The sequence below is a fragment of the Merops nubicus genome, unplaced genomic scaffold (genome assembly GCF_000691845.1).
Source record: "Merops nubicus isolate BGI_N331 unplaced genomic scaffold, ASM69184v1 scaffold47121, whole genome shotgun sequence".
In the NCBI taxonomy this organism is placed as follows: Eukaryota; Metazoa; Chordata; class Aves; order Coraciiformes; family Meropidae; genus Merops; species Merops nubicus.
This window is the reverse complement of record NW_008588548.1, coordinates 1-61118: the sequence shown is the minus strand read 5'-3', so window position 1 is coordinate 61118 and position 61118 is coordinate 1. Positions and strand designations below refer to the sequence as shown.

Sequence of the window (61118 nt, the reverse complement as noted above, 5' to 3'; positions counted from 1 at the left end):
CCTGCGCGGGGCGGGCGGTGAGGCCGCTGAGGGGATTTTTTGAGGTGCTGGGGCTTATTCCGCCTTCACACACCTCGGGAGGGGTGGCTGGGGCGGGACCGCACTTTTGCTGTGTTCTGCAGTGCTGCTGCACTGGGCACGTTACTGCTCATGCCAGTCTTCTGGAAGTGTTCCAAACGCACGGAGCAAAACTGTCAGAGCCACAAGCCTGGGGGATTGTTACTGTGGCATAATTAGTCCAGATCCTCTATATTATAAAAAATCGCAGGGGTGTTTCTGTGCCCTTGACTCAACGTCGAAAAGTGTTTTTCCCAACTGCTTTGTCTTAATGCAAGGATCACCTGGACCTTACTGCCCCATGCCTGGGTGCTTGGCTGTTTGTAGATAAATGTGTAGAGTTTTCCAGTGACTTGTCTTGCCTTCTCCTTGCCTGGGTGAACAGCACTCAAAATTTGTACCAGGTAATTTTTTTTATTTTGCCATTCCAACATAACTATGGGTCTTTGGTTTTGTTTAAATAACAAAATATCTGCACTCTCTATGGCAGGTTGGATTACCAGGCAGTCACTGAGTGTGGGCTTTGCCCCACTATCAAGGCTCATTTGGAAGATGGAGCCAAGTGCCACCCAGCAGTGACAGAGTTACACGAGGGCTGAGCACCCTGTGTCTGATGCCCAACCCCTGGCTGAAACCCCTCCAGCTTCCTCAGGTAACCTGGGTCTTACTATGCCTTGTTACACCACAGTGCTGGGAGAAGGCCTTTGTGGTCTGGACATTTACACTGAAATATGAGATCTCTGCAATGTGCAGCTTTCTGCACCAGGAGGGTTTCTAAACCACTGATTTTGTAAGCCTGTTTTGTTGGATGATTTAATAGTCAGCCTTTTTCACTTACCCTCATTTTTTTTTGTTGTGACAAATGTGTAAAAGAATCACAAAGTGGTCACCCACCTGTGTTTTTTCGTGAAGCACCGTAAGTGTAGAGGAGTTCTGACTCTCATTTACTTGTCCGTGGGTTGAGCAGGTTGTGGATGGTCTGTGGTGCAGACAGTGCCTGAGGCAGCAGTGTGACTGCAGCTGTACTGCTTCAGTACTGTTACAGCTGCTTTTGTAAGGCAGCGTTAAGGAGGCCTGCAGAGCTCTGCTGGCTGTGCCCCGCATCGCCTCACGTTTCTGTGTGCGGCATTGCTGTGCAGGAACACTGGAGAAGGTACTCTAGTGGCCAGAGGCAGAGTGGTTCTGGGGAGGATCTGCTGCCTCCAACATCAAGTTATCCATGTTTATCAGGAGTGTGGTAATTTTAATGCTGTTCTGTGTATTCTGCTGCAAGACCTGCCATCACTGAAAAATCAATAGGCAAGGCTATATGGATATAAAAATACCAGCATAGGAATATATTGATATATTTCCTGACAGACTCACATAATTTTACACTCCTCAAAACATCAATGCTGAAGATGACTTTTTTGCAGCAGGTCCTGAAGTAGCAATGGGGTTATTTGTGACTTTTGAAGGTAAAAATTCCACTGCTGGATTATTGAGACTCCTCTAGTCCTCAGTCCTTTCATGTGAGAGCAGTGAAAATGTGGAGAAGGAAACAGTTATGAATCAAGCTTGATTGCAATTCTGTAAGGATTTTGAAAACTGGGTCCAACATCCCTGGGAAGAAGCATGGGGTATGATGTAGCTTTGAAACTTCCATATCACCTACCTAAACACACTTGCCTGTCTGTTTGCTGAATGATAATTGTATATATTTTTTAAATTCTCAAAATGCAAGACTCATCAAAAAGTTCAGAGGCACTGTTCAGCCACGTGACGTATCCCAGACCACAACCGTCAGCCCAGTTACTTGCTAGCTCCTGGAAGCCTGACGTGTTTTGGTCACCACTTGGCTTTGTTGTTCTGGAATACAACACAACTGAATGCTGAACATCTGCAAAGGAAAATAAACACCCTGCCACCAAGGGTTTGTTGTTTTAAGCTATTGCACTCCCCTATTAGTCATAATGTGTTCCCTCTTCTCTGCACTATCCCTGCTATAATTCCTTCTTTTCACTCTCCTGTGTTCCTTACCTCTTTCTAGGAAGCATGAGCCCGGCATCGCTTTCGTAGTCTGCTGCAGCATTTACTTGGAATGAAAAACACAGCACACTTTATCAGCCTGAGAATTGTGGAAGTGCTTTTCACAGCTAGATGGCAACATAAGAATTCCATTAGCCTTCCTTCGGGAAAGAGTGAGGAACGTAATGTTGGGAGAGCATTAAAAGCAGCTTCCTGACTGTAATGTCAGCAACAGTCTCCTTCAATTTAAATATTTGCAGTAGCCATAATTAAACACTTAGTAACTGGCATGGAGTTAAAATAAAAATACATTACATAGTCTTACTGCTGTGCAGATTTTAATTCAGATTTATATCCTCCTTGGCGTTGTGCCTAGAATAAGTCTTGTTATTTAAAGCCTGTTTTACACAGTATAGAGATCGTCATAGAGGACAAATTGTTTTCTAGGTGAGTAACAGAATTTTGACTTTTTCTGGAAGCAGCCCTCTAAAGAGAACAGGCAATGCTATGCTCTCCTTTCACTGCTTAAAGACTGAAGAGATTCACATCTGTGAATAGATGGATGGTCTGTCTGGGTCACTGAATCTAGACTCGGGCTCCCAGAAGCTATCACAACATCTAAACTTTCCAAACATTTTTTCCCTCATCCACTAAAACCAGTGTTGAAATTGGTGATCTTCTTTTGCACAGTTGCTGTCATGTAAGACGATGTGTTAGGAACTTGGGCTGACTCAAAAGATGCCTGTGCACATGAATGCTGCTTGGGTTTTGCCCTAATTTTTATTCTTTGGAAAGATGAGCACAGCAAACCATGACATAGTATAAAACGATAACAGAAATGCAGACCTCAACATTCTTATCCAGGTATTTGCCCTTCTTCTGTAGAAGCTCCAATAGTAAGGTTTTGGTTTCTTAAAGCTTTTGATTCTAACAGAAAAATGAAAGTGTCCTTTTACCATAAAAATAAAATTCTGTTACAAAAAAAAATACATTTTAATTCTATTGTGCCTCTGTTGTGCCTTATGCCCCTAATTTTTCTAATCACACTGTAAAGGTAAAATCAAGAGTAAAGTTCAACCTTGTAGTCAATAGGCACAGTGGGAGATTTCCAGCAGGCCCGAATTTGTCCCAGATGAATTTATTTTACTTCAGAATGCAATCTACAGACTGAGGCTCTGCTTCTTGCTGCCTCATAGGCAGCCATTTTCTGAGCTGTTTCTCTGGCCATGAAGCCATGCTGAAGGATCTTGAACTGTCTTTCCCGACTCTCTTCCAGTTCTTTCCAGTGGTTCCATTGCAAAGAATCCTGCAGAAAAGACACACAGATGATCAGACTGCAGCTAATACGGTGGTTCTCATTAGAGGATACACTGAACTTCTCTTTGATCATCTGGCTGGTTGGCAACGCAGTTTACTTGCTAACATGAGTGGGAAACTTGTCAACATCAAACTGGGTGTAATGAATAGTAAACCTAACTCGAGGGGGTTGCCCAGTTTAAGATGAATTACAGACAGCTGCAACACTTCACAAAACATTAAGTCAAGACAAAACCATGTCTGGATGGTTTGCTGCAATGCTGCTACCTTTCTTTCTTTGCCAACAGTTTATTCTTGAAGCCATAAATGAATAGTTGCACAAATCCTATGAGACTCCAGTGGTCTGCTGACTCAAAAGCTGAGTTCAGAAGACAGCATTTGCAAAAAAAAGCTGAGAACAAACAGAAAACTGCTACTTTTTCATCTGATTCTTTGCTTAAAGTGGTAGAAAAATACTGGGTTTTAAGTTAATGATTATTTTTCTTGTGTGTTCCAAATTGGAATATAAATTATGTTTTATTAAAATATAATAGTGATTTATATATAAATACTACCCTGGCTTACATCAGCACAAACACAGTCTACACAAATGTAACTGAAGCCACAATCTTGAATTTTAATACAAGGGGTTAGTGTCACTTTTTCTTCTACTTACTGAGGACCCTAGACTAGATCTTAGGAGGAAGTTCTTCAGTATAAGGGTGGTGATACTCTGGAATAGATTGCCTGGAGAGGTTGTGGATGCCCCCTCCCTGGAGGTGTTTAAGGCCAGGCTGGATGAGGCCTTGAGCAACCTAGTCTGGTTGAGAGGCCCATGGCAGTGAGGTTGGATTAGATGATCTTTAGGGTCCCTTCCTACCTAAGCCACTCTATGATTCTGTGAACCTAAAACGCAGGTACATTCTAAATGCCAAATAACTATTGCACTATAACAAAGGAAGGAATTTTTTCCTATGGTCACACTTAGCCCATTTCCAGAAATATATAAGTCAAGTACAGTAAAGATGTTGCTGACTGTATCTGACCAGGATTGAGCCACTTCCCTGTGGCAACATTTGGACAGGGTCACGCAGAGCTGAACAGCACTGATGGAAGATAGACCAAAACAGCTAAATAATTTACAGTAACCTTGATTTTTTCCTATTGTTTTCTTTTTTTTTTGTTACAGATGTCTTAACATTTGAGCAGAATGTAAACAAACCCACTGTGACATCTGAAGACATTTACTTCGTAAAGCTAAGCTCAAGAAAAGGACAAAATCTAACTTCAAAACAACTTCAACACCCTGGCTTTATTGCTCATTCATATGACAGCAGAGCACTAATACAGACCCACATCAGGTAGTCAAAAGTCCTAGTTTGAATTTATAATTGTTCTTTGTTTATTTTTAAATGTCTCATGTTTGTAATATGGCTGCTTTGCTTTGAAGTCTGCGTTTATTGCTTCTGCTTTACTCTGGACTCCGTTTGGCAAGGTGTTTAAGCTTGTGTTCCAAACCTTAGTTCAGAAAGCCATCCCAGCTTAGGAAATGCTTTCTTCACATTGGTTTTCAATGTTTTCTTTGCTAAAAGGGATAGACCTCAAGGTCTATATAAGCACCAATGTGCTTTCTTGCCTGAAATGGGGACTCTGAAGGCATCAAACATCGATACTCTGCAAGACTGCACTATTTTGGTTTTTAAACTTTACACACTTGAAAAATACAGTTTTCCTTTTCATTGAGCTTCTCTTCATCTCATGTTCTCACAAAATAGGTAGAGTTATTATTATTTTAACAGATTAAGAGATTTAGTTCTAATTTTATACTGGGCTAGCCCAGCTCTTAAAAGTGATCAGTCCTGCCTGTTCCCTTGCAGTGATTCATGCGCTGTGGTGCAGCTACTGTTACTGGTACACAAACCACTGCTAAGTGTTTGCCATGCACGAGGCACTGGCAGAGGTGGCAGGAGCAGCAGTTCCTCACTTCTTGCCTTTAGACACTTGCCAAGGAAATATGACCAGTGTGAACCAGCATGAAGCCTACAGGCCTGCTGGTGGTTCCATCTGATGTGGGACCAGGCTGGGTAAAGGGAAGGCAAAAACTGTAACAAGCCCTGGGTAAGAGAGGAGGCGAGCATCCCAGTTTGGTCTAATGGGATGTGTGTGACAGGAAGCTGAGAAGGACAAGAGCTGGAGACGGGGGTAGGTCGCCGTTTTGATGGGAGGAGAATGTGTGGGAACAAGAGTGGGAAGCTAGGTGTCATAGGGATGAGCCCTGCTCTGTGGTAGCAGAATATGTGACAAGAAGGTGAGGTCAAGGTCATGGTTTGGAGAGCTGGTGCCTATGCAGGAAGCAGGGTGTTGCCAGTCACGTAAGGCACCATCTGCCTCAGCCCCCCTTGCCAGTGCTGGCAGTTGAGCAAAGGTCTGTGAACAGCAGGTCTATGGCAGAGATTTTCTCCTTATGTAACTCCCAGACCTTCCTTGATGCGATGCTGGCTTTCTGGGGGCTAATCTTTAAAAGTCCTTCTTGCTTTTTACGTTCCATTGCTTTTTCTACAATCTTTTTCTGGAGGTTTAAAACGCGTTCATCTTTCATAGGCCTTTCACCAGACTGGGACTTTCTTTTCTTTTCTTCTTGCCTGCAAAATCAAAAGGAAGAAATGAGAAGGTAAAATAGTATCAACCCACAAAATAATTCCATTTGAGCATGTATTATCTTGATAATAATGAATTTGCTGTTGTTTCTGGGAACCGGCTAGACTCAAAACAGGTTTAAATCATATAGCTTGAATGTGGTATTCACAGCTTGCTTCTTGTTGTTTGCAGAACAGCATTACTCAACAGTATAGAACAGACTCTTCCCACAGGATGCCTTGATGACAACATCTGAAGTATTTCAAGCCTGACATGACATTCTTTAGAAAAAGCGTGTGCGAAACCTGTGATATTATTGCAGCTTTTTGCCTGGGAGAACCAAGGAGTTTTCCTTTCTGATCATCAGTATTCATCTCGATTGCTGCATTCCTTGGCAAATGAGGGATGTTCTTTTCTGTGTAATCTCAATGTGCAGATTCAGAATCTGTGGGATGGTGATGTATTAATTAAGGTTAGCTGGTCTAGGTGAGCATAAATTGATAACACCATGTGCAGCATAAAAGTAAAGCATAAGAGAGAAATTATTGGATAGTCTTCCCTTTTTCCCCTTCTGTTGCAGTTACTTTTCTGTCCCCGGGAGTTTATTTTTTATCTGTTTTTGCTTACTGTCATCCAACACACACAATTTACTCACAACTTCTGCACGTTACACAGTGTTTCACTTAACATCCAACTTTCCGTTTTATTCAACATTGCCCTTCAATCTGGCCCAGTATGATCAAGCTGTGGTATTAATGTTATGTCACAAGCAGTTGTGACTCTGTGGCCAGATTTGGAGCTAAAGTAAACATCAGAGCTACCAAAGAATATATGTAATTATGTAGTGTATAACCAGGTTAGATCTGATGCCTTCTTTCAGCTGGCAAGGACAGGTTTATAAAAGGTTCTTTATATTGCGGTGGTACAAAATTACAATTGCTTTTATTGGAAAACAGATTAAGATTCCAAATGACCAAGAGCAGAGTGTAGTGGGGCACTGTTCAGCTGATACTATAACTAGTGCGACTAATTTCACAGACAGGTTGCCCCTTGGAAATGTTTTACAACATAACTCCTCCCCTGCCTCTTGAGTCTTGTACCACAGTGTTTTCGATACAAGACACCTTCTTCTCAAGGAGCTGGAGAGAGGGGTAGAAGGAAGAAGTTCCTTCTGATGCTAAACCCACCAATTTGCCTTAAAAAGTGTCTGTATTGAGATTCCAGGGATCCAAACACTTCTTTCATCTTGGGTGAGATGGCTTTTCTCTGCCTCGTTAGCTTCATCTTTGCTAGTGGGAACCGTTCCATGAGAGCAGGCGTTCTTCGGAGCAGCCCTTCCAGACTAGAGTTCCCCAGATCCTCAGGAACTGGATGAAGGGGGGATTTGACTTGTGGAACACTCCGAAATGTGACTGCGAACTCTAAATAAGGGGCACCGTTTAGCTTGGCTTCTCATTTCCAGTTGTTTTCCTGAGACACTTCCTGAATCTCGGCTGTTTGTGTCATGCTATCTGGTTAGGATAACACTTCCTTATGCTCCTTAATACTGTGAAATACTCTGCTACACTGAGATTAATTTTTAACACTATTCTGTAAACCTAGAAATTATGTACTATCACTTAATCAAATTGAGAACATGGATTATTTAGATATGCATTGTAACAAAGCACTGCATTCCAAGGGATAGAGGAGAATGTAACAATAAGTTTTTATGTAAATACTTGATGATTAAATATTGTCAGTGGGAATAAGCAACAAAACCTTTCCTTACATGCAAATCCAGATTCTTGTAAATACAATTACAGGAAATACAGCAAGAGGTTTAACATAATGAAGAAGCAGCAGCTGCTTCTGAATTAACATTGTAAATAGTTGCTCATCCTCAGAGTAATACTCAGTTCTCTTCTACATGAATTCATGTGCCAGTCATCTACATTACTCCAAAAAGCTGCTGGTCCTATAGATTTTCAGATGCCACATCATAACAGAAACTCAAAGAGGGGAAAAATTAAAAAAGACATTTTAAAATGCTGGTTTTCTGTGATGGTCAATTGAGAACTTGGAGGACTTTAGACAGAAAAAGCTCATATGATCTCTGTCCCCCCATAACATGTACTTCCTAAGGATGGAAGGTAACAGCTAATCAGAATGGGGTAGTGCATAGTAAGAAAAATCCTCTCCAGATTCAACAGAAAATTCTGTGTTTCTGAATACAATATACAGAAACCATTTTAATTTTACTTTTGAGTTTATTTACCAGCTATTAGTATTGAGTGAGCACCTTGAATGAAAACCAGTCTTTAAGAATCATACTGCTTCCTAAAATGTAACGTTAAATCTTTGTTCCAAAAGAGAATTTGTTCATTTTCTTTTCTTCTAGTGCTGGACAAGAGTCTTCTGACCCTTTGTGAGTCTCCCATTTTAAAAAACTATTTTCCTATCAAAGGGTTTGAAAAAATTTGCAATATTTTTGACGTCTGTATGTGTTTGAAATGGTTCACGCTAGTTGTATTTTCTTGGTTCCTTCCCTCACTCATTAGTGACCTTGTCAGAAAGTAGCTTTTGGTGCTAAGGAATGAGGTGAAATTTTTGAATGTGCTTATGGACGTTTGTAGTAGTGTGGAGTGTATGTATTCATGAGTCTGTATTCAGAGGAGGAAAAGTAAGGGATTAGTGAAAGACTGAACAGAACATGGATATAAAAGCAAACAGTTAAAATTTCTTTATCTACCACTGATTTCGTTCTCTATTCACTTGCCATGTAAGTTGTGTGTACAGTCAACAGCAGGAAGATTTGGATCACTATGATGAAGTACAGAACAATTCCATCAGTGATGGGTAAAATGCAAGTGCCTTTCTATTTAATATAATATTCCAGGCACCATAAACTTCAGCTGACATCCCATATTTCTTGTCTCAATGATCTCCTTAGTAAATACTATGAATTTTAATATAGAGAGAATAAAAATATCATCAGTAAAAGTTTTCCTGAAGGAAATGAAAACACTTGGAACAGTTGGATTAGGTCTTCTCAGCTATGTTTAAAAAATGGCTTATTTGAAGTTTTGCACAAAGGATTCCACCTGAAAACAACATTTTGTCTTCATTTACCTTTTCAAACTCCAGCTGGACATCAAAAGTATATGGAGAAAGATGTGTGATGGCTCTTAATGGACTCAATACTTGTAGGAGATGGAGTAAAAATGGCTACTGGACCATTCTAGACACCAAAATATCAACTTAAGCAACTAGGACTGTACTTAAAAGTTCACCTTACAAAATGGAGTCTTATGCAATAAACACAAATATGTTTTTAAAAGCAGAAGTAGGATTGCCTTAATAAACTTTTTTTCTCTACCTCCTCATACTCTCAGTCTCAGTGATTACAGCTGTCTGTACTTTACAGTATCTTGCTTTTTTTTCTGTCCTGCACTATAGAATTCCTAGTTATTGCAGTGAAGATAAATGAATGTATCTAACTGTTAAGAGTTCATTGCTGATTCAACTGTTAAGTTCATTATTTTGATATTTAAGAACACCACACTATTAGATTGATTACTATTTTGTACAAATGTGAGGGATTTAACCACTCAAAATCTAACTCCCTTTCAAAACAACTACCTTGTTAGGCACCTAATTTTAGGTGGGCAAGTGATCGTTATTCATAACCCTGTTACTCAGTTGAAATAAGATTATGAATCTGTATAATCAAAGTTCATTCACAGAATCACAGAATGGTTGAGTTTGGATGGGACCTCTGGAGGTCACCTTGTCCACCCCTACCTGCTCAAGCAGGGCCACCTAGAGCTGTTTGCCCAGGACCATGTCTGATGTCTTTAAAGTATCTCCAGGGATGGAGACTCCACAGATTCTATGATCCTATGATTCTCTGGGCAACCTGTGGCAGTACTTGGTCACCTGCACAGTAAAATGTATTTCCTGATGTTCAGAGGGAACTTCTTGTGGTTCCTGTTGTACCTCTTGTCCTTTCATTGGTCACCACTGAGAAGAGCCTGGCTCTGTATTCTTTAAAGCCTCTCTTCACATCTTCGTATTTCTGATCAACCACTGCTGATAATTTTCCTCCTTCTATTTCAATATTAGTGAAGAATTTCCAGTAGTAGGCACTGAGAAACTAAATCATACTTCCTCGCTGCAAACACATACAGAACTCTAAGTATTTATGAAATTTGTCAAATTAATGAAGTCACAAATATTATGAAGTAGTAAATCAAAGTCCCTTACGTTGCTAATTATTCAGCTTTTTTCATTACTCCAGGCTGGTTTTGAAGATCTTAAGCAACAGCCACACATAGGGATAGCATGGCATATGTTCCCCTGTTACATCTTTCCATCTCCACGTGCAGTCTGCTCCTTCCCTCAGTTGTACACTGCACCACAGGATTGTGATGCCAGGGTATCTTACAGATTTTGGAGGATGTGGCTTCATTCTCCCCTCCTCACTTAGAAAGCTTTCATCCACCTAAGTCAGGCCTGGACACTCCAGGGACCACCTGCTTTAGGGAACTTGTTCTACTTGGAAGGGACCATCACAGCTATTCATCCATAACCTTTCCTTCTGCTTGTTCCCTTCCTCCTCATAACTAGCCTGTCCTTCTGCTACGGCTGCCTTTACACTACTTCCACCCCTTCCCAGTCCAGTCCACCAGAGAGGTGTTACACTGGTGTGTGGTCAGTGCCCCTTGCCAAGGAGGTGTCTGAGTGCTGGCAGTGTCAGGGAGAGAGAGGAGTGCTTATAAACACACCATCATTTGCCAGCCAGTGCTGAGACCCAGTGGGCTCCACCACTACCACAGTGTGAGATGGGGATGTGGCAAACTGTGGTGATAGTGGGAGTCTGTGCATCTTCCTTATATGCAAGGAAGTCAAAGAGGCCTGGTGTAAGTTCAGAGGGTCACTCTGGAGCTGCAGCTGTTGCCCTGACTTGGGGAGGGGGAGAGGCAGCAGGCACCATCCTGAGGCTTGAAAATGAGCAGGAAAGAAAACCAGGCAGGAACATGAGAAAGAACTGAAACAAAGCTGGCTATCATCTGCCCTGTGTATGTGCCACTGGCTGGTGGGGGCACTGGTGTGCTACTGTCATCTGTGTGACAAACAAAAGGATAGCGTGGGGCTCGCTCGACGGGCTCGCAGAGGAGCCAGGAATTGAGTATGTGAAGTTTGCTGAGATAATTTTCCTCTGGACAGCTTTAAACAACTTGAATGGTGAGAGCATGCAGTCCCAAAACTGCACTATATCCAACCCAAAGTAAAACTCCCCAAACCACAGACAAAGTGGATGGATGTAGCCTCAGCACCAACTGGTGTGATCTGTTGCTTGGTGTGTTAAATTACTTGCAGTAATAAATGTAGCCTCACTGGGATGAAAGGGAATTGTACCTGAACTATACAGGCACGTAACTTGAGCACATTAGCATGTGTTCAATCACTCATAAATCTTTTGGTGCTCATATTTGAAAGCAAAGAACTCAAATGTTTGTCCACTTCATGTGCCAGTGTTAATTTTCAGACAGTGTGAAATACTAGCAATTAAAGGGATGCGCAGCATATATACTGAATTGATTCTTAAGTGTTCTGCAAGCACTCATAAAGCCACTGCTGTGATGGATGTCATGGCCTGCAGCCTATTAAAGGCTGATGTCTGTAATTTTTCATGTTTCATTTCCTGTTTTGTTTAATATAGCTCATTATATGCTTGCTCAATGTGCTGCCTTTGTGCTGATGTATGTCTGTTTGTAAATGATATTGAAAGGAACCTGCGTGGTAGGGACCCAATTAAACTCCAGCTGACACTAACTGAAGCACATTCGTTTAGCAAAGCTTCACCACCACACTTCAGCTGATTAGGAGTAGCCTTCCACATAATGCAATTTAAGAAATAACATGTGATTTGATATTGATGCATAAGACTTGCTCTTCTATTTGAGAAGATTTTGCTCTAAGATTTGCTCTTCTATCCCTATAATTATGAATTGATTCTGTAAACAAAATTTGCTTTTTACACCTCCTGTGCAGCGTATCAATAATACAACCCAAGCAATTAATCACACACATTGACTTGATAGATATTTCAGGATTCAAGATCTGTAAATCAGGTTTAACATATAAAGCCTATAGTTTCTTTAGAGAGAAATAAAAGCTGCAGCAAAGTGTCCAGCATTTGTAAATAGGCTGGCATGCCGTATTCCTGTATTAACAGAAATAAACCATTGGTTTGGATTCTGGAGGAAAATGCATGAAACACACTCCCAACAAACATTTCTGGCATACTTTGATGATGCCTCTTTATAATAGATGCTTCTGAGTTACGTACATAGATTGCCTGGGAGCCAGGAAAGGAAATGTCTTTTAACATCTATAATGAAACTTCATGTTTTCTTTATCTGGGGAGCAAACAGGGCTCCATTAAAATTACTGCATTACTTAGCATGAGTCTGACTAGAAGCTTGCAAATTAAGTGTTTAATTTCATTTGGATTCTACCATCTTTGGCATGCTGGTCTGTTCTAAAAAACATTTCAAATGTCAGGACAAAAAGTGAATCAATGTTAGCTTGTCATTCAAGCATAGCTTATTTCAGATCAGAGCAGTTCTAGACCTGAATTCAGCCAAAGAGTATTTTAAAGGAACTCAGCGCTATACAAAATTCACTGACTGCACGTCTAGCATTACAAATAATTCTTTAAGTAGTTACTAGTAGAGGTTTGTTGCAGTATACAAGTTCTTAATGCCTAGTTTGCATGTCTAGTGGAAAGCAGAGGCTTGAGTTGCTCCCACAGGCTTTCATGACACTGAATGTTCAGCGTCAACAGTGTGTTTCGAGCTCCAACTCCATTTCAGGTTCTTTAGTCTTAAAATCTTTTCTCAATACATGCCACAGAAGAGACGGTCACTGATCTATGCAGGCAATCCTCTGCAGCTTCAGTTATTGATTCATTAAATTCATTAAGCTATCTTATTAACATAGTAAAACCCCAGTCTTTGGAGATTAACTATCAGCAATAAACCAAACAACAGCTGGTACTAGTGAAAACTAGTTAAATGAATATGTCAATACTGCCTTCTATAACTGAGATTTAGAACTGGGTGATCAGTCAATAACATGGATTGAACCCTAAGAAGACACCTTTGGTATCTCAGCAATAAACATGAATCTAAGACACATCTAAAGTGTCTTTAGCCTGATTGAATATGTCTTCAGAATGTCAGTCTGAGCAGCTGTTTGCAAAATAATTATAGCAAGACAAGGACTAATGTCTCAAACCCACAAAATGGAAAAGCTGAAAGACAACTTGCAGGAAAACAATGGCAAATAGTCAAGATGAACAAAATGGCCTAAGGTCAAAAGGTGTGCCATATTTTACACTTTGTACACAGGCTTTCTTCCTGCTCAGCTTTATCTGAAAATAGCTTAACTTTTAAACTCTTTGTGGAAGGGCCCTGTCTTCTGCATATGTGAACCATCTATGATGGTTATGGATCCTTTATGACAATGAATAATAAATATGATAATGAATAATAAATATGAATAATGAATACAGAATTTGATCAGAGAGCCTGTAAGCAAAGAATTTTCTCTTTGATCTACTGCTATGATATATTTAATTTATTATTTATTATTGTTATCAGAAATTCTCCTTCCTAAAATATTTTTAACTTCTAGAATAAGGCCTGCCTTTTCACATAACAAATGAAGTTCAAAGAAGAAAACTATAGTCCTAATGTGTTGGTTTAGATGAAAATGAGAAACCACTTTAAATGGCAAGCTAGAATGATTCTAATAATGTCAAATTAGTTTTGATTAGCTGAAAAGGAACAGAAGAAAGGAACAACTTCTTTCTCAATATATAATATTGGCTCTGTATCCTGGGGCAATACTGTCAACACTAGCCTACGCAGTGTCTCCAACCAGAAATGAAGAAAAAGATTTGTTAAATCTGATGCAAATTATTTTCAAGAATAAAAAGCAAATCCTGGCCCCAGTGTAATCCTTGACAAAAGTCGCAGGGATTTATAAAAGGGCAGTATTTTGCTCTCTACTTGTTTTTCTCCTCAAGGGGCTAGCAAAATATTAACAAAGTTGAAATGTCTTAAATGTCACATGCTGTTTTATACTGACTTTAAAGCAGCTGCTCGCCCAAGTTCTGCTCTGAACATGGAAATCTGGTCCAGTTTGTCTAGAAGAAGTTGTTCCTTAGCTTGTTTTTCATGAATTATCTGGTCTCTCTTCTCTTCCTCTGCTGCCTTCTGTGCTTCTTTGAGTAGAGCAAGGCATTCACGTAGTTCCACTACTGACATTTCACAAATTAAACCATGGCCACCAGTCTAGAGAACATGAAATACAGGTTTAAATAACACTGTAAATACCAAGGGGAGAGCAAATGAGTAAAACCAGAATATTTTGAGTGGGTTCCAAATCGTGCTGAATATATTTTGACTTCAAGAAATACAGGGCTACCCCAACCTGTTATTCACAAGCTTATCTTTGGTGTATGTAAAAACACAAAGCTCATAAAACAATTAATGAAAAATCATTGAAATATACAGTAGATTAATAATAGATGTAACATATTTGCTCTCAAAAAAAAATTCTTGTTGACTTATGTTTTAGTTTTAATTAGACTCGAAATTTTAAAATGTGTAAAACTACCTTTTTTTTTTTTCAGTCTGTAAAACCAGAACAGACTTTATATGAAAAAACACATTTTTTTTGTATTTATTTATTTCCAAACTATGGGTTTGATCTGTGATGGCATCTACTATCTTTGTCTGAAAAGACTAGGACTAAACAATGCTTTATACTGAGGAAATTCAGATTATAATGCCCAAAGTTAAAATATTCAAACCTGACTCTTTAATGAAGGCTTTTTAATAGCCACTTTGTAATGAGAGTGATAATGAGCCTGATTCTGAAATGTAATGAGAGACTTTTGCACCTTAGTTAGCATATGAAGGTCCTTTCTAAACAGATTTGTGAACATTTGAAGTTTTTGGCCCTTGCTCTTACATATACTCTCCCGTTCTCTATCTGCACATCCACGTATATGGAAAACTTGCATAAACCTACACAAATACTGGCTTCTGTGTAGCTTTCTTTGCAAAATGTAATCTATTTCACCCCAACTGATATTCTTTATTTTAACCTAATTTTGGCCCACATCTTTGTTGCGTATCTTGTACCATGGCACGTCATAATGGAATATATGGTTGAAGGAAGTCAAGATGCTAACCTGACCTTTGCTGTACAGTTGTGTAACATTAAGACTGAAACTCTGGTTAGGATTTAATCACAAAGACCTTGGTGTACTTAGTCCCATAGAACTAGTGACTGAAAATCAATGACAAAGTTTGGAAAGGATCAAGTTTGGAAAGGGTGTGGAATCCAAAAGAACAACCACTTCTCCAAATGGTAATGATAAAAATATGCAAGAAAAACTCATTATAATCCTTCTAATGGAGAGAAAATATTCAGTTTAAAAGACCTTCTTTTTCAAGCAAGCCCTTTTAACAGGAAAAAAGCAACTTTGTATTGAACACTGTGCATGTTGTTGACAGAATCGTACTCACCCTTCTGCTTTTGAGCTTTTCACAAAACAGAAAGTGAAGAGGAAGGGGAAAACAAAAGCAGGAAAAGAGAAGGCTTCTCTATCATAGATAGGTACCCAGATTGTCAGTTTGGCTGCAAGAATTGACCTGGTTCCAGTCCGTCTTCTCTGGTCTGGGATACCATCTAAGCAGTCTAGTCAGGTACTGGTCCTTTAGCGACCATTCTCTGGCTGTTCAGAACAGTGGGTCCATGAAACAAGAGGGAACCCCAAGAAAGATGAAGAAAACAGGAAGGCAGGGTGGGAGGGTAGGAGCAACAGAACCACAAACTCGAGTATGACAAATAACCAGGCTTGGCTCTCTGCTGTTATAACATTGGTGCTTAAGAGAGCCTATTATTGACTTAGCTTGGAGAAGCTAATGATACAAGCTTGTCAGTGAAGGACAGTGTGTCTTGTGTGGCGATCCCTGGGGACTCCTCCAAGATTTTCATTTTGCAGTTTGTTTTCCCATATCTTCCCTTTCTAAACCTCCAAAAGTTGTGTCAGTAAGAAGAGATCGTTGCTGTTTCTTCCCCTAAAGTCTGATGCTTCAACTTTGGCACAGTGGTTTCTGCTTCCATGCTCCTCATGAGTACCAAACGTGACCTAAACAATGGTCGCCAGTAGTATCAGTAGAAGACTGAGAAAAGAATTCAATATTAAGCAGTCTTTATTTTTGCATGTCTTCAAAAATTAGGTACTATCATAGGTTATTGAAACAGTAAACTATCATTTATCTCTTTCACAGATTTCAATTTAGACTGAATTTGCACATAGCAAGTACTATAATACCTTGCCTCTAATTTAAACCAGTCAAGTTAAACCATCAAGTATTCACAGGAAGTGAAAGGAAAATGTTTTGCAACGGGGTATATAAATGCCAGCGGCAGTCTTCAGGCACAGCAAGCAGACACCAAAAAGGTCTCGGAAACAGAAGCTTCTAGAGGCATAGAATGGCAGAAGCTGGATATTTTGAGTGTTTTCATTTCAAAAGTACTCAGTGAAGTGGTTCATAAAATTTGAAGAGTCCTATACTTCTTCAGTAGATGATGCTGGTCTTCAAGCAACTTAAGTGCCATCAAGGGAAGAACTGGTACTTAAAAATTATGAGAATGAATGATAATTTTATGGACACATACTTAATTTCAGCAATTTAATTTCTTTTGTAGAAAGAAAAAAAGAGGGCAAGCTATCATCAAAAGTATGCTAATTCAGAGTGCTGTTATAATAGTAGAAAGGAACTGTGAAGCTGAGATATAGAATCATAGAACAATTTGGGTTAGAAGGGACCTTTAAAGATCATCTAGTTCAACCCCCCTGCCATAGGCAGGGACACCTCCCACTAGACCAGGTTGCTCAAAGCCCCAGCCAGCCTGGCCTTGAACACTACCAAGGAGGGGGCATCCACAGCTTCTTTGGGCAACCCTTTCCAGTGTCTTACCAGCCTCATTGTAAAAAATGTCTTCCTTGCATCCAACCTAAATATACTCTCTTTCAGTTTCAAAGCATCACTCTTAATCCCACTATCAGGTCATTAGGGAAGATATTAAATAGTATTGGCCCCAATAAAGATCATTGAGGGGCACCATTCATTATTGGTTTCCACTTGAACATTGAGAATTGACTGTAGCTCTGGATATGGCCATCCAGCCAGTTCCTTATTCATCTAACAGTGCATCTGTATCATTCAGGTCCATTATCTTGTACTTGCAGTATGATCTGTACAGCCACTCCATTTTGATCAACCTTATACTTTAGTAACCTTACACCTAGGATAAGCTTGAATTTTCAGTGATTTTTTTCATCTATATCCTGAAAGCTGCTGTGGTTTTCTGCTTTGCCTTTTGAGATGAGCTAGATGGGAAAATGTATTCTGTGCATATTTTATACTTAAAAATGAACAGTATTTCAGCTCTATGTGAGGAATCAAAAGCCACTGGTAAGTTGCAGTGAGATGAACTAGGTTCAGCAATACTGACATTCTGGTCTCTCTGACACATGCCTGTCTGAATGAGAGCTTGCACCATTTTACAGTTGTGATTGAAAAAGTAATGGCACTTCCATGTCCAACTACATCATACCATTGTGTCGTGGCAGGCTACATTTTCTGACTTAACCATGTGGGTAGTAAATGTGCAGTGAGAGCATGCTCAGGGCTCTGGTTAGGGTTGGCAGAAGGTGTAACTCTACCTGAAGCAGCAAAAGACCTGTAGATTGGTGTGGCACTTCCATGCAGATAGTTTACAATATATGTGGTGTAAAAGAATTCTTTGTACTCTTCACTTTTTTCCCTACTTTTTCCATTGTGGTTCAGTAATATTCATCCATCAATGGTTGGAGTGATCCTGTGTTTGAAAAAAGGCAATTTCCTTCTCTGGCTGGAAAAGAAGTGCAGAAGTGATGGCGGCGGCCATAAGGGCAACCAAGGAGAGTAAAGGAGGATGGGACATCTAGGGAGCTGATTTTGTTCTTGTTCACACTTTCACATGAAATGTATTCTAAAATCTGGTAAATGAGATGGGGGATTTTTCTGGTGACTGCAAAGGCAGTAGGTAGCTTTGGAATCAGTGAATGGCTCAGTTCTGTTCAGAGGAGCAGGAGAGAAAACCAAAGCATCGTGTTGCTGTTCCAGCAGCCCCATGGAAGGAAATCTTGTTCCTTCTGTATGTTTTCTGCAGAATAACCATAGATATTTTAATTTGTGATCTTCATTTGAATGCTTATGAAAGCAAAGAAAAAACCAAAAGGATTCAATTTAACATTGCTAGTGTCATTTTATATTATTCCATGTTATTCTTTCATTGTGGTTATGAAAAACGGAAACGTAATTTCAGATAATCTGCTTCTGATTTAGTGGTAAGATAACAGAGTCCCAGATGCTGCCTAAGTCTGGAAATTTTGTAAAGCTGGGCATTGGAAAGCTCAGCCTGAGGCATATCAGCTGTTGACCATCAACAGTAAGTTCAAGAAGTCTGGGATACATTTACTATAAACTTAACGACACACACGCAAGTTGTTTGCACAGTACAAGTTTTCAGCAGGTTTTGGGTTCTCTTGACAGTCTCTTTCATATACCTGAATGTTGACAGTTTTGAAAGCAAAGGAAATAAATTTTGCTATTTACCATTGCAGTCACCACTGTTATATGAACAACTGCATGACTCCAAACTTTGTGTTCATTTAGTCCTTACTCAGAACTGACAAATCTGTGAACTTGTGAAGACAGACAGAATATGTTGTAAACACTTGCCAGTCTCTTTTAGAAAGATACTGGGAAACCCAGATTTGCCAATATGGCAAAATTCAAAGCAAGTTCAAGGGGACTAAGATTTCATTTACCATCAGAATATTCTTCCTGGCAAAACTTTTATTTTATAAACTTTGTGAAAGTTTCAGTTCAGATCTAACCCTTGGGGGTCATTTTGTACTTTGTGCTGTGCATCCAACCTGTGATGTATCTGTATGCAGTACACAATTCCTCTGAATGTGTAAAACGTATACAGTAAACCTTTATGTAAAACCAGTAGTTTTTCCTTTTGAGCTTACCTCTGTTAAATCAACAAACTTGTGTCTGAAGGTTGGTAAAGACTCAATAGCTCGTATTTGTTGAATTAATTGATATCTTTTCCTAAGCTCCTCCTCCTCTTCTTCTAAAGCTTGCCGAAGAAGTTCTCTATTTTCTTCACAAACTTCCTGAACTGAAAGATAAGAATCTCCGTTGTCTGGTTGAATATTTTAACAAGTAGTCCATCTGGCAGAAAATTCATATGCATTTGTTGAATAATGATAATAATAATACTGATCTAAAGGTACTTCAGGGAACAGTCTGGCATTGGTGGGAGGAATGATTAAAGCAACAAATGAGTACTTCCCACCTCCACTATCTACCATTCTATTCATCACATAAACATGCTGTATATGTACATAAAGTAGACATTTTGAATTACTGCTTTGTAATTTCTGCTCTAATTAGTACATACAGTTTCATTATTTAATAAAAGCATATTATACAACAGCAAATATTGTCAGTTTTTCAAGCTATATATATCTATTCTAGAAATCACTGAATTGCAAAGGCTGGTAGGCTTTGCTAGCCCATTTCAGAGCGGCTAACACCCTCTGCCTGCCCCAACCCCTACTACATGTATGGAGATACACAAGCAGAGAAAAGGCTGCTTACCAAAATATACACAACTAGAGGTAGCCTGTTTGTACGGTAGATGTTAACATGGCATTGCAGTGGTATGTGGACAGCCATGCCAGTCAGAACAGCCTTCTCCTCGGACGTCATTAGCTAACACATTCACTAAGAATTTCATTTAAGAGTAATGGAGGATGACTAACAATATGTCCCTTCATACTAATGACTGGTCTGTCTTGGAGGTGCTACAGCCTTCTCCCTTGTCTTTCTAGGAGGAGACAATAATCTTGAGCGAGGATTGTTTCACAGCGGTTGCTAGGCAAATCCTCCCAATGATATGAATCACAAGAACCTGAGCTTCATAACTTGATTTGACAAAAAGTAGAGTCATTCACATCTGCTACTTTCAGAGAGAAGGGAAGATGGTTGCAGAACATGAGCGTTGTATTTTTCCTTTTTAAACAAAGAGTAATTCCCACAACCAGTATTTCTAACCTACCCATTACAAACTTATTCCTGGAATTTATATGCATGCATTCATGGAAATGTACAGCCTGGATCTTTCCCTTAACTTCCCTTTCCTTTCTCTAAAAATTGTAACTGGCCCACTAAAGAAAGATGAAGTAATCTGGGGGCATTTGGCATCATCGCTCATTTTTCTGGCAATATATAAATACCTATCTTCTGTTTGTATTTCTGAAGCTTTATTTTTGCTTCCTTTACATTCTTGTGTCCTTCCACGACCTGCTCCACCAGCTCTCGCATTTCTTTCTGTTCCTGTAGACGTTTCTCAGCATACTGGTGCATCAGCTCTGCTTTCTAAATCCCAGACAAACAGGTGAATAAAACTTCTGGTAATTGGTGATCTGAGTGTTTCAAATAATTGAAATAGGGCAAGGACAATTGGATTCAAAGTATTACATTATCCACAAAAGTAGCAAAGGACATTAGCTGGGGACAACATGGAGATCCAGATTTAAGCTCTGCTCTCCGTTATTTGCCCACAACAGCCCTCCGTAACATGTGCATTGCTATTTTTCAGGATTCCCTCCTACGTGTTTCTAAAAGCAGGTAAAAAAAAAGCCATCTCTGGATCTCATTGTGAGATATCAAGGAGAGTGATTATCTAATATATAATTGGTTGTGTGCCTGCAGGATCTTCTTGGGCCTAAGTCATATCTCTGTAAAATACAAAAGTCCACTTTCCATGTTCCTTTCTTTGTCAGAGGAAATGAATAGGAAGCAGGAAACTGGATTTTCCCAGAGTAGATTCCTTACTGTACTTTCTGGTTTAGATGGAAGACTAGAGTTTTGAAAGAAGGAGGAAGGTCAGAATGACAGCTGCTGGTGAATGGGGAATTGGTGCTCAGTACTTCTGGAGATCTCCATATGGACTAAGTATCCTGCTGGCATCTGTTGGCAAGCAAAGGGAGCTGCCTGGAATTGGTCAGGTCTGATTTGCACATTCCCAAATCCATACATATTGAGACATTGCTGTTAACAAATAAAACGCATGCTCTGAAACTGAGGTGAATATAGTATTTACAATAATTTTGGAATGAGTGTGAGCGATGACACTATGCTCAGCTGTACACAGCAGGGTTTACCTTAAATTCTTGCTATAGCCTGTCTAAACAGACATGAAGACTCAATACCAAAAAAAAGACTGAAAGATTTTATGGGATGGAAAAGAAATTCATTAAGCAGGTTTCCCTTTTGCAGCATGGCCTTTGTGAAAATCTTGTACATAATGTGGTCCCATCTTAAGTTGCTGAAACACTGTGGAGACATATATAAGAGGTGGCCTAGAGAAAAGTACTGAGTGGCCTATGGGGCACAGTAGCAAACTAGGGTAGCATGAAAGAAAAGCCTGTGATAGTGACTATGAAAAATGTAAAATCTATACTACTAGTTATTTCTTGATCAGTTGTTTAGTTTATAGGAAAATTACTGGAAAAATATAATGAGTGCTTGGGAAAAAAATGAAAAGTTCTAGCTGTGTTTTTGGGAAACCGTGATTTGCCAGATTGGAAACTGTGTGAGAATTCTTCTTGGCATAAATATTCAGTTTTCCAGATATATAGATCCAAAGAGGGTTCTCTGCCTTAATTTTCCCCTAGAGAGATCTAAGCATGTCAGATAATATGATGTAAATGAAATTATATCAGTTTGACAAAACAAGTTCTTTCATATTTGTGACTCTCATTTTAACAATATAATGAAATTAGTAACATATTGATGATTTCTTTGCAAATGGTGCATAGTGTGTCAGTATCTGTTCAAAAAGGATATTCACAATGACATGAATATAGGGGAGAATGCTTTCTCCTGTTTTATTCAATTTGCTTTGTAATTGCTATCGCTCAAACAGTTGTAAGAAGTACTTTAATGTATAAGCATTGCTGTATCTGGAAGTGACAGCACTATTTTTCCATTGTTTGCAGGCTCTGGTGAGTAAAAATGTAGTATAGGACTTTTACACTTGTTATAGCAGGTACCATCTGTGGTGTGTTTTGCATGTAGGCAGATTTGAGCACCACTGTACGTATTACCTCTTCTCTCATTAGATCAGCTTTCTTCTTATTTTCTTGAACTACATTCTGATGGGCTAGAACTGCCTCTTCATGACTTAGTTTCCCTTGAAGCCTCCTACACTCTATTTCAGCCAGCTGTTCTTCCAAATCTTTTCCACGCATCTGTTTTTGCCATTCCAAGAATTCAGATGGGTCTCCAGCTCCTTGTAGTAAATTTTCAATTCTGCAAGAGAGAAGAAAGAGTATACTGGTCCAGGGGTCATGGCTTTGCAGCCCTGCCTTTGTTCACAAAACATTTCTGGTAGTTTCTTTGGATATAAGGGGTTTGATCACTGCAGAGAAGAAAAGCAGTCATCGCAAAGCCATTTGACATATATATTTTAATTTTGGTCTAAGACGTGTTCCTACTATGTAGGAAGCTGGGAAAGCCAGGCTGGAAGATGGTGCATGAGGGTGTAGACCTGAAAGTTTTCAGTAGAACAAAGCCCCAAGAGAGGGCAAACTTTAGCTACCTATGTATTCTCATGAGGAGCAGGGAGAACCAGGTTCCTCATGAAAAGCGGATTACTTTGCTTAGAGGTAGAAAGAACAACTTTTCTCTTTGGCAGTCCTCTTGGGCACTTTAACACAGAATACTAGAAACCTTTCTGCTTAACTCTATCTGTTTTGTATTTTGTCAATTAAATCATATTGCTGTAATGAAGCAAAGAAGTATTCAGCTATTAAGCAAAGCCATATTCTTACTTTTTGCACACTGCTGAGAGAGAAAAGAAGAATAAAGCCCTGGGGCAGGCTCATCAAAGTCCTGCAGCAGAGGAGTGAATGAGCTGAGAACTAGGGCAGAGACACAAAAATGCAGTGGGTTGTGTCTTACTGCTGCTCCTCAATGCATGTATGTAGGTATCTGCTGCGCCTTAAATGCATCTGAAGATTAAAACTCATTAATAAGAAATGGTGTTAAGTTATGGCAAGAATTTATTCCTTTACTGAGTGGAACAAAATTCTGCCAAATAGAGTGAACAGTATAGGTAATATGGGAGAACCTCAATCACAGAATACAGAATCATGGAATCACTATGGTTGGAAAGGACCTCTAGGAACATCAAGTCCAACCTTCATCGCAACATTTCCCTAACCATTAGACCACAGCCTCAAGTGCTACATCTACTAATTTTTTGAACACCTCCAGGGATGATGGCTCCTATACATACATAGCTGATAACAGAATCTGAGTGATGCATAGTACCTTACTGCTAAAATCCTGATCCATATACCAAAATTTGCTAGGTCCAAACACCAAATCCAGTCTTGGGTAGTCATCCTGGGACTTCAAATGTAACAATATTTAGTGCTTAGCCTCCTCAGTCAGGTAGATTAGAAGTAATACTAAACCAAGATGACATGATATATGTTTTATCTTTGTTAAATTTCTTAGTGAAAATGTTCTGTGATTCTAGTTACAGAATACAACCTGCAGTGGCCATTGGGGAATCCCTCTCCCTCTCATTAGTGTCCACTGAAAACCTATGCTGCTGAAAAAGGATTCCTTATGTTAGAGGAATCCTTATGTGAGGACTCCTTAGAGACCTAAGTGCACCAAAGAGCTGCAACCTCTTATTCCCCACCCCTGCCTAGGATGTAGTGCAACTGCCTGATGTTGGATCAGACTGGAGTGAAAAGAGCTGTGTGAGGAAGTGCTATGAGAAGTCCTGTTGTGTGTGTTGACTCTTCCTGGGAGCCACACTTAGCTGATGTTCATGGCCTGTGTCCTTGCCTAAGCTACACTGAGGGTGTGCCTGTGCCCAGCTGAGCACCTTGCTGACCCTGCCTTGTTGACGTGGTTTTCTAGCATGACCTTGGTCCTGACTCATCACTGTGGACTCATCTGTCAATCACTGGAGCACTGACTGACCCTGCTGTCTGTCGCTGGGTCTGTTCCGCTGCCTTGCCAGGCTCCTAGGGAGCTGAGCTGCCGTCAGCGAGGACATTGTCCCTACATGTCTTGCTGTCACCCTTAGCTCCTGTCTTATCTTGCCTAATGGAGCAGCACACCCTTAGTCCTCTGTACCTTACAGTGTTAGACATAGACAGGTATTTTTATACACATACAAACAAGTTCAAGTATCCAATTTGGCATGGAGTTAACTATAAGCTGTTGAGGAAAATGGAGATATATTAAATTATTTGGCTTAATGTATATGCATCTTTTATAAAGGACACAGAAATAGATGTGTATTTGGGTCATTATTTATTCTGGAGAATCAGAATAAATATAACAAGTGGTCCTTATTGGACGTTACAAGCAAACAGTGCTAAATCAGAAGACAGTCACAGTAAAACAAGCCTTTAATGTAGTCTTTCATTTCAGTCCACTTTTCTCTTTGTTGGTCAGCTGTGTTTATAGAATAATTTGTAATTCCTTACAACAGATCCATTATTTTAGTTCACCTTGAACTTAGTTAATTATTTTTAATGTGGATAATTTTTCTATGTCCAGGGATGTGAAAAGTAATCTGAGAAAGAAGTGTGATTGTACCTCTTGAGCTCCTGTTCCATCTTCCGCTGATAGAGGGCACCCTCTCTTAGGATAGCTGCAGCATTCAGTTTAATAGGTATATTGTCAATCTGTCAGGAGAGGGAATGTATATACTACAGTTAGCAATGTAAACCATAAAACAGAGTATAAAAACATTTCAATGGGTTAAATAAATCGACCTAAGACAGCATAAATTTTGCTTAAAGCATTCATCTAGCATTAATCTGACATTCACAATGAAATTGCATGCTGTTCATAAACCACTCAAGCTGCTTAAGAAATCAGCCAAGTCCCCCAAGTGGATTATAAATTTGTAATCACTCTTGGACCATGTCAAATCCCATAGAATGTGTTCACTTCCTTTCATTTCTTTCAGTGCTCATAAACATAGTGTGGAGGGATTCCATCTGCTTTGGACAAAGACAATAAACTGCTTCTTTGAAAGCCAGTAAGTTAGCCAAAACCTTAAAGTAAAACATAAGCAGTACCTTTCACAGGAAGGTCTCAGAAGTGTTTCACAAATAATCACTATTATAACTTCAGTTTCTAAGACAACTGGTATCACCAGTTGCTGTATCCATTTCCTAGACAGTGGAAGTGAAGCACAGTTCTCAGCGACTTTCAGGCATTGTGGTGTAACTTGACTAGATCCTATGGCTGCTTTGCACTTCTTCAAAATATTGCTTTAGGACTAACTGCCAGACAACCTCTAAATACTGAGGGAGGACGGGGACAATGTCTCTGCCCGTTAAAAATGTTCCCTGCACAAGCAGGCTCTTCAGAAAATATATCACCTCTGCAGACACATGTAACAGACCTGATCTGAACCACGGTAAGAACTGGGATGATTCCTGCAGAAAACAAAGCTTAGTCATGACACATTTGACCTAAATCCAGACAAGTTTTGTGTTTAGAAGACAAATGTATTTAAATTCCAAATTAACAGCTTAATGAGCGACTCAGAAACAGATACACATTCACTCAAGCTATACACTGCAAATATGGTACTGCATTCTCCTGAAGTACAAAAGCTAACTGGGAAAAGGACGTTTTATAATTTATATTAATCAGGTAGGCTGAGGATAGCAAACACACGCTATCCCCTAGAAATTCACTTAGTAGAATTACTGTTTTCCACACAGATGGCACTTTTTAATGGAAAAAAATTAATCACCTGTCTCTTGCTTGACAAAATGATGATAACTTGAAGAATTTAGGAAAAGAATCCAAACCAATGTATTTTATTTCTTTTGTTTGACTTGCTATACTTGGTCTTCTTTATGCCAAATTATGTCATTTCCTCCTTTTGGCCTACCTCAACTCTTCTCAAAGTCTTCTGCATTATATGAACATTCCTGCCATAGCCTGCTTATTATACACTACACTGTCTATAAAATGTCTACTTAGAATAGACATTTTCTATGATACATTTAGAAATTTTAATATTTTTGGCAATTACTTATATATACAGATTTCATGTCCTGTATTTACTAACTGTAATTTGGATAGAGAACTGAACTAAGAATGAACAAGGAAATACTTTTAACTTCAGTTTTGCAGGTTGTTAAACAGAAATATGGCTGTTTGACACTGAAACACAAATATGACAGTCCATGTAGTCAAAATAACTAGTACTCCCAAGATATATGCAGACAGGTATACATAAAATAACCAGATAGATTCTCCTATGTCATGTGGTACCATGGAATTTTTTCATTTCAAGATGAGAAAATGGAAGTAATTGAGAAAATCACAGAACATCGTAATTCTTGTGGAAAAAAAATTGTATTCACTACTGTCACCTAATGAACACACAAGAGCTCACCAAAAGCAATAAATATGTAAAGAGTAAGGCCTGATGTGAGCAAGAGGCACATTGACACAGTGATGATGCATTTGTACTCTGTCATTTTTCCAGAGAAAAGGATGAATAGTTATTTTGTAACAGCAATGAGAAATAATTGCTGCTGCATATAATAAATGTGTCTGAAAGGAAAAAAATGTATTGAATATACTGCGGGTGTTCTAAAAAGAGGAAGGGAAAATACTAGTTGGTTAAACCATTGTACAATTTCATTAATTTGAGGGCAGGTTGCAATCTTATTTATACTTCTTGGATAAATTTCCCTCTTAGGATTTGGCTACTCACAGTTGCACAGGCAGGAAGGCAACAGGAATAGAAAGTATTTTGGAAGTCAAGCTATCTCAGCTTGAAAGTTATGGTGGCATCTTGAATATCACCTAACCAACATTTAAGGCAAATGTGTTTAGAGAATATAAAACTGATTGTGCTCCTAGAGGAAATACTAGCAGCTGTTAGAAGTGGCCCTGAGCAATGCCACAAGATGTCAGATCCGTATTTTTCTTTGTGTAATTTAGGCAGATGGATTGACTATGATTATCTGCACTAAGGTTTCAGTATTTTACAATATCAGAGAAGGAAGTGGAATATACAGAGGCTTGAACTAAGGCCACATAATTACATGCGATGCCCATTTGGGTTAACTATGTAAATGTTTCCTGTTTGGGGATTTTTAACTGGGACCTTACTACTGTCTGTAGTCTAAATGTTGCTGGATTGTAAACAAGCAGACTGAGTAGGTGATAATGTTACTAAAGATAACTTCAGTATGTGATAAATGCCAGATTTGCTTTAGAAATAGTCGCCAGATGCCCAGCTCCCTGAGCAGGGAATCAGTCTTTCCAAAGTGTATATGATCTGTACCTAAATACATAGTTTTAAAGAGCAGGTGGTCCTGCTCACAAGATATCAGAGGTCACAGTAGAAGCGCAGCTTCTGCATATGAACTTGAAACAAATCAAAGATGACAGACTGAATGATGTAAGAGTAAAGTTTATCTGTATTGGAGTTATTGCAGAGTGTGATTTTTCATGTGTTACACCATTAAGGCTGAGCAGACCATTTTTTACAGTTCTCTGACCCTTCAAATCCTAGCAGAGAAGCAGTCAGTATAGTAAATTTTATGACCTCAGTATGTGTCTAAAGGAAGCAAGATAAACACCCAGACTGATTGTGTATTGTGTATCAGACAGTCATTAGCTGGAATGATTGCTCAGCATTCTTTAGGATCTCATTTTGAAACAGTGATTTACAGACACAAGATTCTTCTGTGCGTATGCTGAGTTCTTAAACCATTTTTTTTCTCCTGTGAATTGTTCTCAATCTCTGCCATTTTACATAAAAACTTCTTCCTTTGTAATTCAAAACACAGTTAAAGCAGTATGGTTACAATGTGCAACTGCACACAGCATACCTGTCAGGGCCCTCAGGGAACCAACAGGTCTTAATTGCCCTGACCAGCCTCCCCAAGCACCTCTGCTCACTGGGCCAGGAGCCCCACTTCAGCTCAGATCTGGGTGTCAGTCCCTTCTCATTATACTGAAGGTAATTCTGCTCCTGGTTCTCTCTCCAGTTCTGTCTCCTGCTGTCAGGGACCTGGGTTGCTGTTGTAGCCTTGTTTCGTGACTGGTCTTCCTGGGTGGACCCCAGACCCGATTTGTTGCTTTGCTTTGTCTAAAGGATGACTTGCTGCCAGCGGAACCCATCACCACCACCAGCTTTGTCAGGCCTGGTTAGTGAGGGCACTGGCTGTGCTTTCATTACCTTTGGCTCCTTGTCTCTCTTCCCTCCTGGAGTAGCCACACTTCTATTGCTCCCTGACCACTTCTTTGTGGATTGTTAATGGTGTACAGGCCAAAATTTATAAGCCATAGACCCTGGCCACAGAACATAGTGTAAAAACACGAATTCCAGTAGAGTTTGTCTCACCACAGAATGTGCATGTGTGTTTTTCACTCCAAAGTTTTCAAGTCCATCTGACAACAGTACCTTAAGGGTTACTCACCTTGCTTTGAATCTTTTGAGCCTGGAATGCTGGTTTACTCTTCACATTGTCATGTGCATTCTGCAGTTCAAACAAACGATACATTATTTCATTTCAGGGACAGATATTCAAGTACTCAGCAAGAAAATAGATATTTACCAAAAATCACTCCTCTTGAATATTCATCTAGAGTTACACATAGGATCATAGGTGGTGTGTTTTGGAACTGTGACTTGCACAAAAACTTGCCATGTACATCCAACTTAGTTGGAATATTTCCTATCAAATGAACATACAAAGGTAGGTCCAAATATTAATTAAAATTTATTGACTAAAATAAGGCTAAAAAACTAGCAGTGATGTTTTGTTTGGTGATGAAATTACCTATATATATGAATATATTCAGCTCTTAACCGAAATAGATATTGGGAAGACAAAATAGAGTGTCAAAGCATGCTTCACGAAGTTATGAAATAGTGGTAGAATTCCACTGATGTTTATTGATTTAATTTTATGGTGTTAGCTATAGATACTGATGTGAAAGTGTCTGGTATCATGGGGATGAACACAGTGAATAGAATATGCAGATGTGATGCTGAAATGAGTATATTACATGCATAATTTGGTGACATAGTTGTGAGCTGGGAATCAAACAAAGCAAGAATTCTGTGTGAATGGGACCATTATTCCCTCAGCTTGGCTGCTCTGTGGCATAAAAGTTAATGGAAAAATAATATGTGGGTTTAGAGAAATACTGCCAGTTTGGAGACTTGTTGGAGTAGTGTCACAGGAAGGCTGTTTGTCTCTAAATTAGAAGAAGATAAAGCAGCACCAGCTTTAAATTGTGCATTATGCATCCAAAGAGGCAAATGTGTATATAGATGTGAAATGACAGCACAGCTATAAATGGCAGCACATAATACCTAGCCCCAAATAAACAAAACTTTTCAAAGATTTTGAGATATCTTTAAATACTCCAGTAATTTTTTTGTCCTCATACTGGGGGATTTTTAGGTAATAAAGTATTTTGTAGCATACCTCTCCCTTCTCAGACTTCATGGTTGCACACCTGAACTGGTTAGCATTGGCTTTCAGGAGCAGATCCTAAAATTAAAGCAGTCAGTGTAGAGTATAGTTCATTTAAATTCTCAAAGAAGAATTTTCTGTCTTGAAAAGCCTTGCAGCCCCAACCAGTGTGTTGTTTCCAATGAATCAAAGCTTGATGTAGCATTTATGTAAATATTCATTCCAGATTAAAGACCTGAAGTAGACAAGTCTTGATTTTCTACATAGTTCTGCCTGGTTGTATCCTCTACAAGGACAGACTGAGAGAGCTGGGGTCGTTCAGCCTGGAGAAGAGAAGACTCTGGGAAGATCTTATTGCAGCCTTCCAGTATCTGAAGGGGGCCTACAAGAAAGCTGGGAAGGGACTTTTTACATGGGCGTGTATAGACAGGATGCAGGGTAATGGCTTCATACTAGAAAAGGGTACATTAACATTAGAAATTAGGAAGAAGTTCTTCACTATGAGGGTGGTGAGACCTTGGAACAGGTTGCACAGGTGAGTTGTGGATGCCCCATCACTGGAGGTGTTCAAGACCAGGTTGGATGTGGCTTTGAGCAACCTGGTCTAATAAGAGGCGTTCCTGCCTGTGGCAGGGGTCTGGAACTAGATCATCTTTAAGGTCTCTTCCAGTCCAAAGCCTCCCAAGATTCTATGATCAGGCCTTTGATAGGTCTGCCAATATGAAATATGTTGTTCATCCAGAATTCACCTTAAAAGCTTCATAATTATCTGTGGCACATCAACACCATAGGTAGTAACTGCTTCCACATAGATAACAAACAATGGCTTTGGTTTTGAGTTAAATTAGAAGATTATGATCAGGAGATCATAAGGGTTGCTCCAATAGGCACACCCCTAACAGTAATTCCACCTGTCTTTTTCAAGGGGGAAAAGTACAGGCAGACACTTTTCTAGTTTTTGGCTATATTCTTTTGGTTGTAAACCAAATCTCTAATCCAAGCTGTGAAACACTGACTAGATTTTCTAATGGCTTTCTGGACAGCAGCTGTCCATAACATCAGTGCTTCCATAACCACCTAGAGTATGGCTTCCAGTGTTCTCACTTCTTCGTGTGGATAGCTTTGCAAAAATGCTATGAAATAAATGGCATTTTTAATGCATATTTCTTTTAGAACCCGACATTTCAGGTTGTTTAGCAAACAGTCTAGGGAACTGACCTTTCTGAATGCTTTGGATGCCTTTTATAACATTCCCGAGGCACAAGAACTGCTGTTATTGCAGCTGTAATTTCTGTGGTGGTTTTCCTTTGTTCCTTGTATTCATGCATTTTCTCCACTGAAGAATGTGGCTGGTTAAGTGATTATATGGTGGTAGATTTTTGATAATATTCTCTGTGATCATTGTGGTCTCTTGCTTTTCCTCCCCAGTTTTTTAGTAAGTTTGTACGTACAAATAAGCACACAGACAAATAGGTGTGTGCTTTCTCCACAGTACAGAAATAATAAAAGGATAAAAGGCAATTTTGTGTTGTTTTATAATGAAGTAGCAAGCATAGGCAATGTGGCGGGCCAGCAAAAGGAATGCAGAGCTTATCCCCCTAGGATCTAGCAGGCGTTAAAGCATTTACTGTGGCACTGTATCCAATGCCCCTTTCCAAGGACACGAGAAGAGCCCAGAACTGTGATAAATGGACTTGTACTGGCTAGTGAAAGTTAGAGTAAGGCATTTTCAGGAGGGGGGTGGGAGAGTACAGATAAAAAGGAGTCAAACAGCATGCCTTTCATCAAGCTTATACTGCTATTTGATTGGATATGGTGATTGCAGTGTGAGGAGGGAGGAAGAAAAAAAGTGGAACCTGATGTTTAATTCCCTTCCTTGGGCAAGACAACAACAATCTGCTTTAACTATGATAGGAGCTAATACATTGAGCAGGATTCATATCAAAGTTTGGATCAATTAACTAGACCCGTTTCTTTGTTTTTGCAGGCCTTCCCTTCTCCTGCTTGCTTAACACACAGACCATGTACTCTGTTTTTTCACAAATCATTATGACTTCCCACTCTCTCAGCCTGCTCAGAGGAAGAGTGTGGAGTCTGCACTAAAAAGAAGTCACAATCTGCTGATATTTTAAAACAGGGGGTTATTTATCAGTTACTATATAAAATAAAAAATTGAACAGATATTTTATTTTGAAGCTTTAAATAGTAAGGGCTAGTAATATAATGCAAATAAATAATGTAATAATTCATTTAATGATGATATATTTATTAATAGAATACCTTAAATATTCCCATGTCCTGTGGAAGTAAAAGAGCCATCAAACTATTTCAAGCTTGTGAGGAGAAGAAAATAATCATGTTTCTGCTACCTTACACGGTTATTTGCATTTCTCACATAGCACTTGTACAATGACTAAAAGGTGGACTTTGTCTCAGACAACTATAAAATAAGGAAGATGGAAAAAGAGTGATAGAATGAATAGAGGATACAAACTTCATGACTGTCGAGAAAAAGGCAGGAGCTATGAGGAGCAAAAGCAAAGCGAGTATGTTTCAGATAAAGTTCTAAGTCTTGTGAAAATGGAACATTACAGAAGGAACCATTTAGAAGAAAGGAAAGACTGGAAGAAGAACATAATACACCTACTTTTGCTTTTCGGCGATTCTTTGCTTTGATTTCCTCTAGTTGCTTTTTTTCCTTTGGAGCTTTATAGGTGCTTGGAGGAACCTATATTAAAAGGCAATGATCTCTACAATATGGGGTATAAAACATTCCAAGTGACACATTCTTGCAGGAAAAAAAAACACATGCACTTTTACTGTAGAACAGCTGCAGTTAGTTTTTAAATATTGATTCTTTTCTATTAGTGCCAGTGTAGAAGACTGGACAGATTCCAATTAGCTGGGACTACCCAGGCTTTTCAGTCGTGTCCAATGTAATATAATCCCTGGTCAAAAGAGCAGACAGAAAGGAGAATCTGAAACTAGTACAAGAGAGGAGGCTAAAGAAATAATAAATCCTTACAGGCCCTATCCAGGGAAAAAAAAAAAACTTGCCAGAAGGGGAAGAGTACTGTTTGTCATATCATAAACCAGCTTCACAGCACTGATGGCCAGATAGAGCATCTGGATAGAGCTAAGCTGTGGAGCTCTCTGGCACAGTCTGGCAGTAGCAACAAGTTACAGAGAGTCCAGAGAAGTTTAGGGAAGAGAAAGAAATCCTTTGAAGTTTATTAAATACCCAGGAACTTCATTGTAACTGAGGAAGTCTTTGAGCTGAAATGGTGGGAGACTGAGAAGGCAACTGGAGTAAGCAGCAGCTGTGGTTGTCCTGTCCCTGTAGGCTTCCCAGACATCTGTGTCTGGCTACTGCCAGAGAAAATACACTGGGCAAAATGGGCCTTTGCTCTGGTTTACTATGGCTGTCCTAATGCCCTGCTAGGGGAACACTACTGGAAGCATAGATTAAAAGTTTGGAGGTAGAGGACTGGGACTTCAGATGCTTCTAGCATTAGTCAAAGATTTGGAAAAGCATTCACATGTTAGAAAGTGCTGCAGATAAAATGACCAGGAAAGACTTATCATCCAGCTCCTGTACGGATCAACAGGAGACTAGGGACTGTATGGCTCTGGGTTAGGCTGAAGCTTCTTGGGGACTTCAATATTTGCTTGAGCAATAAATTTTGCCCAGAAGCAAACTCTGAAAATATATCTCATGAGATAGTCTGCTAGTTTACTGGACATCTGCTTAGATATTTATCTTGATAAAAGTGTTCTAGCTCCATTAGAAGTTACAGAATTCAAGAATTAGTGGGGGAAATCTATAATCTGTATTGTACTGGTGGTCAGTTTAGGGGACGTGTGGATCCCATCTAGCTTTATTTGACTATGTAAAGAGCTATATTTTTAAAAAATCATGAATCTGATGTACTTTCCACCTTTTCTATTTGACATCATTACCTACAGGCAAAACAAATGTACAAAACGAATAAGTTAGCAATTAAATGCACTGGTGAGACTGCTCAAGTATGTTTGTGAGCCTTTTAAATGAAGTAGATCTGAAACTATTTCCCAATAGTATCTAATAATATTATTATACTTTTAAGAATGGAGAAATTAAAGCCCAGAGGATTTGCAAAGTCTTGCACAGGCAGTGAGTGTCAGTTAATTTCACTCTTCTTCCTAGTCATGTTCTTTACCTGCAAAACTCATCTGCCCATGCAAGCTGAAAAGCTCTCCTCAGAAACTGCTATGCTTATTCCAAGTAATTTAAGGAGGAGACTTTTCAGTCAGCTCTGTTTCAAAAATTATCTTAGCCTTGTAATTTAGCCCTCAGATACCATGGTGATGAGTACCAATCAGATAGACAAAACAGCAATTACCCAGTTGCTGGAAGAGGATGTATAAATCACTACAAGTAAATTGTAAATTCCAGCAATGGAGAGACCAAAAAGGCCAAACTGTAGCTACCTAATCCTAATGTGAAAAAAAGGGGGCTGGTAGGAAGAGACACCAACCTTGTTTTCCTCTACAGTGGTTGAGCTCACCAGGTTTTCTGAATATTCTTTTACCAGAGGTTTACTTAGGGAGTAGGCACCAGAAGAAGTATAAGGGAGAACAAAAAAATGAATAATAATTTTTAACTTTTGTAGTCATCATTTGTTTTTTTTAAAGTTACTGCTGTAAGATGGACAAGGGCAAGCTAATGCAATGCTGCTGTATTAAGAGCTTCTATTTTTATACGTGACAAGATCAGAAAGATAAATATATTGTTGAGTCTATATATTTGCAAACAAAATCCTCTGTACTGGCCAAATGAATGCACCCATTTAATTATTTTAAAAAATCATCAACTCCATTCATGAAGCACAGCTGAAATAATGAGAAAAAATATCTAAAAAATACACTAAATTGGCTGAAGGATGTTTCAATAACAGTGTGGCCTTTTAAATGTTAACTACATTATTGGTTTACAGAAAATCTAAAAATAAAATACTAGCATAATCTTATTATTCTGGTACAGTGGTAATATTAAAAGAATGGATTTTATTTGTAACTCAAGGCCAAGATATCCACGGAAGTTAAATGTGTCCAAATAATTTTGCATGTTATCAGGCTTAAGCACCTGTCTCCATTTGTTTCCATTGCAAACTTCAAGCCAAAGCACTCATTTTGGTTTGTAGAACTGTATTTATGAATGTGCATATGCCTATGTGCATGCCTGTGTGTGTATCAATGTGCTTGTGTGGAAAGGACAGAGGGGAGAAGAATTTATAATCTTTAGACTGAATATTTAGAGTGAAACATTCAATGATTAAATTTCAAAATTAAAATGTTTCTCCATTTCATTTAATGTCCCCCGTTTCTGATGCATGTTTATGATGATGAATGATTATCGTAACCTTCTAGGACTCTTACTCAGATGAACCTTTCCAAGGTCAGTGGGGAGTCCCACCTCAATATAGGCCACTAAGACAGCTACCCTGCCATCTGTGCTAACCCACATCTCCTGTACTCTCCTGCAAGGAAGCTTGTGTTCAGTGTGCAGAGCAGCAGTACCATCCCAGCTCCTGAACCCACTCTAGGTGATACATCTCATCTCACTTCGAACTTTATCTCTACTATAGAATATAATGCAACCTAGCAGAAAGAAATACCTAACATAATCCTAGTAATTGGAATGAACGAATTTCACCATGGGGATGCACTAACTTAGCAGTAGTCACTGCTCAAAATCCAGATGCCCCCATATGAACTCATCCCAGGGTTTCAAAGTCGAGCAGTAACTACACCTGTAGTTATTGTGACTACAGTAGTCCCTGCTAATATGCCACATGAGAAGTTCTTTGACACGTGCATGAGAGACATGAGAAAAAATGGGTATCTCATAAAAAACTTCCTGAGAAAAAGGATGAAAGCATTTCTGCAGCAGATTATGAGATGTAATCCGGAAGAGGTTTATTTTTATGCACTCCTCTCCTTTACACACAACTCTACCAAACAGTAGCCAAAACTATGGCCTGCTCTCACTTTACTAACTCTTTCTTGCCATCTGGGCTGTCTTTTCAGTCTCTGTTCATTTCGGGATCTACAATGGTGATACTGGCAACCCATATGGCAAATTAAAGTGAAGCTTTCTTTGCTGAGATTGGTACAGAAATTAGCACAATTTATGTAACTCCTATACTAATGGTTTTAGATTCACACAAGCTTTAAAATTTGCAGACTTGGCCAAAATGTAAATCAAATTTAGTGTAATCCTAACAACACAAATGAACTTCAGTAAATGCATCCACATTAAAGCAAATTTATTCTAAGAGGGACTGCACAGCATAAAGGTACTGAAATGACAGCAATATGACTCATTCCTATTCTGATTAAGTAGTTATTAAATGCAGTTTTTCAGAGCCTGGTATTAAGCTGTTTCAATGTAAAATCCCATTAACTGTATAACACTCTACCATTAAATTGCTCTGCCATCCTAAGATGTAAATGGTTTCTAAGAACCTTCAACACATACATTATTTAAAACCTGAAGTGCTAATACAAGGTGGCAGATAAAGCCCAAAACTGTGACTTCCAAGCTTACTTCCCATTGCATTTAAATATAGATGATTTTGGAGTCTTTATTAAGTTAGTCATAGCAGCTTGAACCCAAATCCTGTTTGCCTTACCCCAGTGAGTTAACTTAAAACCAGTTGTGCGTCTCTGATTTGTACCAATGTAACTGGATCAAAATCTGAGACAATGAGCAAAATAAACGCTTAGAATTCCAAATATAAAGCTAGTCTTATTTATATGTGAGCTATACATTTAAACTGAAAAACCTTAGAGATTCCACATTAATGCAAACAGAAGGGAATAAAATTCCACTCTCAAGAAGGAGCGGCAAATCTGGAGTTCCAGTGAAATTTCTTTGCCATTTACTTTAATGATAGTTCATCTACAAAAAAATCTAAGTTTATAAAATATTTTCATTTGAATTTTCTTTTCTTACTTGCTTCAGTGCATTATCCAAAGCAAACATCTTACAAGTCCAAGGACTACCAGAAACACTTGTATCAGTGCTGTCGTCAATTTGTACCCATTGTATACTTCCACCTTCAAAAGTCACAAACCAACTACAGGAACCAACCTTTTACCTTTCCTTTGTTTGGCTTACAATTTGTTTACTCAAAGGCAATGAAATGAAAATAATTAGTTTGGGTTTTTTTTAGAAATCTGACCTCCAATAACAAAGAATATTACAAAAATCTTTGTGTATCTGTAAAAGGTTGTAGATTTTCTATTATTATTTTAAAAGAGATTGTTAACTTCCCTCCCATAGTTTTGTGCACAAGCATTCATAAAACTTAGTATCTCTCAAAGCATAAAAAAAACCTTACAGGTGGCCCTTTTTCCAGTACTGGCATTGGCAGCGGTATGGGAATGGCACGTGGTTTGGGTACAGTCAAATTAAATTCCTTTGGCCGAGTGATCGTTGAAGTCTTGACAGTGGTAGTACGATTACTTAGCTTATCTGTGAGCTGTTCAATCAGTTGCTGTACTTTTGGCTGCCATCTTCAAATAAAAACACATTTTTCAATTGATTAAAATTCTTTTCTTTCATAAAAACATACACGCAATATATGAGGTAGGCATTGGTGCAAATCCTGTAATGTTTTCAGCCATTCAGTTTTAATAAAATTGAGCTATGAATTTGTGCTGGTTTAGCTGGACTGTGTTACTTCACCTCTTAATAGATGCCAGTCCTCAGACTGCATAGCCACAGTTTTTATTGAATAAGCAACTGTCTCACCAGTTCATTTTGCAGCAGGACCAGACTACGAATCAGAAAAGCAGCTGTTGTAAGCTAAGTACACACTTAGCATACTTAGAGACTATGAACATAGAAGAGACACTCTCACAGAAGAGACTGTGAGAGTCTCTTCTCTCTCTGTTTCACAAAACAGTGGCCTGAGCATTGCCTCTTCTACCAAGTGACAGAGCACACAGGCAGTTCTAATAATGAAATAGAAAGGTGAATTAGGAAATGAGCCCTCCATGAACCCTGTGCACCAGTCAGGATGATTTTGATTTCTCTGAGTGGATTTTGGCATGTATGAATGTTCAGACTTCTTCCAAGGAATCACAGGAAGGCACCGAATTCATGGTGGGACACAAACAGGCTTTCGCAGGGCTAATTACAGTCATAGTTTAATGTCAGATATTCCACCTCTGTATATGTTCTCTCCTTAAATATTACACACACAGTGGAGCTTTCCCAGAACTTAACATGCAGCTGACAATGCTAACTTAAAAGTTCTTTATGTGACCATTACCTTATCTAGTACTGTCATTATGTGGTGAAGCTTGTGAGTGACTTCTGCAAGTAACACAGACTCATTAAAATGAATAAACATTATATAAACATTGACATTGGAAAGAGAGATACAAAGATATATTTAAAAGAATTTAAGCTACTGAACTGATTAAACTAATCAATACATCCTCAGCTCCCTTGAAGGGAGTTTCAAACTCAGTAACCAAGTATGGTCTTTGACATTCTTGTACAACTTATATTTATTACTACTAGGCAAAACATGCGTTTATTGTATGGAACAAAACTGACTGTGAAGGACAGCTCCAAAAACCATAGTGTTATGGAACAAGCAAAAGATTAAGCACATTACTGCATGTATATACATGTATGAAAACTGTGTGATGTGTTTATATCTCTATCTGTATCTTTATACTATTGTAAGCATATGTTATGATTAGAATCTCTACAGTGGAATATATTGAGTCAAATTCTGACTTCAAATACATCCCTGCAGTTCCTGTAGAATGCAGTGGAATTTGGAGCATTGCAAGCCAAATCTATCGTGTACATTTGCTAATTTGGCGCAATCTACACGGGTATGGAAGGATTTATTTTACTGACTTTGATGTGACAGTTAGAACTAGATGCAAACTCTCTTTCAGCTGCCATTGTCTGTGGTGTATTTTAGTCTAACAGTGTTTGCCATCATCTGGGTTCATCTGTGCTGCAGTGGGGAGGATCTGTGATTGCAGGCACACCAGTGTACCCATGCTAGCTCTAATTTACCTGTCCTGGGTAAAAACAAGAGTGAAAAAGTGACACACTAGGCTGCAGAGCTACTGTTTCTCCACATGAAAATGTTCCAGTTTGACAAGTGTATTCATGCTAATCTATCACCACCTAACCACTGTGTGGCTACACCTGCCACCTCAAGCATTTACACTGTTAAATGATGCCACCGTTGTGTAAATATATAATAATTTCAGTAAGACTTGTTTACATGCTTATCTGATTTGCTCAGAAGGGATTTTATGACCATTGGCATAAACAAATCTGTGCATAAAGCCAAACTCAGGCAAGTCAAACCTCTTTTTTCAAATGCTTAATGTCATACAGATGTTGAAGTGACTTCTGAGGCATGAGTCTAACTCTGTAAGACAATTTTTTTTTCTTGAGTATGATGTTTGATCTATTCAGGGCCACTGAGAAACAAATGTACAACAGCTGTTAAAGGACTTTTTTTTTACAGGAGAACCTTGCCTCTGGGTAAGTAAAAGTGATTACTATAGTCTCACAAAGACAAGAGTTCTGAGTGACTTCAATAGGAGAAACACTTTAACAGTAAATTGAACTTCCAGGGGAAGCTTTCCCCAGCTTTTAAACTCTGAGGTGGCTACAGGCTACCTAAGTTCTGCTTACCTTAGCAGTGGATCAATCCAGTTCTCTTTTACATACAGCGAATCGTAGAACTGACTCCATTCATCTTTTATCCATGTGTTCAAATATAAGGCATTGAAGAAGAATCTAAGAAACTAATAATAAGTGGTATCTTTTAAATGTGAATACTGAAGTTATGGTGTATATAAGACTACAAAAAGACAGTTGCTTTTACTGCAAACACTGCTGAAGAACTTGTATTTTACCCGGTAATTGTAATTATAGGTGCTGAATATTTGTGAGTTCTTGGTTTTGTTAGGACAGCCCCATGTCTTTCAGCCCTGTTTTGTGAAAAACTAATAGATCCTAAAATATTTTTAGTGGCCTGAAAAAAGATCTAGGGCCTACAAGCTGTGGATATGATTGTGCATCTTTAATTTGCTTCAAACATAGTGAATTATCTACAGCTAGGTGTCCAGAAACACATCAGGCCTGGCACTGCACCTGAATTACTTATGTTCCTTTCAGCTCCCTGGAAACTGGGCATGGAGAACTGCTGAGAACTATAGTAACTGCTGTACAATATGGTTTCTTCTTTTATTGAGGGGTGAAGTTAGTTTCAAATTTCTAGTTATTCAGAGAGCACACAGAAGTTGAGGTGGAAATACTGCAGATAGTGATTTGTAAATCCTCCCGTTTTCATTCCCTAGCTTTCATTAAGCTGAACTCCCTCCTCACTGTGTCCTCTTTTATAGCCTAGTCCATCCTCAGAGGCTTCAGTCATCAGTCTACTACATTCCCACATGAAACTAAGCCTCTGAAATGTTCTTTCAGCTCTCCCTGACTGATGTCCATCTAGGTCTTCTAAATATTTGCTTTAACTATCTTTTACAAAGTACTTGCAACTCAGCTTCCTCTTCAAGGCAGGTGAAACTATAATAAAGGCACACAGTTAGTGATTTCTAGGTGTTGTATTTAGCAGCTGGCTATTACCCCTTGAGGCCTCCGACTGCAATTACTGCTTATTAACATTTCACACTGTATTAAGACAAATGGTAATGGTGTGATTGATAAATGCTATGATGTACTCCTATGAGGTACAGAGAATGGTTAACCGTGTAATCAGATATCAATACTGTGATGTATATTTTAGTAGTGTTTTAGTCACAGTCCCCAGAGAAATGCTACAATAAGGATATGCCCCAGTATGCATCATACTAGAGAAGGCTTTGAATGCAGCCCTGGAATGGTTATCCAGGCAGTGCAGGGACTGCAGATGGCCATGCAGGATCACCAGCCCTCATTTCTGACCAGAGCCTGTCTGAGCCAAAGTCCCCAGCCTTGGTTTTGATCATCAGTATCACAGATGCAAATCTTAGCACAATAAGACCCATGAAGCTGTAGCACATCTTATTTCTTAACAATAGAAACTTCTGAGGTTTGTGAACTGAATTGCTAGGAAAAATCCCTTATGTTTCTGTTTTGTTTTGACTGTTTGTGACACAGGCAGCAACCCTTGTTGCTTTAATAGCAGCAAAATGCAGCTTGAAGTTCTCACAGAATTCTGTTTGGATGTTACCAGAATCTGTCTCCTTAGACAAGTCACTGGACAGTCATAGAATAGTACCTGTTTTTACTATTTTAATGTATTCTGTCTGTAGTAAGACAAGTGTGTATAGCTAAAGACTGTTTTGTAATACATTTTTACATGTGGGCTGAATTAATACCTTGCTTTTGAGAGTTTGAACATACCCTGCTCATATTCTTAACATAGTTTTACATGGCAGGATTATATAGAGTTCTAAAAAAACCCAGAAATTTCCTCATCTGGTACTATCATTACACCTGTGTAGTACTTGCAGAGCTGAAATCCTTCTATTCATAACATACAGTTTTGCTTCCTCAGTTAGGGAGGTAACCGCAAGAAACAGCAAGTTCTGTTTCTCTGTACAGGCCAGCCCCTCCCTGAGAATGCTGGTATTTTGGCTGTACATGCCCACAGCTATTTGCTCTGGTAGCAAAGGCTATCATGGAAATTCCTATCCACTCCTCTCTTCATCTGCTGATTCTTCCCCTCTTACTGTAGTTCAGTTCTACAGTTACACTAGCTCAACCACCTGCAGGAGTATACCTTTCAGCTGCAACAGAGAAATGAAGAGCAAGGCAATAAGCTCTTAAAAAGGCTTTCCTATGAAGAAATTCTAATGAAAACTCTATTTTGAGGATCCTGAGACAAAGCTGTAGAGCAAAGCGTCCTAGCATGATCTCAGGTCCTTCTGCCACTGTAGAAAATGAAAAAAACTTGGACTTTACCCCCATGTCCACCATGAGGCTGATTCTGACATGCTTCTTATTGATCTCGTCCTACTATTCCTACCTCATCATAATAGCGATTACAATACCCAGCTCTTAGGTAGTGATTTTCCTTTCCAGATCTCAGATGTTCTTTATAAAGGACTTTACTGCTGTTAGAAGCAATCAGAACATGAAACAGAACAAACAGGTTCTTCAGTGCTAGACAGAAAATACTAGTTATTCTGCATTTTTTACAAGGCAACTATAAGGCCGTTTACATCAACTTTTTTTTATCTCCACAGTGTATTTTCTCTAACATAAAAACCCTTAAATTTTACAACAAATATAAAAGAATAACATGTATGAATAATAGAACAGAAAAATAGGCTTGAGCTAGCAGTGCATAGCTAAGTTCTTAGGATAATAATCGCTCTAAAGTTACAGAATTTTTATCCTATGGTTCTGAAATTATACAACCATAGAGAAATTTTGCATGTATTCTTCACGTTACAGAATGAGAGCTCATGATCTTCTGTTCGAGCAGACGAACATGTGTTGGTAAGGGAGCATTAGTATTCTGCCTGGCTGCTCTGCCTAAATGAAAATATTTGAACATGCATCGATCACATGGAAACTCTGTGTCTTTGATTGGAATGGATTCCTCATGTCTACTCACACAAGTCGATCTCACTCAACTGAATACTAATCATTTCAGTAAAGTTTATCTGCATGATTAACAAAATTCCATTCAGCCTGTTGTGTGCAGGAAAATTTTATTTTTTAATTAAAGTAAATCTATTCTAAGTAAATATATGTGAATAATTTTTCTGCCTCTCAACTGAACTCAGACACAGTAATCATCAGGCAAAATGTACAGGTCGGCATACTGAAGAAGAATCCCAAATTTCTGATAACTTCTGTTGCTAAGGCTGCAGCTCTGCCTTCTGCTGTTTTTGTCTGTTGCTGGGGGGACCAAATGCTGCTTCTAAATCCACTGCTGCAGGTGCATTAATATAATCAAGCATCACTTTTGAGACAAAGAACCTCTTCTAATGCTAGAGAAGAAAACCTAGATACCATGGTGATGAGCAACTGATAAGATCCTTAAGCAAACAAAGTTACATCTACAGAGGGAAAAAAGTAGCAGGTGCAGATCATCGTATAATGCAGCACTTCCCTATCAGACGAGGAAGGAGAAATGACCTGAAATAGGACATCAGGGCACGGATGCCTAAGCCACGGAAAGCTAGGTGCATGGAATCAACAACAGACGACTGGTATGGAGCCGGAGAACTGTGTTGCTAGCTCAACGAGCTCAAATGAATCCAGTCCAGGGGCTGGTGCCTAGGATGTTTACAAAAGAAGGGGCTGGGAGAGCATTTTAGACAGAGTGATTTGTCTGTCTACCAGATTATGATAATTCTTCCAGCCACTTCTCTGTTCTTTCTAACAGTTACTGAAATGCATCATGTTTCTGTCTAAATGGAATGAATAAAGCCCATAGTAAGCCTATCAGACCAAAGTGAGTAGTGTTTCTAAAAACATTATGCAGACAACCTAACCTACTCTCTCCCTGCATAAAACAAAGCAACTATCTTAATTAAAGAGATACTGGCATCCACATGAACATTCCAAGTAATCAATATAAGGATAAACTTTAGCCTTTTGAGGATTAACTACTAATTTGCCTATCTCTTGAATTCCTCATTTATTATTCAGATGCCGTGTTTGGACTATGCTTAAAACCATCTGGATGATCAAAGTTTACATATGCTGTGTCACTAGTAATTTATTTTTTTGCCCGTTTTCCTATGAAAACAGGACTTCAGAGAAAGCATTGCTGCTCAGTTTATTCCTCTGCCCTTCTTTATACCATAGCATTTAAGCAAATCAGCACCTTCAATCATTTTGGAAGAGAAGATATTTATATTTCCACAAATGTCATGAAAATTAGCAAACAAGTAGTGGAGCAAACCCTAAATTTATGACTCTGGAGAGGAAAAGGCAGGCAGAACTTTGTTGTCATGCTTTCTATTTGGCAGCAATGGTTTGGTCACTTGTGCATAGGTTCTAGCAGGTTAATTGGTACATGCATAGCTCCAAATGAGCACTTGTTTTTTGGAAAGGCGAAAAAGTGATGGAAGGACAATAGGCTTGATAATCCAAGTGGTAGTGAGTTGTTCAGGAAAAAAGAACACTAATCAGCAGAAACTGTAAATTTCAATAGATTCATTACATATGGAAAAAAATTCTCCTGCCTAAAGTCAAAGAAAGAAAGCGAGCAGAGCCCAGAGTGAGTATGTAACTTAGAGGTGCAACTGTAAATCACATGAACTGTAAATAATGTGATTATTCTACCTTCTCAGATTATATAAAATACTTTTAAAATTGATCTTTGACTGAATATGAGATAGTCACTGTGTAAGTGTAGAAATTGAAGGGGTTTGTGATAAGAGAATACTAATTTAATTTCTAAATTTAAACAAAGTAACTCTAATTTCATAATTTAAATTATCCTGAAGGCTGAGAAAAGTAATAATTAATGAAACACAATGAAGAGGTAATTAATTATGGTTTTTAAAATGTTCTGTACTTTCATTACCTTTTGCATTTTTGCAGTGTCCAGAGATTTCACAATTCTGCTGAAGTGCTGAAGACCAAGTTCTTCTAGTTGAAAAGTAGCCAGATAACAAATAACTATCAAAAGAGACAAACAATTAAAATGCAGCAGGAAATTCTAATAAACTTATACCCTATACTCAGCATAGTCTGGGATTTAGACTGAAATAGTCATCAATATTGTTTAACTAACTGGCCAACAGAATGCTTGAAAATGAGAAATTGTACTATGAAGTTGTACTGTTAACCCTATGTTCATTATTAGCATTGTGACTATAGGCTAAAGTTCATATAAACTAGTTACTGTTTCATGTCATCCAAGCTAGTGCAGATCTACACAGTTTTAGGGAATTCTAACAGCTGAGGATCTAGCCATTTACACAAAAACTGTAAATCAATTGTAGTTATTGGAAGTCAGTCATGGAGGTCCTTTTGATGTCTGCCAATACCTGTTTGCAGAACTGTGAGATCTCCCACAGCAGCTTTTGGAACCCTGTGAGGCCGAAGGTCAGATCTTGCCATGATTTCACAGCCATTTCATTATGCCAACATCATCACAAAAATAAGCAGCTCTGTCAACCCCTAATTGCTTGTTCTTATCCCCTCCTTTTGCCTCCTGGTGTTTCTTCTCCTGGGCAAGCACAGCCACCCACACAGCCAAGTTAGAACAGATGATGAATTTTAACCTGAAGCACTTTCTTGACCAGTTCACTGGATGGCTGCTAAACATAAGTTCTAACTCCAGAGAAGATGTGCCATAGGGGTGAGAATAAGCAGCCAGTGATGAGAAAAAGGGTGGCTTGTTTCTTTGGGTAGTGGTACCAGCTTATACAATTATGCATATTGCATATTCCATTGAAAAATTCTTAGTCTGGAAACAAGGCAGGGAGAACAGGATGACACCTGAGAGGCATGACTGAGAAGTTTTTGACAGTATTACACTGTTGGAAACAGATAGCTTTTAGTGTAACCAAAATTTTCAGTGAAAGCAAGTTCATTCTGAGGAAATTTAATGTGAACAGGAGATGTGAAAGAAAGTTTTGACAGCGAATTTTTCAACATACTGTTTCTAATGTTTTCAGAGAGGATAGCTTTTATTCTGCTGCTGCAAAATTATAGTTTATTACACATAAAAGTATACATAACAAAAAATTTTAAAATGAAATGTTATATTTCTAGTATTTATTTTCCTTTTTTTTTTTTTTGCAAGTGTCCATTTTGCAAAAAAGCATTCCAATCTTTGTTTTTATTCTCAATAAGAATAAACCCAAATTTTTAAATTGTGAAATTCTCTGGGAAATCCAAACTTGATTCATGCACTTCCCCCTGGCAAGTAGGCAATTTGATACAGAAGAGGCACAATCAGTGCTGTGAGATTTTTGCAGACTTTTAAAGTTCCTGAGCTCCTGTATCAGCTTTCATTTGCCCATATTCACTTTGATCAATCAGGCTTCACTTGCACTGCAGTATTTTAGCTGCTGCCAAACACTAATGATAAAATCAGTAAATTCTGACCAATGTGCTGCAGCCAACTCAGCACATTGTTAGGCTTCAGTCTTGTGCTTTAGCATAGCAACATATTTAAGCAGTCTTAGGAGACTATACATTTATCTCCTACAAGCTTTATTAAATTCAAATCTGCTCACACATAGCAACAGCCTTTCTAAGCAGCTTTGATCTTTTAAGTGTCAATGCAGCTTGGCAAAGGGAATCACAAGCAGCTTAAAACAACATAAGCCAATGACCTTAGACTCTCAACTTGTTGATAAAGGAAAATTTTCTAGGGCCTACCCTCTGCCTATGACTAATCTAGGCTTCTGAGTGGACCAGTCCTGACAATCCAATTATAGCAAACCTCAGCTTAGAGTATAATTTATGTGCCCCAGACAGTAAAAACCATGGCTTTGGAGAAATGGAGACAATGAAGCATTACCTTTTAGAATAAACTCAATATACTATTAATCTCATACTTGAAAGTTTCTTTTCATTTGTTATTTGATTGAGATTTCTTTACAGATTGTGACAGAAGAAACTATAATTGCCATACAAATTTAGTCGTTTTTAAAACATAAAATGTAGATATAATAGATTTTTTTATTTTTAAATTTTTCAACCACTTTGAATTAAATTGACTAGACTTTTCAAAGTACCCACAAAGTTTCAGAACATATGTGACTTAGAGAACCAATGCCAGTGCACTTTGCAATTCCAACTTAGTTGAGGACTTACTCATTCAAACTTAGTACATACGTATGAAATGCATAGCATAAAAACATTTTAAATTATTTTTAAATGTGCTTCTCAATGCCCAAAATAACTTTGGCAGTAGTAACTACTCTGATTAACTAGCTCAGATATATCAGACATATCAGTTGTATTGTAACTGATTCTAACAAGGTAACTAATAAAAGGAAAATAATTGACCTCATTTATGGAGACAGACAGAAGTCTGTTTATGTTATTGTGATGATCAGTAATGAAGAAATCCATGTATGGATAGAGGCAATCGTATTTTCATACTGTGAGACATGCTGTGTTCTCAGCAGACAGAGCTTTGTTAAGACAATTTCAGATCTGAATGGCAGAGGAAGTAGGTTGCATAGAAGAGAACAAAGAGAAATCACTGAAGAACATTTTTTTACAGCGATGATTAAACTTCCAAGACACCTCTTGCAGCCAACAATGTTATTTTCCATCTGTATGTCACTTAATCTGCAGAATTTTCTTAGTTAAAATTCCAGTCAACATCTATAAGAGTCCAGACTGAGTAACAATTTCAGTATTTAGGCTTCATATCATAAGGCCGTTGGAGAAGGTCCTGTACCTCATGGGGCACGGGGCACAATGACAGTGCTTCAAATATAATATATCTACAGTATCTACAGAATCTACAGTAGTAAAATAATCCTTTTAAAACTTCTGTGGTAAACTTATTTGGTGTTTCAAAGAAAACTTACCTCTGTAGAGATTACGCTCAGAAATCAGGCAGCATCTCCCGTCCCGAACAAAAAAGGCATTGACTACTACATCCAGTAAGGGCTTATATTCTATGCATCCAGCTAGTGTATCCAACACAAACTTTTCACCTGTCACATCAAGTGTCTATAGAGATACAAAATTAATAATGAGGAACATATTTTGGAAAGAAAACATTAATTGTGTACAAGAAGAAGTACAATCATTTTGATGTAATCAGGAAACATGAGTAATGAACAGCAGAGCCTTTGGTAGGGCTGATGTTCTTCTAATACTATCACATATGGGCAGTCCTACAAATTAATGGCCCTTGTGAAGTAAAATGTAACCTTCTCCAATACTAAACTTTCAGTTTGTCTGCTGACATAAGCATTTAGCTGAAAGGCCTTGATGTGTGAATGTCAACAGTTAATGCAGAAAAAATTTGAAGTCTGTGAGCTATGAACAATTACTAACTTAGTGAACAGTATGAGAAAGTTTCAGTAAGAGAGCTTCCTTTTCCAGTAGGAAACTTGTTCTTTGTCAGTGAAGTCTGTGCTATTTGGGTAGACTAAATCAAGGAGAGAAACTGGACAGGGTTATAGAAAAGACTCTTCACTGCTGCTGTAAGCTAATTTTGGAGAATATGACTAATTTAAACCTGTGACAGATTTCTTGTCAATGCAGGCTATTTCTTATCCAGCTGTGCCCTTGGCCACTTGTAATGTTCATGCAATACCACAAGAGAACAGAAAAAGGAGGGTCAGATGCCCACTGCATGCCTTTTGGATCCTACCTCATAATTCCTTTAAAAGGTCTGAATGCTCCTGGACTGTACAAAGAGTTTCCATCATAATAAATAACCTATGGAATATCTGTTACTACATGAGATAAACTTCTAGTATGAACTACCTTTAAACATTGCAATAAAACCTGAGGCTCGGAACAGGTTGTTATTTTGTGAATCGAGAAAGGACAGGCACACTAGCACAAAATTACAAATAATAATGATTCTTTGACTTAAGCAGGTTATCCAAAAAGCCAAGAAAAAAGCTAAGTGCATCTTATGAAAACATATAGTCTATGTTTGATCTAAGACCTCTCCCACATCTCTGTGATATGGGAACAATTGAATGGCAATACTTTATCAGATGAGAGGTTCACCTTGCCTAGTAGACTATCTGCTACATCTTGATTGCTTTACTTCCCTAAATGTGATTAATTTCTAGTTTAAAGGTGTTCTCAGAGGCTGCTGGAAGGAACTATATGCGTTCTGATGTATGACTTGATATAGATCTTTGAGGATGAGAAAATAGAAAGCAAAACTTTAAAATTACAGTTTAATTTCTGAAGGTAAAAAATTATGCAGAAGAATTCCAAGTTTATTTTCTCAGGTTGTCATTCAAAGTAAGCATAATTCTTTTTCAGTACTCCTGCTCAAAAGCCAGGTTTCATTCCTTCCCATCTGTGCATCATCCCTAGAAAAAAACAGTGCCTCCCTAAAACTGTCTCCACATCTATATTTATATATGCACATACAAATACACAAGCATGTAGGCACAATTACACCTACAGACATCCTCGTAGTTTCTTTACTGCTACTGGGATTACACTAATAGATCTGACTACCTCTAGCAGAACCATAATAGACAATATTACTAATGACACACATACAGAAACAGAATCAAGCTCATTTTGTGGGGTTTAGGTCCTTAAGGCTAGTAATAGTCAAAATGATAGAAAAAATTTATCTCTATAACTGAAGTAATCAGATATGACTGAATATTTTGTGACCCAGATATGTTGGGTAAGAAGAAACAGTGTAAACAAACTAATCATTATATGGAGATGTGGAAGCTTCACAAGGTCTGCCAGTCAGCACTGCAGACTGAGTGCAAATAAGCAGGATATTACCTACATTCTTAATTAGGGCTCTAGAGAAAGAAGAACCAACAGGTTGTGGTTGAGAAGGGATAGAGATAAGGGGGAAGGCATTTGGGGAAATGGAGCCAACTAGAGTGAGGTGGCACAGAAGGAGCATGGAGAAAGGAGTGAAAAGGAAGGTAGGGAAAAACAGGAGATACAAAAGGGCTTAGATGGAGGATCGACACAAATGGAAGAGCAAAAGAAAGAAAACATCTGAAAATGCAAAAAAAAAATTCAATTGCTAACCACTGAGAATTCTTGTGAGGCACGCAGACCATTCCAAATACACCTTTTCTGGATTAAGATTTATGGAAGTTCTTTCATAAAACTGACAAAATTCAGAAATCTAACCTCCCACTAAATGCTCATATATATATATTTCCCATATTTGATAGGAGATATCTAAGAATTCATCACAAAAGACAAAAGCAAACTTAAATACCTGAACGACAAAGAGAGAAAGGATGACATAGTTCCAGTAAAAGTAAGACTGTGACATTTTGAATCTAAAATAACTGGTCCCCTTGAACAAATGTTGTTGTTTATGAACAATATAAACAATCTGCAGACAACAGTAGTTCTGATAATAAACAGAAAGTAAGTCCATAGTAAAACTGAACAAGCCCACTGGAAATAAGCCCAACAAAAACACTCATAACTACCTCTACTAGAAAGCTAGAATAGAAATAGTTTTCAAGATCTTTATTTGACTAGAATCTTTGCATTCACCTTCGGACAACAATAAAGTGCTACAACAAACTGCTTTTCAAATGAACCTTAGCGAGATGACCAAAAGTAGACATAACAAGATGACATCAGTGCCCAAATCACATCTCCTACACAAGAGAGACTACAGCATAAAAATGCAGTTGTGTATTTACATTTACTCAACTGTTCTCACTTACGAAGTCAGTCAGAAGTCAGCTAGGACAAACACAGGACAAAGTGCTTACTCTCGCTTACTCCTGAGCAGGAAAGTACATAACCACTACATGGCCTCAAGCGAAGCAAGGAGGTGACAGGAGGTGCAGCCTGGGGACAGCTGTGCCTCAGAACATCAGTACTGACTGGCTGTTCTGTGGACTACAGGCTAAAAAGTCTTGTCATGAAACATTATCAACTGAATCTGCTTTATCTACAAATGGTACTAAGTGTTCCATTTCTACATATAAAAACTGAGATTAGTCAAGCTGCCTGCAGCTGTGTCATCTGAGGAAGTGATCTCATCAGAAATCATAATAAGCTAAACAAGACTGGGCAGGATGAGTACTAGGTAAGAAATCTCAAAGGTGAGACAGTTGTTGGTTAACCCCTGCTGACAATCTAGTGAATCAAAAGCAAGTTAATTCTTTAAAACAGTGAGGATACCTTCTGCATTGAAAGTGCATTGTGTCTTGAACAACTTTCATCAAGGATATTTATAATTTATCTGTATATCTGAAATTGTAATTGCTTTGGGAAAGTAATATGTTTGGTGTGTGTGATTTCTAGCACTAACTCCTAAGTGCATTCTTTCTGTGTGGTTCTATGTTGCATTTTATATCAATGGATGTATTTCAGAAGTGTGTCAGATGATCCTGGAACAGTACAATATGATGACATATTGTACATTTATAGAACCTTTTGTATGAGGTTCTCAAAACACTTTACTGCCATTAGAATCATAGAATCACTATTGTTGGAAAGGACCTCTAGGATCATCAAATCCAACCTTCATCCCAACATCTCCCTAACCACTAGACCAGAGCCTCAAGTGCTACACCTACTAATTTTTTAAACACCTCCAGGGATAGTGACTACACCTCTCAGCCCATTCCAGTGCCTAATCACTCTCTCAGTAAAGAAAATCTTCCTAATATCCAATCAAAACCTCCCCTGGTGCAACTTCAGGCCATTTCCTCTCCCCCTATCATTAGCAGTTTGGGAGAAGAGACCAACACCATTAATTGGATTTAATGAGATTCCTTTTGGCTATTAAAAATTTTTAAGTGCAGGAACTATGGTATGGAGCAAATAAGAGATTTGCCCCAGATGACACCAAGTCACTGGTGGCAACAGGAATGAATAAATGTCAATTTGTGAGCCTTTATTCTGTCCATCAATCCATTTTACCTTTTCAAGTATACTTTACTCCATGTATTTCTCTGAAATAGCTAGCTGTTAGCTATGTTTGGAAGTATGTTGTCTGTGTCCTTCAGCATGAAGAAGGTCAGATAATTTACAGGTGAGAGTAACACATGCAGCTATTTTCTTCTGTTGCACCAAATATTGAAACTTATCAGAAGACAAAAGAGACCTTGAACAACATGCCTTTTCTATGCTCAGGAAACAAACTATCTCTAATGTTACAGTTTATTATTTGTTGTTTTGCTTTGTAAAGCATAGGAAGTTTATGGTAGATGAATACTGAATGCTCCTATATTTTTAATGTTAGGAAGCCTATGTATTATGGTGTCGGCCAATGGCTGCACTGGGTATAAGTAAAATACAGTTACGTGTGTTCACAATGTCATTCCTATGCAAATATCTGAAAGTGTTCCCTCTACGGCACCACATTTCAGCATTTTCTGATTCCCAAGTTGTTAAGTTGTAAAAGAATGATCCTGTCTGATATTATCTTGAACGAACCTGTGAAAAAAACGTGACTCTTGTCTGAATATGTGCTGATTGGCATTATCTCCCCCTTTTGAGAAATCCCCAGTTCCCTTAGCCTGCCTCCATGGACATATTTTCCTTGCTCCCTAACAGTTACCTGTACCAGTTGAGTAGTTGAGTTTCTTCCAGGTGAGAAAAGACTGTAAGAAATATTAAGCATAGGACTTGACACATAAACAATTTTCAACATGTGTTAGTACAAGAAATAGCATGAATTAAACGGAGACGTATCTGCAAAAAGCAAGCTTTGCTGCCATGGGTTTATGGTAATAAAGATGGTTACAATGGGACCTGTTTATGGGCCAGAGAGATTGGAAAAGGATGGGTAAGGAGGGAGAGAAAAGCTCTTTTTTTTTTTTTTATTTTTTTTCCCTTGGAGAAAAGGGAGGAAAAGAACATCAGCCGTGCTTCTCAGGATAAGGATTTAGTTTCAAGTGAAACAAACATTTTAGAAAGAAGATAATATTTGATTAAAAGGTAAAATAGCTTTCACCTCCTGAGAGAACTGAGTAATAGTATGTACTGAACTTGTCTACTTTGAGGCAGAATATGCACATTTCGCAGATGCAGTCTGATTAATTTATAGTGCTTCAGAAATCAGTGCTAGTCCTCTCCAAGGGTCTAATCAAAATGCTGTGGATATGCTAGGAGATATTCCTACTGACTTCACTGGGTTTTGAATCAGTCACCAAAACCCAGTCTTCTTTCCTTCTGAAGTCAGTGAAAATGCTTCCAGTAATTTCAACAGGGGGAAAAACCCTGCGATCTTAGGATATAAGGAGGAGAATGTCCTGGTTCTACTATTTAAAGTTTATGTTGTAGTGACAAGCAAGTATTTTCATCTTCGTGTGATAATGCTGACCTCTTGAAGAGGTCCAGTTAATGTTATAATCCCTTGTAATTAACATTAATTCACAAGAGCAGGATGTAGCAGAAAAATCAGATTCCATCCTTTCCTTAAAAAGATCCTGATCTACAGTTATGTCAGTAACTAATAATACAAATTACACTTGTTTAATGTAGTAGGATTTTTTTCACCACATGTATAAAGATAACCTCACATTACATTATTTTCATGTTTAAAACTTAATTTATGACTTTTGACATCTGGGGAGTTTACTCACAGCTAAGTGGGAATGTGTGAGGCACACAGATGAACCAAGGCAAATGAAGAGTTATGCCATATTACACCATGTTCTTGTGAAAGGGAAACCTCATAAACAGGTTCATCTTGCTATTAACACAAGAGGGATACGGGAGCGAAATGGTGAATTAGGGGTGGCAGAACTTAGCCTTTCAGCTTAGTCAGTATGATAGGTCTGATCCTGCATCTCTAATTGAAGCAAATAATTCCACTGAAAATAAAGTGAGTTATTTGTATAGAGAAAGGCACAAACATTGCATGGTGACTTCTGTGTTAAAATCTGTCACTTGCTATCATAGCAAAAGCTTGATTCTAACAGTCACAAGGAAGAAAAAATGCTTGGAATTCTTCAGTTAGGTAAAAATCTTAATCTTTTTTCAAAATGAACAGATGCAATTAATTTCTATAAATAGCCTGATGAAATTATACTCTTGTGTACAATATACACTGAATGAAGGATCACTGTGGATATGGATAATTTTTGATAGATTTAATTGAAGAACACTTAAAAAAGAATGGGGCTTAGTACACAAGAATGAAGATATTATCTGAAGGACATCAGTCTGATGAAAGGAGTATTAAAAAGCATTTAAGAAGATAAACAAGGACAAATAGTCTGGGCATTTAAATCAAGAACAACAGAAATAGAGATGTAAGTTTGAATGTGAATACTGTTAATGTAACAGAGACAGGCTTAAAGAGTTATTTTAAGTTAATGTGTTATTCAGGATAATGCAAATTGGGTTCTGTTTTAATAGCAGCAAGGTCACAACATTGAAGCAAAAGCATTTACTTGCACTTATTGTTTTTAGGAGGTTTGAGGGACATAGGTGATTCTTAATAATTGAAGGTGAAGGCTTGTTTGTTGCAGCTAGGAATCAGCCATCATATTGCTTATTATATTTTTCTTATTGAAAATACCTGCAGTACAAAACAAGTCCAATATTATGTTATGAACATCATAACTTACAATACAATAAACATGAAGATTGTAAATAACTGAATTAGAAGTCAAAGTGTAGTTTTCTTCCTGGAAGAACATCAAGTCTGATCATTCACTGAGAACAACAAATAGAAATTCTTTATATGACGTACATTTCATCTGTTGCAGAAATAAAACGTATGGAGTTTAATACAAAATCACCTCTAGACTAATTCTGATTATAACATTCTAATTAAAGGAAACTATATTATTTATCTCCCACTATTTAGGAACTAAGAATCCTTGCCATATTTCTTTTGTATTTCTCAAAAAGCAGGAGGCTAATCCTCAGTGAGTTTCCCTAACTCCACTTTCACACAGAAGCACTAACTAGGAGTTGGAAGATAGGAACTGAGACTTGAGCATGTCTTTGTCTCTTGCTTCCTGAGTGGCCTTGTAGACACTATGTTCTTGACACCTTGGTTTTAAACACTATTAAGTATCTGGCACTCCAGTGACTTATTTATACATTTCCATCAAACAAAATAAAAGATTCTATCTTTATATGTACAGTGTTTCAGACAGACCTAACTACTGTCAAAGTAATGGTTTACCTCTTGCCTTTAAAATTCACTTTCTATTTCTTTAGTACTAATTTCCTGATTCCTTGTTTGTATATTGAAATACTGAGTGGTTGCAAAGTGCAGTAAGTGAAAAAGAAAAATGTATCCAAACAGTTATTGGATATGCTATCTGCTTGAACTATCCCCATTACAAAAATGCAGGGAAAGATGGGTGCTTTTTCAAAGCAGTACACAGGGATTAGATGTGCAGCTGCTGTTACTGGGAATGGACTGTGTAAAGCCACATACAGCTAGAAAAATATAACTCTTGATAGCAGTACCTAATGCCATAATTTCTCTATAAATAAAGATGGCCAACTACTTATCTTATTGGTGTATATTTACACCAATATATGTATGGAGCAATACATCTGACATTGGGCAGTCACGCTGGAATGTATCTGGAAGCAAGTACATCCAAATATTTTCCTAACAGATTTCTATTTCAGTGCTTGAAATGAGATTTCCTACAATGAGAGAATAAGTACAGATGGCGACACTGGTATTTAAATAGAATGATAAAGATGCATTCAGTAATAATGGTAATAAAATAATAAAGAGATTACTTCTGCTTCTGTTGAGGTTAATGGACACTGTCCCATGCTTTTCAAGAGGAACAAGACAAGAGTAGCACTTGAGAGATGGAACTGGACAGGTTAAATGAAGAGAGCTGGGCAAGTAAGTCTAAGGGTGAGTAAATGAAAGGACAGGGGTAGAAAGATGTTGGCCTTGAACATGGGGTGCTGTTGATGGAGCTTATCTTTCTTTTCTATCTGTCTGATATTTAGCTAGCAGAGTATTTCAAACCTCTACAGTGTGGCCATTTCCCAACCCTTGTGAACTGCCAAAACAGAAAAATTTCTACACAGTCTTTATGAAAGAGCAAAATATACTATTATTATTTCAAGCAACCATGTGTTTTGGATTTTAATTATCTAACCTTAAATGTAAGTCAAATTAGAGCATCTAGAAATTAAAAGATGCAAACCTCTGTACTGTGTCACCTTTGCAGCAGCACCGTGAAACCAGTGGAAATGTGTTGGATTTTGAGCAGGATATTCCACAAAGAACAATTCTATACTTAGTAGAAGATCTAATACGGAAATCTGCCAATTACTTGTTGACATCATTGGCAAAGCAAGTATATCTTCACCCCACAGCTTTGACCTTTTGGATTTTATGCCTCCTTTTTTTATATATATTCATACTGTAAAGTCATTCATTTGAACATATATTTGCTTGCCTGCTTTCACTTCTTTTCCTTTGCTTCCATTTTTACTGCTTTAACTTGCAAGGATTCCCACAAGGATGGTCTTATGCCCCTGGTAGACGGTTGACAGGGATACTTGCATCAAGACAGATTATGCCTTTCAGATTCAGCCCCTAAGGACTAAATCCAACTTCCTTTCATAACATGGTCACATTTATCACATACACAACTAAGAATCATAAACTACAGTCTAAAATGCTCTGTGACATTTCCTTGTTGTTGTTGTCAGCTTTAGTTCAGCACTGCTCAAAAAAAACCTTCAGCACTCTCTTACTACTGCTTTCCTCAATTATTGGTACTATTGCCACCCTGCCTGTCAGACAAGCCCATAACTTCAGAGGTCATTTTTCACATGGACTGCTCTCCAGGATATCATAACCAGTTTATGTGCATATCTTCATCACTCCTTTCGAGCAGTAGGTTTCAAGTAGTATTTTCCTATTGCTTCATAGCTAAAAATCTAAGGTAGTGTAAAAAAGATGTCTATTTTATTGTAATAGACATCTCTTTCCTGGGTTTAACTAATCCAACCTTTGTCTAGCAAATCAGCTCTCTGGAATGCTATCATTAAGATTGTTCTGCTAGTCCACTGTTTTGAACCACTTACTCCATCCAGCAACTGGCAGTTGATTCTAGGACATAATTCTAGCACATAAAACGAAAGCTGCCTGTCTTGACTACCAAGGCACTTCACAACTTGCTTCCATTCTACCTATTCTGTCTGACTCTTTACTGATCTCATCTCCTATTTCTGAACAGCCAAGGATGCCCATCTCCTCATTTCATTTACTCCTTTTCCAAACAAGTGATTTTATTTATTGTCAATCAGCTCCTACAAACATTTATATTGCTCTTTGAAACCTACTAGATTCTGACAGAGGTGTTGCTCTGCAAAATGTCTTTGCTATGTGCCTCTTGCAGTTAAAGAGAAAGTGTGGCTGTCAGAGGTGCTTACCTCCAGGATCTGGCACTTGACAATACTGGCACCCGTAGTAGCTGCTGCAGCCTGGCAGAGACACTACTGGGGTGCTGAACTCCCTCGCACACATGCTGGAGTGACCTGTGTCTGCTGTCTTTTCATTTTGAGAGGAATAACTTAGCCCCAAACTGTTGGTTTCACCAGGAACAACCCCAAACACTTAGACAATAAGCTAACATACACATTTTATGTAGGTCATCAGCAGGTTATCAAAGAACTAAACCAGACAACTCCTGACATATTAGGAGGACATAAAGACTACAGATCATCCAAATAAAATAAAGATAAATAATATGAATGAAATATACAGTGTTTGTAACAACTGGAGTCTGCTTGTACTTTTAGAAGTTGGAAAACTAATTAACTAATTAGAAAAGTCTAATAGAAATAAAAGATAGAAACTTGTAGAAAAGCCAAGACTGATATACTGCATACTTAAGTAAGTACAGAGATATAAAGAAAACTGTGTCTTGCAATTATTTAGATTTGTGCTCTTGGAGTCTGACCCCCCTGAGTTTTGTCTGGTCAGTAGTACACAACACTAGGTTTGCTGTTTGTCATGCTGCTAGGGTGAGACATCCAGGCTTGAATCGAGTCTGTGATATAAAGTGATGGCGTTAATCACAATACAAACTGGAGGAAATTTCTGCATGGCTCGGTTCATGTTGGCTAATTGGCAAGTGGCCAAGCCTAGAAATCATATATACAAAAAATGCTACATTTTTTAGGATCATGTGCCTACTATGAAACATAAAAGAAAGAAGTAAAGTGAATCTTCCACAATGAATTATAATCACCCATTTGGTACTGAAACAAAGCTGAATTTTATATAAACATAGATCTTACTTTTTACTTTCTTGGATGAATTCACAGCAAAAATATTACGTAGTAAGTGGGCTGAAACTATCCCAGAGAAATGTTTCTGCCTTACCCTTGGCATTGGCTATCCTCTTTGTTCTTCCCCTTCTGAAAGGGTTTTTAATGGAACTTAAGATCCATGTTTCTCTAATGGCGTTACTGCTTCTTTTGTCTTTGTATCACCTTTCCTGGGCTGAGAAGAGCAATGATCTGAATATTAATTTTTACAAGTATTTATTCTGGCAGCGGTGGTAGCTGAATTTACCTGCTTTGCCTGGTGAAAAAATTATTTTGAAACTGGATCAGTTCCCTGATGTAATTCAGTGCATGGATGCACAAAGAGTTGTGCCAGTAATACAAGGCAGGAGGGCAGTGGCAGAAACTAAGGGCCTGAGTGGAAACTGTTTAAGAATCAAGCACCCAAGAAATGGGTATGGATCCACTGCCTCAGCCTCTGTTTTTCATATCACACTTCCCTAGTTTTGTATTCTTGCAGTCATTTGTGTTTATGCAAAATCAGTGTAAAAGACTATCTAACTGGAGCAGCAGTGGTTTAGACCCTCCTGTCAGAATTGGAAATGAGCACTGGCACTACAGAGCAGTGTGGAATCAGGGCTCCAACAATGTAGTTTGATAACACATGGCATGCACAGACAATAGCAGTCTAAACAGCATTACTGGCTTCCCTTAGTGATTTTTCTATAGCCAATTCAATCCAGTAGCTGCATCAGCACAAGTCAGGGTGGCACTGAGGACAAAGAGAAGAGGTGACAGAATATGGTCAGGAAAGGGTGGGAGCCAGTATTGTTGGCAAATCCTGGTCTAGTTACTTGCAGTATTAGATTAATATCAGGTAGCTGAGGTACTGTCACTTGCTTTCTATCCCACCATTCTGAGGGTCACTGATCTCCTCCAAGCAAGAATACCCGATCCCATGAGTCAGCCTCTGACCTGCATTTGTACACACAAGGGGGTGATGTTGACTATTTGGAATGAGGAAATGAGATATGAAAGTACAAAACAGCTCAGTCAGAAGTGGAAGAGAACCTTTCCCTATTGCTCTCAGATCCTTTATAGAAGGTTGTTGCTTTCCCTTTTGTTGTTGCCACCCAAGCAGTTTTTGAAGCCTTCTGATCTTTACTTCCTTGGTTTCTGGTGATAAGTGTAAGCAATGTGGACTTTACCCATGAATGAAAAATGTCTCTGTAAGAAAAATCTATGAAAGTTACAATATGTTAGAAAACAGGTATCTTTTTATTTAAAATCACATAGTAAAACCAAGTAAACTATGCAAGATAACTGAAACAATATACCTGCAACATCTTAGCAGATTCATTCAAGAAATCCTCCACGCTCTGATTTTCAGGGTTAAATTTGTTAAGCTGTTGGACTATGATTGCAATATGTTTTCCATGGCTGACCATCTTCACCATGGAGAATCCTATAAATATAGTAAATAATTATTTTTTCATGCTTCCTTCAGTTGTAGCATAATGTATGTTGATAGATTCATAGAGAAGATATACAGCAGGAAGAGTGGCTTTCAAAATCACAGTTACTCAGAGCAGCTAACAGGATAAATGAGAATACAGTACAAACATCAATAAAATGGAAGACATAATTACGTACTTCTTATTCTGCAAATGTCTCAAAAGTTCCTTAAGATGATCCCTGAAACGGTTTCTGCATCAGGTTATTTGTTGAAATGTAATTAAAGATAATGCCAGAGAAAAGCATGAATTTTTGCACGTGTGCTGTCTGGGTCCTATTTAATACATTGCTCTTCCCAGTGAGATGCAACTGAAAGCACAATTTTAGTCTTAAATCTTACCATATGTTACTATTAACACCTGGAATGATCAAGACAAGATATTAAATTAAATTAAAAAATTTAATTAATTTTAAATTAAACAATTAAAAAAAAAAAGTCCAGCAAAACAGGGCTGTAGCATGACAAGGGATAGCAAATTAAAAAAAAAAAAAAAGGTGCTACAGTGTCTGTGTCACAGGGGGAATCTCTGTTTCTCCACTTCTCTGAGCTCATGATCTTTTCTCTGTACCTGCCAAGGTTCTTAATACTCACAGGGATTTTGGATAAGTGAGAAAGAAATACCTCTGCTCTCATTCAGGCTGAATCACAATTCAGGCTCCAACAGCTCTATCAGAGACAAATATTTTTTTTTCTGGCATAGTAGAAATAAGGTTGAGCTTTCATGCTCTGCACATGCTGATATTCACCCATCCCCTCCTAATAACAGTCATTAAAACCAAAATCTGGACTATGAAAACAAAGATTTACAGTAACACCTTCCTTGAGAACTCTGGACATAGAGGGCTTCTTAAAGACAGAACTCAACTTGTGATGGCATTTGAACAAACTGCTGTTATCAACATCAAGGTTCTAAAACATGAGTCAGGAATAAAACGCTTTGCGTTATGGCATGCACCCTTATTTCCACATAGCCACTTAGGAGAATAGTCTAACCGCTATATATAAAAAAGGTATAAATTTATACTATGTATAAAATGGTAGAAACATTCTTCCATGATCAGATGTAAAATTAGTGTTAAAGGAGATACGAAAATGATTTAGACTTTACAATGGAGCTCAGAGATACTTTGAAAGCAATTACATGGGATAAGACTGGCTATGATTGTATGGACTGGTTTCAATGACCTGAAATACTCCTTCAGTTTTTTTGCTTCTATGTTGCTAGGCTCGACAAATTGTGATTGCATTTCCTCTGAGGAAACTTGTCCTTCCTAAAGAGGGGACTGAACTAAGCCTCCCTGCAAAATTCAGTCAAATCGAGTAGCTACTGCTCAAAATGGACTAGGTGTTTCTCCCACGTGTGCTAGAACAAGAGCCACTGGATACGGGGTGCATTTGTCCCAGAGGTTCCACCCTGAGGTCCTCACTTACTCTGGATTTCTCTGCCGCTGCCTGTCGCCTGGGCACGGCAGAGAGCAGTCCTGGGCAGGGGTCCTCTTGGCGTCAGATTCCTCCCTTGTGGCAGCAAAGCATCGAATGGAAAACACACTCTCCAAGCAGCGATAGCCCGAGTTTGTTTATTTTGGATTTCCATATCTTTGAACGTATTGCATACTTGCTCTAAGTATTCTACTTTATGTAACACAGTATTTTTTTCATCTAGCACCTTGTGGAACTTTACAATTACATGTTCACAGTACAAAACCTTCTGCACATGAGCTGCCTTGTACCGAGAGGGCCGGTAAGCCAAGGAGGCCGAGGCGGGCTGCCTGCCCGACACCACAGCAGCTCATGCAAACTGCCAGCAAAGGCCGGCCAGCCTGTCTACGGTATAACGCAGGCCCCGTCGACCTTTTAATTGTATCTAAAAGCGTATAACAAACGAGGGAAGTGGTCAAAGCCTGCGCAGGGCACCTGACGCTTGGCATTTCCCCCGGTTTCTGTTTTCGAGGGTGTCCCGCACGGCGACAGCTCCCTGGCCGGCTGGCCGCCCGGCGACCGCTCCGCCCGGTCCC

General features: G+C 38.5%; 1 protein-coding gene across 1 annotated transcript; it reads right to left on the bottom strand.

The window, feature by feature from the left end:
- Positions 1-3211: 3211 nt before the first annotated feature.
- CFAP99 (cilia and flagella associated protein 99) lies at positions 3212-59035 on the bottom strand (the record flags this gene model as incomplete). The annotated part of the gene is made up of 15 exons (XM_008949285.1): positions 58925-59035; positions 47237-47381; positions 44263-44357; positions 39408-39520; positions 37072-37246; positions 32334-32414; positions 29699-29764; positions 28682-28741; positions 24816-24904; positions 22298-22502; positions 20423-20564; positions 19151-19302; positions 14137-14342; positions 5840-6002; positions 3212-3370 (listed from the first exon to the last, which is right to left on the bottom strand). Coding segments are annotated over exons 1-15 (1962 nt in total), but the record flags the coding sequence as incomplete, so codon positions are not given.
- Positions 59036-61118: the final 2083 nt, after the last annotated feature.